The sequence below is a fragment of the Antedon bifida genome, chromosome 3 (genome assembly GCF_963402885.1).
Source record: "Antedon bifida chromosome 3, ecAntBifi1.1, whole genome shotgun sequence".
NCBI lineage: Eukaryota > Metazoa > Echinodermata > Crinoidea > Comatulida > Antedonidae > Antedon > Antedon bifida.
Window position 1 is genome coordinate 14,929,853 of NC_136228.1, and position 60,948 is coordinate 14,990,800.

The following is a 60,948-nucleotide window of genomic DNA, read 5'->3' on the forward strand; positions in this document are numbered from 1 at the left end:
AATGAAAGTTTGCCTCAACGTAAATGTCAACGTTGAATCAACATAGAAATTATCAACGTTGAAACAACGTTAAAATAGGTAACGTTGAAATAACGTTGAAAATGAAAGTTTTCCTCAACGTAAATGTCAACGTTGAATCAACATAGAAATTATCAACGTTGAAACAACGTTAAAATGTCTACGTTGAAATTATCAATGTTGATTCAATGTTGAAATTATTAACGTTGAAACAACGTAATAATTAAGTTGAAATGAAAATTTGCATCAACGTAAATTTCAACATAGATTTAACGTTGAAATTATCAACTTTGATTCAATGTTGAAATATTAAAGTTAATTCAACATTATCCGCAAACATTGAAATAACGCTGAAAAACTGTTGAATTAAAGTTTAAATTAAAAAAAATATCAACGTTGATCCATTGTAGAGTAATCAACCAAATTCAAGGTAGAAAAAATAACGTTTAATCAACGTATACAGATCAACGTTGATTTAGTGTAAACACATTTTTACCGTGATTCAACATAGACATTATCAACATTAATTTAACATAGCAATGGTTTAGTTAATAGAAGAACAGCTTATAGTAACACAACCAAAATAAATCAAGCTGAAATCTGGCATATTTTCAATGGTAATTGATTTGTTGAATTACTATATCCAATTTGAATCAACGGTTTTAAAGTAGTTGGTAGTAAAGTATACTGTTACGTCGCAGAATCCATCAATAGAGACATTTTATAAATACTGTATATCTTACTAATCTTTAATTTCTATAAAAACATAAAATAACATTTAATCAGGTGTTATCAAATCATCAGGCAAAATCCAAGCAACAATCAACTAATGTACATCCTCACTGACAGTTCTCAGGTACCAAAGTTAAGTATAAAAATATACTAATAACCAGTTTGTAATATGTTTGCCAACTAACATGATTGAATAACTATAAATATTGGCTGATTACAGTAAAACACAATAAATACAACACACGTCACAGGTGCCTTGTGCTAATGTTGCAGAAGTCCAAATAAAATGGCAATAACACAATACTGTAATTGCATTGTTCCGATTAGTCAATAAACAGTTGCCTCGATTCTTGTGTTGACATTGTCCTATGCTTTCCAAAAGTGTGGAAATATCATTTTTCCAAACCTGAAACAAATTCAATCAAGTTACTGTAGTTTTAAACAAAAATAATACAGTAAAAAACTAATTGAAAGACTTATCGCCGTGGTTAGGATTCCGGCACCGGAACTCAACTGCCCAGCGTTAGGGAATCCGACACGCTATTGCGCATGCCCAGAGCGAGGTAATCGGCGACTCCATACTAACGTACAGCGATGGATCATTTAATAGCTGCGCCACGGCGAACTAGCCTAGATGCCTACTGAATAATACTACTAGTAGGCCAGTAGTAGATGTGACCAGTGGACCTATTTATTTCGTAATAAATATATAAACTTCATATAATTATGAATAATTATAATTACATAACCAGTTTTATGATTTTTCAAGTACAAAATAAAAGATTTCATATAACGCACTATACTGTACGTAACAAGATAACATGCAATACAAGTTGATTTAATTGTTGACAGCAGCCGCCGCGCGGATGTGAAAAAACAGAACTGTTTTTTCGGCCCGGAAGTCGGGGTCACAACGCTACGCTATTTACTTTCGTACATTTCTTAAAATACGCAATACAAGTGTTATGACACTAGGGCAGGCCTGTGTTTTTCTCCCGTTCCGAACTTCATACTTCCTCTGTCTAATAAAAATACAGAATTACGATTCTTAGATAGATACTGATTCTTAAAAAATATCATAATTTTTTTAACGCGTGGCGTAGTCGTATTTTAATTATTAATTCATGTATGGCCTAGGCCAAGTTTAATCCATCGCTCCCTCGCCCGACGACTAAATAGGCTACAGTAAACGCCACAGTAAATCCCTAGTTAACACTCCGACTTTCGGTGCGGTGTGGTGGTGGTGTGTGCGGTCTGTGGCACTAGTGCAAGCTATAATTACTTCGCTCTGGGCATGCGCAATAGCGTGTCGGATTCCTTAACGGTGGGCAGTTGAGTTCCGGTGCCGGAATCCTAACCACGGCGAAGATTTATTGTCCCCAAAAAACATGAACAATGAAGATTAATACAATCATACTTTGAATACCTTGCCATTTTGCAATTTTAACAAAGATATTCACTTGCCGTAGAAAATAAACAAAAACAATAAAGATTTCACTTAACAAAAATACAAAATAAACAGTATATTTAACCAAAAACCAATTGTTTGTTTAAATTGTCCCCCTTTTCAGGTACAAATGCATTTTTTTAAATCTAATTTTTGGTCAAAGTGAACAACTCTATAGTGACGGCATATTCAACAAAACATTTTTTTTTTAAATTGTTCAGTTCAATTATAATTTATATCTTTAACACATTGTTCAAAAATCATACTGTACATAAACAAAAATTCAATTCAGAACATCATTTCACACTTACACGTAAAATATGCAATCAATTCAATTTATGTAAATAATATTGCAACACTGTATTAATATTTATTCAATTATATTAAAGTTAAGAACTATAAATACCAACCTTTTGTATATAAAAATATTGATCATCCATTAAATTTTTCTCGTTTGATTCACATAGAAAAGATTATACATGTACTTCATTATTTTGTACTCTAGCTAGCTAGACATAGGCCTAATAAGGGCCTTAGCTAGGCCTACAATCTGAAATAAAGAAAGCGAGTGAGTTTAACAAATAACCGTCCTAGGCTAGCATGTGTTTGTATACTACTGTATTAATACTAATAATAGCATTAGCAGCTACTGTAGACAGCCTAGCAAAAAGCTAGCTAGGCCAACTAATTATATATTAAATTATTATAATGTTATATTTATATATACTTTTGGATAAATTAAGAAAGAATTGAAATAAGGCCTAATACATACCATTTTATAACCATAATAAGTACAGTACTGTAGTTATCCTTGGCAAGGCAAATGTTTGCCCTTGACAGGCATGATACTAATGCTTCCACTACTGTAGGCCTAGTGAGTGAATTCAGTTCATCAGTTTGGCAGCCTGCCTAGCCTACTTAGGCTACTATAGCCTAGCTATGCATGTGTGGCCTACTAGACTAGAGGCTAGCTATTGATAAGGGTAAAATAGTCAAGCTCTAAGCTTATAAATTAGTAGATTACAAATAAAAAAGATTGTTTTCCTACCTGAAAACATACTTATTTGACAATTTCAATGATGAGCCTTTTTTTTCTACACACCACTACTAGGCCTAGGCCTAGCCTACGTCGAAGTAACTGAAACTGACACCAGTTTCAAAATTTGATCAAAACGAAACTAACCAATGACATTGACAAGCTCTTATCTTATGAAATTTGATCTTGCATGAAAGGATCATTCAATTTTCAACACAACTTCTAGCTAGAACATTTTTGTATTATACAGAGACAATAATATTTGCCAATCTAAAATTCCTAAATAACCAATAATCAAGCTACATCATACATTTATTGTTTTACAATAAAGGATGATAAAAAAAACGCCAACTGAAATATAATGTTAATTTAACGTTGAAACATCAATGGCAACGCACTTAAACACATATTATTTAATGTTAACGTTAAAAACATGTCATTTTAACCAAAGTATTAAATAGAATTGATAAATTAACGTAAATTACTAGTTAGAAAGACAATGTTATTTCAACGTTGGATCAACATTAATAAATTAACGTAAATTTCTAGTTAAAAATACAATGTTATTTCAACGTTGGATCAACATTGATAAATTAACGTAAATTACTAGTTAAAAATACAATGTTATTTCAACGTTGGATCAACATTGATAAATTAACGCAAATTACTAGTTAAAAATACAATGTTATTTAAACGTTGGATCAACATTGATAAATTAACGTAAATTTCTTGTTAAAAATACAATGTTATTTCAACGTTGGATCAACATTGATAAATTAACGTAAATTTCTATATAGAAAGACAATGTTATTTCAACGTTGTATCAACATTGATAAAATAACGTAAATTTCTAGTTAAAAATACAATGTTATTTCAACGTTGGATGATCAACATTGATAAATTAACGTAAATTACTAGTTAGAAAGACAATGTTATTTCAACGTTGGATCAACATTGATAAATTAACGTAAATTACTAGTTAAAATACAATGTTATTTCAAGGTTGGATCAACATTGATAAATTAACGTAAATTACTAGTTAACAATACAATGTCATTTCAACGTTGGATCAACATTGATAAATTAACGTAAATTTCTTGTTAAAAATACAATGTTATTTCAACGTTGGATCAACATTGATAAATTAACGTACATTTCTAGATATAAAGACAATGTTATTTCAACGTTGGATCAACATTGATAAATTAACGTAAATTACTAGTTAAAAATACAATGTTATTTCAACGTTGGATCAACATTGATAAATTAACGTAAATTACTAGTTAAAAATACAATGTTATTTCAACGTTGGATCAACATTGATAAATTAACGTAAATTACTAGTTAAAAATACAATGTCATTTCAACAACGTTGGATCAACATTGATAAATTAACGTAAATTACTAGTTAGAAAGACAATGTTATTTCAACGTTGGATCAACATTAATAAATTAACGTAAATTTCTAGTTAAAAATACAATGTTATTTCAACGTTGGATCAACATTGATAAACTAACGTAAATTACTAGTTAAAAATACAATGTTATTTCAATGTTGGATCAACATTGATAAATTAACGTAAATTACTAGTTAGAAATACAATGTTATTTTAACGTTGGATCAACATTGATAAATTAACGTAAATTTCTTGTTAAAAATACAATGTTATTTCAACGTTGGATCAACATTGATAAATTAACGTAAATTTCTAGTTGAAAATACAATGTTATTTCAACATTGGATCAACATTGATAAATTAATGTAAATTTCTAGTTAAAAATACAATGTGATTTTAATGTTGGATCAACATTGATAAATTAACGTAAATTACTAGTTAGAAAGACAATGTTATTTCAACGTTGGATCAACATTGATAAATTAACGTAAATTACTAGTTAAAAATACAATGTTATTTCAACGTTGGATCAACATTGATAAATTAACTTAAATTACTAGTTAGAAAGACAATGTTATTTCAACGTTGGATCAACGTTGATAATAAAACGTAAATTACTAGTTAAAAATACAATGTTATTTCAACGTTGGATCAACATTGATAAATTAACGTAAATTTCTAGTTAAAAATACAATGTTATTTCAACGTTGGATCAACATTGATAAATTAACGTAAATTTCTAGTTAAAAAGACAATGTTATTTCAACGTTTGATTAACATTGATAAATGAACATAAACATTTTATTGAAAAGAAAATGTTATTTCAACGTTGATTCAATGTTTATTAATAAACGTTTAAAAAATAGTTAGGGAAAAAATGTTATTTTAACGTTGATTCAACGTTTGAAATACGCTGACAACATGATTTCAACAAATCAACTATATTTCAACGTTGATTCAACGTTGAAATTATGTTCTGTGCCCACTGGGACTTCATCCAAGCTAAAAAGTATGATTTCTTAAAAACATTTTATAAAAGCAAGAAAGGAATTCTGGTCTTTAAAATGGTCTTGTTAAGAGTTTTCATGAATGTTTTGGGTTGGAGAGTTTACTGTATTTTACAGTTACAAATCAATGTAGCAGACAGTGTATAACACACAAATAATCCTTTATATTGCTATACACACAAAACACAATGACTGATTAAATGAATCAAAATATAAATTTTTTATTGTTACAATTTTCTTTATACAAAAATAAATCATCTTATTCACATTTTATGTAATATTTGATCACTGTAATGTACAAATGTATATAGCAGAGAATCTTTATTATTCTCTGACAAGAAAAACTCACAGCTTTATCACTTTATGCATAGAGATTATAGTGAACTATTTATATATAGTTCACTATATATATATGCTTTATGTAAAATGAAAATAATTAAAATAAACAAATCCCAATGATTGCTTGTATTGCTGCTTCTAAATATTCCAGTAATGTTATGATAATAAAATTACTTAAGTCATTTTTGTCATATTAATAAAGTTACTTAAGTCATTTTTCTTCTGATTAGCTTTAATTTTAACATTTTTTACTTATGAGTACTTCCAATTTCTTTTCCCTTTTCATTGTTTAATTTCATATTTTCTGTTTGTTTTTATACTTGACTGCAACACTTTTTGTGTCACTGATTGAAGGTCAACAAATAAATAATGTGTATTTAAACCAAAGAAACTTTTAAATGTTGAGCTATATGCACACTGCTTCTTTATTGATGAATATGGTTGATTTTGACCCATGTGTAATAACATGTTCTTTCCTCTTAAATTAATATTCTGTCACGGTTGCTTCATTCATTGATTTAATACCGTATGTTTGATGGGGGAGCACTGTGAATGCATGTAAAGTCTGTCCTTGGTGTGAAGCTCTGTAAAAATTAGTTTGCTTTTTATACATGGAATCCAGGGATGTGATACTACATCCCATCTATTTGGTATAGGAAAAGGTGTTAGTCTTAAAAAGTCATAACACCTGGGCAGTAGTATACAAACTCTGTAAAACCAACGTCTCCAAAAAAAAGAAACCATCGCATCAGAGGAATTGGCATTGGTAGCTATATACTGTATGGAGGAATACGTTTTAGGAGAAAGTAGCAAAAAGCAAAACAGCACTTGAAATAAAGTCTATTCCCCCAACAACAAATGCTGCAAAATGTCATTCCCTGCGTGTATATTACCATGGTACAGCAGTGGATAGAAAATACTCTTCAACCCACAGACTGGAGGATGGAAAGTTACAAATGGCGTGATGTGTCCATTGATGACAAATTTACCACCAGTACCACTGTTTGTGACGAATACCACGGCATCAGCACATGCTTAATTCCTACCTATAGACAGAGGATGATAACTGGACAATGAAAATGAATGGATTAATAGATTCTAAGATTGTATAATTCTTTTGTTGTGACAGTACAAATGTAAATGAACTGTTTTATTAGACACCGTAGTCCTGCATTATAATGCATAGGACTACGTTGTCTATTATTATAACCATGGTGATATCTTGATACTTAAATGTGTGTTTTTGCTGCTAAACAGCACTTAAATTAATATGTATATTGCAGTTTAAATGTTTGACACTAAAGAAATATAAAAAGCATTATAAAAACTGCTATCAAGTGGTAATTAGATATAAAATATATATTTTTTGTTCATTTTTAGACATTTTTCGCCATTGGCGGCCATTTTGTTTAAAAAAACCTATTTCCCCTACCTGGATTTTTCTAGACTTTTAGTATGTTCATATAGGGACCTTATAGAAATGCATTGTGGTGAAAAAAATTATGTTGCAATTTTTTCAACCTTTTACTGATTCTGAGCATATCTTTCCTGTACTATGCATTGTGGTATTACAATACACACACTGAGGTATGACACGCTAACAATACATTGACAAATAAATGGCTGCTCACACAAGATAGACTATAGTGTACAATCTGCAATGTAGGGCCTAGTGTACAATATGACTTCTCAATGGATTCAATTTGGTCTTCACTCAGCAACCCTCGTGATTCCAGATCCAAAATTAAATTTTCACCTCTTCAATGTCTCTTATTTCTATAAATAGAACTTGTAGCCTGTTAAGGAGTTCACGTTCATCAAACCATTTTGCAAAGTCTGCAATCAACTGTTTAAAATCGTCCTCTGAGAAATCTATATGAAGAAAAACAGGTTTTCATATCATGTAATGAATTCAGTATAATATAGCAATCATTTGAATCATAAATTATCTTGACATTTTAAGAATATGGTTATGAATATAATTTTTTAGTGGTTTAGATCTATATTCAGCTCTAGAAACAAGAAAAAACAATTAATACCTAATGTGTTTTATTCTTAACTTAAGATTAGACATAAAATGTACTCTAGTAACTTTGACTCAATGATGTGCCCTCACTTTCATCTTCACTACTGCCTAAAATTAACACACTATTTATGTGTCCATAGATTTCCTTTGGGTATTTGTTTAGTCATTAGTGATTGTTTTGTCATTATTAGTTTATGCTTGTCAGGCTAAATAAGAAAGACAGAACATAAAGGAAGTAAACTTGTAAGGTTGAGAAACTCTTTTCATATTATAATCTTTATCTTTTACCAACTTACCTTCTCTTGGCTGAGATTGGTAGCTGGATGATGTGACTTTATTTTGGTCCCAAGCACCAGTGCCTAAAAGGTCATCACTACTGCCTAAAATGATCACAATGAGATGCTCATTTCCAAATTAGGAAAATATTTATAGTACATAATGCTTTTTTACAGTATCTACACACAACAAATACAAAATAAACTTGTTTGCATCATAATTCCTAATATTTGTCATGTTGAATTAAAAACAAAAAACGGTCTCTCAAAAGGACCTACAGAAATATTTCATTTTCGAGAATTTGAAGGTACTGATAGAAGATTGGTGGCATTTTTTAAACCTCACACAGTATTTATGGTACTCACTTGATTTTATCAGTCAGTGGCATTTGCTTGTCACATAGTAATGGTACTTGCTTGTCACACACAATAATTGTAGTTGCTTGATTGTCACTCGATGGTACTTGCTTGTCACACACAATAATTGTAGTTGCTTGATTGTCACTCGATGGTACTAGCTTGATTGTTTCACATGGTAATGGTACTTTTAGGTAGATTTCCTCACATGATAATGGTAGTTGCTAGATTGTCTCACACAGTACTGGTAGTTGCTAGATTGTCTCACATGGCAATGGTACTTGCTTGATTTTCTCACACGATAATGGTAGTTGCTAGATTGTCTCACATGGCAATGGTACTTGCTTGATTTTCTCACACAGTACTGGTAGTTGCTAGATTGTCTCACATGGCAATGGTACTTGCTTGATTTTCTCACACGATAATGGTAGTTGCTAGATTGTCTCACATGGCAATGATACTTGATTGATTTTCTCACACAGTACTGGTAGTTGCTAGATTGTCTCGCATGGCAATGGTACTTGATTGATTTTCTCACACAGTACTGGTAGTTGCTAGATTGTCTCGCATGGCAATGGTACTTGATTGATTTTCTCACACAGTACTGGTAGTTGCTAGATTGTCTCACATGGCAATGATACTTGATTGATTTTCTCACACAGTACTGGTAGTTGCTAGATTGTCTCACATGGCAATGGTACTTGCTTGATTTTCTCACACAGTACTGGTAGTTGCTAGATTGTCTCGCATGGCAATGGTACTTGCTTGATTTTCTCACACAGTACTGGTAGTTGCTAGATTGTCTCACACAGTACTGGTAGTTGCTAGATTGTCTCACATGGCAATGGTACTTGCTTGATTTTCTCACACAGTACTGGTAGTTGCTAGATTGTCTCACATGGCAATGGTACTTGCTTGATTTTCTCACACAGTACTGGTAGTTGCTAGATTGTCTCACATGGCAATGGTACTTGCTTGATTTTCTCACACGATAATGGTAGTTGCTAGATTGTCTCACATGGCAATGGTACTTGCTTGATTTTCTCACACAGTACTGGTAGTTGCTAGATTGTCTCGCATGGCAATGGTACTTGCTTGATTTTCTCACATGATAATGGTAGTTGCTAGATTGTCTCACATGGCAATGGTACTTGCTTGATTTTCTCACACGATAATGGTAGTTGCTAGATTGTCTCACATGGCAATGGTACTTGCTTGATTTTTTCACACAGTAATGGTAGTTGCTAGATTGTCTCACATGGCAATGGTTCACACGGTAATGGTACAGTACTTTCTTGATTGTCTCACATGGTACCTGCTTGGATGGAAGTGAATCTTCTCATTTCATCAGCAAGTACCTGTAGAGAAAAACAGGTTGGTAGTGAATGTCATTTTGTGGGGTTTTTTTTAATAAAAAAAATGTTTAATTTACCAAATACATACCGTTAATAGTATATTGTTTGCAATTGTTCCAAGACGCTCAGCAAAAATCTTCCTTTCTGATTCTTCTACTAATTTTCCAATTCTCTCCAGGTGAAACACTAAATCCCAAATGGTTGGCAATTGCATTCTCATTGAATCCAATCCATAGAAAGCAATTACACCATTTAAAGTATTTTGGTCAAATTGCTTCAATGCCTCACACAATTTTGACCTGTATGGTGAAAGTTTTTCTTCATCAGTGTTTGGAACCTTGTTGTCAATCACATACTGATTTATAAGAATTTCAACATCATTCAAATCTGATACTTTAGCAATGTCCAACAATAGACTGACATTAGTAGGTGTGATATAACGCTTTTCATGGAGTTTGTTAAATAGATAATGTGCGATGCAACCTGGATCAGTAAGGTGCTGTAGATCTATGTGGTCAAAGAGACAGCATCTCAGTAAGAGAAATTTATCACCAACATAGAGTAGACTAAGATCATGTTTCAACTTGTTGAACCTTTCTTGCCATGGATTTACAGTGACTGCAAAAAGAAAAAAGTAGTCCTCTTTATTACAATTATTACTACTAGAGGGTTCGCTCGCGCACCCTCTAGTGGTTGTACCCGAATGGTTCTCGAGATTTATACCGAAGTTTTTCCATTGTGCTCGCCTATGTCAGAATTAACCATAATTTATATATAGATTGTAAAAACAAATCTTTACAACAATTTGAAATGCATTCATGTGTGCAATTTTGTTTTAATTATTAAAGAGCTAAACCCTTTAAATTTGCTTATAATAGATTTAAGTAGCATTATCTTTTGAGTAATACTATTTTATTATTCACTAAATTACCAATTTTCATTAAAAAATAAAACAATTACATTTGCACACTCATATAAAAAAAACTGTATTAAAATGATTTATTTTGAAAAGTTGGAATGAAACAGTTGATAATTCTATTAGGTTTCTTTGAATTATATGAAGAAGTAGGCCTATTCTTCTTGTGTGTTAATAAATGTCTTTTTACCCATAATTAATTACAATGATTTTGAATGGTTTACTTAAATTTCTTTATTTTTATATACTTACTTACTGGTCCAAGTTAAAATCATTTTTTTCTGTTATGACTAATACACACTTTCTTTTTATAATTAATACTGTTGATTTAGATTATTGATGTTAATCCCTTCACTGTCACCATCATTGTACAAAAAAAAAATTGGAACGTAAAAATTTACCTTAATAACTTTTCATAGCCATAAAAATATAATAATTATACCTGAATTTGATCTTGATGGTACAAAATTACCTGTAACAAACAATACATTCAAGTGGTTATAACAACATTCTGTTTGCATGTGAAGAATGTAGCATGTTAATTTTAATTCTGACTAAAACAAAAAAATATACTGTACCTCATGCAAACAATCTCTTTTTATGTTACTAAAAATGTATATAACTAAAAAAAAAGTTGCTCTATTTTGGATGGACGAATTATCAGTTTTTCATGAAGGAAATATATAATATAAACAGTTTCTACTGAAAATACATACTTGGGCTTGAAATCAATGCTCCAACATCACCTGCAAAAATAAAAAACAACATATCATTTGTGGTTTAAAGGTCACAGATTAAATTGATTACAAAAAGAACAATGTAGTTTATAAATTATAATGTGTTTTATATGTAGATTTTTGCTACTTAAATTGTACTTTAAATACTTACAATTCACTTCCACTTCGGGAATAACATTTGAATCCTGAGAAAGCAATAACTTTGCCTTTAGAAGATTTGTGGATGAATTATTTCTTTCTAAACAAAATTTCTTAGATGATATTTCAAGGTATTGAGCAAGAATAATCTAAAAAGAAAGTGTGTTGATAAATTTTACAGTAAAGCAGTTCTTTTTACCGATTTTAAATTTGTAGATGGGAGCTGTAGACAGCTTTTTAATAGCCAAATAAGGTCATTAGATTAAGGTTAATATCTTCAAATCAGAGATATTTTGTTTCACCAGTTATTGGCCGTAATTCTGAAAAACCTAGGCTCAAACTCAACTAAATTCAGTTGACATAAGCGCTCCGAGCAAGGTATTAATCAATACAGATGTAGGCCTATAGTAAGCTAAACATTAATTCACACTCAAAATGATAAAACACTATCTTTTGGGAACCGGATATCTTTCAGTAGGATTGAGCATACCATAGTTCAGGCAAATCAAACAAGAAAACCAATTTACAGTATTTAAAAATATTACATTTTAATTTCATAGTCAATTAAATACATTAAACCCTGAATCGGATAAATGAAAATAACAAATAAAACATTTACAAGTTAAACTATCAAGTAATAAACAAAAAAAGAGGCCAGAGTCTAGTCCTTTTCATTACTTTCTGTCAGTTTTTTCCATTTATCTTGAGAGCATTTTTGAAAAAGTAAAGTGAATTCCCAAAACTCTTCATTTACAGCATTGTGTGGAAATGACAGTAAACAGGGCTTGTGGAAGATGGTGCCTTTTGGTCCACATTTAACAATAGGTGATATTATTGATTCAAGTGAATGAAATACAGGCATGTCTGTTTCCTCCAAAATATTTTCTAGTGATATTTTAACTGTTTTTCCTTCTTCAATTGCTCCAGGTTGTATCTCCAACGTTATGTCTTCATCCTTAAGATGAAGAGTTCCACCTGTAGAGTCCACAATTAACTCCATTCGATCTGCAGAATGAAATATTATTTTAATTGTGTTTATATAGTAATTGTTACAATCTCCTTCATTATACAATTATACTTTCTTTCATCACAAAGTTACAATGTTAGCTCTCTATCTCCTTAACAAAAATAGTACCAAATCATCTTTATTGTCAAGATTATATTAACAGTACAGAAAGTAGATAATACAGCTTATTTGGAACCTGTCATTAAGTACACTAGCAGAACAATTTATATACAGCAATGTAAGATTGTCTATTTTCCTTAATTCATTTATTTCAACTTGACTTGCACAGTGTTAGTTCTATTTAATTTTATAATATTTTAATATTATTGCAGCCAACTTTGGTTGTGGTTTCATGCCATCTGTTGTAATTAATACATGAACAGTAAGTAAAATAATATTAGTCGGGTCAAAATATGAAAATATAGGGCCTAACCCCAAAAAAATTGCAAGAAAATGTTTTTTGATGTACTACAATAAAATTTGGTCTCAAAAAACATGTATCAAAAGTTTACTCAAATCGGACTACGGCAAAGGTTCAAAATTTGACGTTAAAAAAGATGGCAGCCAATTTTTGAAAATCGGTAACCGCTTGTAGTAGACAGCTGAATTTGGTGTCAAATTGTTCAAAATATATATGTTTATATTTACACTTTTTTAACATTTTGTTGAAACATGACCGGAAATTCCAGTTTGTGACCTTTGACATACATGGCATGACGTTTATATATCTACGTAACTGCAAATCACAGAGTCTTGATATTGGTGTCAAAATGTTCAGAACATACATATTTATATTTACTCTTTGTAAACATTTTGTTGAAACCTGACCGGAAATTCCATTTTGTGACCTTTGAGATCGGTGGTCTGGAGGTATATACGAAATGCTAGTAATCTGGAGGTCATGGGTTTGAGTCCAATCTGTCAAATACTTTTAAATTTGCTTGCAAAGTGTTTTCATTGTACCAAGTATACAGTGCAATTACATCAGAATAAGACAAAATATCTGACCAATTAAATTATTCTCTCAATCTTTCAACTCATTGAAAATGTTTTGTGCCAAATTATGAACATGGACTGTGAGTGAGAAACTTATAATCATAATCAGCAGCACAGCCAAGGACAATTTAAGCTATTGAAGTTGCACACAATTATAAGAATTTGTATATTATATAATATATGATACAATGAATGACTGAAATTATTACTACAAGTCCTCTCTACTAAAATACCATTTTAATAACAATAATTATGTTAAATTGAACCATACAACTGCTTATAAGATCCTTAAACTCACCAATCACTGGTTTAAGAAGTTTTGTTTTCTGTTCTTCAACCTTTAGTTTCTCAAATTGTTCACTTGGTAAATCTGAAAAATTAACCCCCAAAAAAATGTACACATATTTTTCATAAAAAGAACTAAATATTAAAAGACACAACTTGGCAAAAATTGTTAATGTTCATAATGCTACAATATAATAATAATTTCTCTATTTTTAAATGGGTGTAGGTTACAAAAAATGATGTGAATATAGCCCGAGTGTCATTATCATATCTTGATCATAATAAAAATCATATTATATATTATAACCTTTATCTACAATAATAGGCATTGGTGACTCAACGTACCCTGACTTATCAATGAGATATTATCTATTATTTTTTTTAGTCTATTTTAAAAACAAGATATGTATGCAATTTGTCTAATTTATATTTAATATATTTTAACATGGCACATGGTTCACACAATGATTTGTATTTATATTTTTATTTGTTTCATCAGCAAAATGTGGAGTGCTGAGGAGGGCTAAAGCAGAAAAAACACTACCACAAGGGAATACAATTGTTAAAATATGATACTAATTATTAATGTTAGAGTAATATCATTCTTATTAACACCAACTTCTTTGTCATTATAATCTTATTCATATCTTATTTAAATTTTTATAATTCTTTGTTGTTGTTTGTTGTTTTGTCTTGTTGATGGTGTCTATGGTAATTAAAATAACTCATCAAAATAAATAAATCATCATCACAATAATCACATTTTCATTACCTACAGACTCATTCTTGTCCTTCTCACTGTTGCCTATAAAAATTCATTTAATATATTTTCAACTTTAAATTAAATTATTATTTTATTGAAATTAAATTACCATTACATAACTTTTTTGTTAAAATGGACATTAATAATTAACTTCAGGATAGTTTTACAACATACCTTTACCAAGTAGTATGTATCTTTCTTTTTCATTAAGAAGGAGAGCAAAACTCTTTATTTTGTCTGGATCATGTGCTAATATTTGGTTAAGTTCAAGCACGACAACTGCATCCCATATATTTGAGAAGTTATATCTTGTCAATCTATAGTAAGCAATAACTCTTCTGAATGTATCTGGGTTAACCAATCTCAGGGCCTTAAACATTTGCTTTCTGTAAGATGACAAATATGTATCAGGCCTGTCCTGACCATTGTTGTCTTTCATATACTGTATTACAAGTTCTTTAGTGCTCCTGAGTTCTGATAGCTGTGCAATCTCTAACAGCAATTTAACATTGGTTGGTGAGATTAAACCGCTGTCTTCAAGTTCATTGAGTAAGTTATGCCCATTGAAATCTGGATTTGTAAGGTCCACGAAAGGCAAATGATCAAATAGTAGGAACCTTAGCCAACAGTAGGTATCACCTTTAAAGCATCTACCGAAATCACTTTTTAGGGTTCGGAAATGTTGAACTTTAGAATCTTCCATTGTGGCCATTGTGTTGTCTTCTGAAAATAAAATGATAGGAAAGTAGTTTTCATATACTTTTAAAAATACAGAACATACAATAGAAACAGTAGGCTACAAAGTAAATCAATGCTTATTATTACTATCAGGATTACCTAAATGCTATGACAAAAATAAGTAGAGGTTTTTCACATACAGATATACAGAATCTTTATTCTATCCATCACAGAAATACTTACAGAAAATAGAAAAATATTAATATTAATATAATAAAATACAGAAAATTATTAAACTTTAAAAGTATGATACATATAAAATGATTAAAATTGTATATACCCTAAATTTTTTAATAAGTTTAAAATAATTTAAAAATTGCAGACTGAATTATATACTACTACTCAGTAAGATATATAAAGCAGTTAATATCAATTAATTAATAATAGATCACAGGTGTACACAGGCAGATCTATAAAAGTCTAACCAACAAACTATAAAACAGAATTGTAAAATAAATTTGTTGAGGTGACAAAAACAGACACAATTTTTTAAACATCATATAACAAATGTTACAGAGATAATAAATGAAAATGATTTTACAATTCAAGTCAGCTCAAACGTTTATTTGAAATCCATAGATGTTAATTTTACGTCATGTTTGCGGTCTCCACATCAATTTCAAGTCTCTAGTTTCCTGACAAAAATCAAAATGCTGACTGGTGGACTAATATAAAAAGACAACTAGAATTTAATTCGTCACTTTGACGAATTATAGGTGATCATTTTTATAATTTTATTGACATTAATATTTTTAAACATGCACGTACGTTAACATACAATCGGAAAATGTTGATGTATGCCATCCTATTATACGCTTATAGTGCTGAGTTGTGCCTATTATATGCCATATACATTATGTACAGTATATACTGTGTATCTATATACAGTGTAGCATAGGTGAAATTACGGGACACACATCATGTTTTAATTTTTTGGTATGATGGAATTATCAAAATAAACTCGAAGATGACAATTTCGAAAGATAATGAAATGAGAAAAGAAATTTTCTCTAAAACTTGCAAACATAACATTTCGTTCATGTTAACATTTTGACATTTACGTAACGTCGTCAAGCAAAGCTTTTCATGACGTTTACAATTGCGCAACGTGACGTACGCGCGATTTAACGATTTTCTTGTATTTAACATAGGTAAAAAACCAAATAACATTTTAAATTGAAACTTTGCAAAAGTTTAATTTATATCATGCGCTAACTTTCTGTTGAAAAAAAATTGCGTGTTTTACACAAAGTTACGCGCGCACACGCATTTAAAATTTCAAAATGCGCAAAATTCATTTCTAATCAACTTTCTACGCGTTTCATGTCGTTTTAAGCATGTCAAAAATTCCCACGCGTGCGCAAATTTTTACGTGTGCGGTGCGCACGTAGCATTAAAACAATTATTTTTTCTCATGAATTATGTTTTTCTAGCCTTTTCTAGTAATTTTACCAACTTTTAAACAACTTCGACCTAAAGTTACGTCATACAAGCACGTTGAATTGAACAATTTGCGCGCATTTTTGATGAAAAAGTTCAAAAATTCGTCAAAATTATGCCTTTTTTTAAACATTCGTAATTTCTAAACTACACGGTCAACTTTTTGTGGATGACATATTCTTGAAGTTGATAAGTTGTAGATATCGGATCATGTATTGATATGGCTAACCGGACATTGTGACGTCATCGTATGGCCACGCGAATATAAAATTTAAGATTTTTGTATCTTTCGTCATAGCTCATCACATTTAATAGAGCGCATCTCCACTTATTCGTTTTCCATTTTAACCCTGATTTTTATATTGTCTAGGTCAATCAACTATCTTTCGCATGAGTTAAAAATATTTTAATTTTTATGACGTCATCATGCCTAAAAATTTAAATTACGTGTGGCGTTAATTTCATCTATACATTAAATTTAAATCTGTTATAGCTCGTAAGAATAAAATGTGATAATCACGATTAAAACGGTTTCTGGAAGCTATTGAATTGTAGATACGAAATCATGTGAACATTTTGCCAATCTTTATATATATATATGTGTATTCGTTATATTTGTTACTGAACTATGGAGAATTTTTTTCCGAAATAAAAGATGAATGAATGAATGAATGATGATGTGACGTCATCGTATGGCCAGTTAAATAAAAAAAGTTGTATTTTCATTTTTTGCGTAATAGTTCATTACATTTAAAAGAGCGTGCATCAATATTTCACGTATTTAAATTTCTTTTGCACGTTAATATGTTGTTGCTGAGATAATTCCGAAATTGCTATCTTTGTATTTCATTTTAATGCCGTCGCCATGTTAAAATTTGGAATAAATGGCGGCTCCCTTAATTTCACCTAATCTACACTGTATGTAATATGTAAACAGATTTTACTGTTTATACCGACTGTAATGGAATAGCCCAAATCGTTTATTTCCTACCTATTTCTATAATGTAGCAGGCCAAATAAGACGTTATTTTTACAGGATAGAGGGAGTCAAACACTATTTTTCTCGTATCAGAGCCATTCATCGTTGTTAGGAGATATGTGATTTCTATTATATTTTCTGGTTTGTTTGTCAGTTGCTTGTCCGGCCTGTAGGTCATAATGCCAACGTGAACGCTTCCTTTTGGCCTCAAGCTATCCCCTTAATGTTAAAAGGTACGTCGTTAAACGTCCATGTTTCACCACTTGCGCGGCGGATAACCAAACTCGTCAAAGTGACGAGTTTCATGTCTAGTAATATAATTATACTTTTATTGAAAGTAATTTACTAAAGTAATTTACTAAAATGTCAGGTCAATTTTGATAAATAGCAGTTTTTTTAATCCTCACTCGCTTTGATGTTACGCTAGGCAGCTAAGCACCCAGTAACACGTACCTACCTGCGCTTCGCTCAAATTTACCGCAGTCATATTTTGGACGGCGCCCCCAATATTTCGTTGCCATGCGAAACAGATTTTTACTGGCTTACGAAAAACGAATACGTGTGCGTGACGTATCCGTTTTCGTATTCGTAAGATTGCGAAACCTCCCTAATTTCTTTTTGATATCCACTCCCATATTAAAACATAATTTTTTCTAACCCTAATTTGTCTAAAAAATGAACTGAACCTGTAGCCTAGACATTGATATGTACAGTACATGTAATCTACTTCACACGACACAGAACTTTCAGTAAAATACCTTGTTCAGCAGTCTATTTTGCCTTGTTTGTTGTTTGTTTCATTTATTTATTTCCACACACATTGAACACAAGGAACACCGTATTTTCCGGAGTATAGGTCGAGACTTTGTGGGAAAATTTTAATTGCAAAATCGGGGGGTCAACTTATACTCCGACCATGCCATTTTTTTAAAAATCAGGCCGAAAAAATATGTTCAAAAGCCGTCAGCTGTCAAGGCCTAGCAAGGTCAGTGACAGTGGCCTATCATCAGTTTTCAATTTAATATCTACATTGTACAGAATACAACTCCAACAATTACTGGTCAATAAAATATTAATATATCACAAAGACTCATTTTGATGTTAATATTACGCTTTTAAGATAATTAAGAAACAGTTATTCCCACAGCTTCTTCCATCAGCACACCGCTGTCATTTTGTGTTGTGATAAACAAGTTGGGCGCGGAGTGGGATAGGGCCGGGCTAGCGTACAGCTGCGATGCGGTCACATGACAGCACATGTTTTCAACAGCACATAAGCTCTCTTCGATGTCATAACTGAAACTATTCATCATTAACATCAAGCGGAACCTATTTTGGTGAAACCAGAATCTATGAAATGCCGCTTACGCAAGTTATTGGTTATGATGAAATTTCTATCAATGATGAAAATTGTATTGATAATAAAAATTGAATAGATAATGAAAATAGAATTGATGATCATGGTATTGATGATGAAAATGGCATTGATGATGAAAATGGCGTTGATGATGAAAATGGCATATAGATGATGAAAATGGCGTTGATGATGAAAATGGCATAGATAATGAAAATGGCGTTGATGATGAAAATGGCGTTGATGATGAAAATGGCGTTGATGATGAAAATGGCGTAGATGATGAAAATGGCGTTGATGATGAAAATGGCGTTGATGATGAAAATGACGTTGATGATGAAAATGGCGTTGATGATGAAAATGGCATAGATAATGAAAATAGAATTGATGATCATGGTATTGATGATAAAAATGGCGTTGAAGATGAAAATGGCGTTGAAGATGAAAATGGCGTTGATGATGAAAATTGCGTTGATGATGAAAATGGCATAGATGATGAAAATGGCACTGATGATGAAAATGGCACTGATGATGAAAATGGCGTTGATGATGAAAATGGCGTTGATGATGAAAATGGCGTTGATGATGAAAATGGCGTAGATGATGAAAATGGCGTTGATGATGAAAATGGCGTTGATGATGAAAATGGCGTTGATGATGAAAATGGCGTTAATGATGAAAATGGCGTTAATGATGAAAATGGCGTTGATGATGAAAATGGCATTGATGATGAAAATGGCATTGATGATGAAAATGGCATTGATGATGAAAATTAATTACTGTAGGTCTATTTATGAAACATTTTTTTATAATATAAAACTCACTACTGTAATTATAATGACAGAGAGAACCGAATTGAAAATAAATTCAAACTGTTTCCTCGGTCAGCAGAAACACGTAACATCTACCAGAAGTATTCATCTACCAAAGTAAAAATAATTTAGATTTTATCGAGACCAAATTTAAACATGACCAATTTCGACTGCGACGACATCGTTGTAAAATTCGGAGTAATTACGGGGTTTCTCTCAACTGTGAGAGGCTGGATACATAACCATTACACCACACTGTCATCCACAACTTTGTAGTGTGCAGTTAACATATTTACACTTAGAACTACTAAAAAAATGTTTAAAAAAAATATTCAGGGGGCATTTTATGTAGGAAATTTTACAGTAGGCGGAGGTTTGTACTCTCGGAGTACCCTCTAGTTGAAAATATAAATTCAAACTGTTTCCACTTTTGGCAGGCAACTGTTACTGCTTTGATGTTTATATATTCGTTTATACGGGGAATCCGACACGCTATTGCGCATGCCCAGAGCGAAGTAATTATAGCTTGCACTATTGCCACAGACCGCACACCACACCGAGAGTCGGAGTGTTAACTAGGGATTTACTGCAGCCTAGTTAGTCGTCGGGCAAGGGAGCGATGGATGAAACTTGGCCTAGGCCATACAGTACATGAATTAATAATTAAACTACGACTACGCCACGCGTTAAAATAATTATTATGATATTTATAAGAATCAATATCTATCTAAGAATCGTAATTCTGTAATTTTATTACAGAGGACAGAGGAAGTATGAAGTTCGGAACGGGAGAAACACAGCACAGCACAACACGCCTGCCCTAGTGCCCTGCCCTACGCTTGCATATTTTAAGAAATGTACGAAAGTGAATAGCGTAGTGTTGCGACCCCGACCTCCCGAAAAACAGTTCTGTTTTTTTTCACATCCACGCGGCGGCTGCTGTCAACAATTAAATCAACTTGTATTGCATGTTATCCTGTTATGTTATGTACAGTATAATGCGTTATATGAAATCTTTTATTTTGTACTTGAAAAATCATAAAACTAGTCATGTAATTATAATTATTCATAATTATATGAAATTTATATGAATGAAGGAACCACTTTTTTTATTACAAAATGATCCATCGCTGTTAGTATGGAGTCCGCCGATTACCTCGCTTTGGGCATGCGCAATAGCGTGTCGGATTCCCTAACGCTGGGCAGTTGAGTTCCGGTGCCGGAATCCTAACCACGGTGAATGTATTTAGTGCGCCATACAAAATGGCGCGACGCAATAAAACCGGATCCATAACAACAAATATGATAAAAAATACATAGCTAGAAGGCTAGACTGACGCTCGCCATAAAAAATTCCAAAACAAAAGTGGGTTTAATTGCGACCAAAATAAAACGTGCCCGATCATCTTTTTTTGTTAGGCCCGATCGTCTCTGGTCCCGATCGTCTTAAAACCTTGTTGGGCCCGATCGTCTCACGCTTTAAGCCCGATAGTCTTACAATGGATGGGCCCGATCGTCCGAGGCCCAATCGTCCGTGGCCCCGATCGTCTGTTCCCCGCCTACTAGGCTAGCCTAGTACTAGTAGGCCTAGGGTAAATGTACCAGACTTCGGCAATGTGCCAAACTTCGGCAGGTTGTATTTATATTAGTCATAATTAATTAAATAATTGATATTTTTTGTTTATCTTAACGTATAATATACTTTATTTATAGGTGGTAAATAAAAACCACCGATCGTTTACTAGACATCAGCGAAACATGTCTGCCAGTAGCCATAAAAACTGAAACCTGAAAACCGGAAGTGACATTTCAGCAAAATAGACCAATGAGCTAACACGTGACTGTTCCATTTAAAGTTCCAGGGCATGAAAAATTACACACGAGGGACACGTCTGGGATTGAAATAGGCTCCTACTGTAGTGTAGCAACATTCCAGAATATTCCATTTTCAAACCAATGAAAAAATATAGGGTTTATGAGGGGTGTTAAGATGTTTGGTTGATAATTAATGATATGTGCCAGACTTCGGCACCTAACGGAAATAACTAATTAAATTAAATTGTTTGCAATGTTGTTTATTAATTTTTTTTCAAAATATAATTGTTGGTAAAATAAAGTTAATATTGCTGTTTTTTGACTCATTTATTTCACATCTGGCCATGGCTAGGCCTAGCCTAGCTAGGCCTGCTATTTCATCGACGATCGATTGCGCAATCGCTCGCGCGTAATTCCAGGGCTTGCTTGGGCAGCGTATGCCGAGGATTGGCACACACATGCCGAAGTTTGGTACATAAATAAAAAACACATTTTTTATTATTGTTTGTTAATTATAAATATTTATTTGATAATTTACACTGTATTTACTACTTATATAAATACTAAAAACTCTACCAAAAAATATTTTGTGATGCTTTTAAAAAATACACGTAAATAACGAATTTCCCTGTAACCTGCCGAAGTCTGGTACATCTACCCTAGGCCTAGATGATCTATCTTATCTAGGCTAGGCCTAGGCCTAGCTAGTCCCTATCTTTGTAGTACTAAAGAGACTATCTATATATATTTATACTTATTAACCTAGGAGGACAATTAAGTCTCTTCGGTATAACTACACACTCATCGTTTGTACTCACCTAATAATCCTTTATAGGCTGGTACGTGATGGGTATAGTTTATGTCCTTCTTTGGTTGTGTCTTCGCTTCAAGAGAGAGACTCTTGTCCCTCGCACATTCAACCCCTGGGGGTGTTCGTGACGTATCTCGCCACTGGCCAGTCCCAGGGCCGGATTCGTGTGTTGAGTGCATATAGGCCCGGCGATTGGCTGTGACGTATAGATGACGTAACCACTAGCCAATCGCCAGGCACTACAGTACTACTACTAGGCCTAGGCCTAGGCTAGTCCAACTTAACATGAGTAAGATAGGTTTAATCATGCCTATCAATGAATATTATCTGCCATTCTAAAGAATTCCGGGCGGTTTTAAGTTCATAATAAGGTAAATACTTACTTTTATAAAAAGGAGAAGATACAACAGTTCCGTTGGGGGGGGGGGGGGGGTGTGGGGGGCGCAGCAGCATAAACCACATCCGGGTTACTATTTGCCTTCAGAGCGAGGTGGCGCACCTCTTTTTCCGCTAGAAGAAGTGCGCCACCTTCAGGCGTGGGTAAGGTAAAACTTTCAGCGAATGACGTGCGACACCACCAAAATAAACTTAACCATGGGAAAACGTAGTTGTGTGGCAAGTAATTGCAACACAAATTCAATCAAAAACAACGATTTAACGTTTCATAGATTTCCAAAAGACCATGAAAGGTAAACTATATATATATTTCTTATATTGAAATGTGATAAATGTAAAATTAGGTTAATTGGTTATCCGCACTTGGCGGATAACCCCTTGTTATTGTCAGGATCTTTTTTTTGGTTATCCGCACTTGGCGGATAACCCCTTGTTATTGTCAGGATCTTTTTTTTTTTTTTTTTTTTTTTTTTTGGTTATCCGCAACTTAGTTGCGGATAACCCTTGTGATTGTAAATATCTTTTTTTTCATCTTCATCATCATCTTCTTTGTTATTCTTCTTTCTTTCCCGGAATTTTGTTCGCAGCGTATCTCTAATTATGGTCAACATAAGATTGCATAACTTTGTCATAAGAATGACCTGTAGCTGTAGATGTGCAAGAAATTTCGTTATATGACGTTAGAGTCGCGCAGCGTAAGTTACGTGCGATTTTATGAATTTTAATGATTGATCATAGATTATAAACCAAAAGTCATTTTGTATTGACACTTAGTGAAAATTTAAGTCACATTAAGGGCAAACTTTCTATGGATTAAAAATGGCATGTTTCACAAGAAGTTACGCGCGCACGCGCATTTAAAATTTCAAAATGCGCAAAATTAATTTCTAATCAACTTTCTACGCTGATCATGACATTTTGAGCATGTCAAAAATTCCCACGCGCACGAAAAAAATTATGCGTAAGGTGCGCACGGAGCATAAAAATCATGTGTTTTTCTCTTGAATTATGATTTTACAGCCTTTCTTAGTCATTTTTGAAAAGATTGACATCATTTCAAATTAAAATGACGTCATACGAACACGTTGATTTAGACCATTTGCGCGCGTTTTAGTTGCAAAAGTGACAAAATATTGTCAAAATTATGCCTATTTTTAATCTATTATAGCTCCTCAGGATCATCCACGACCCCCAATTTTTTTAATTTAATATGTAAGCAGATATGTTGTAGATATGAATTCATGCAGAATCTTTACCCCTCGGATGTTATGACGTCATCGTATGGCCACACGAATGTAAAATATAGGATTTTTTACTTTTTCGTTATTGCTCATCACACTAAATAGAGCGCATCTCGCTTACACGTATTTCATTTCCTCAGATATTTTAATACTGTCTAGGTCAATCAACTATCTTTCGCATTACTTAAAATATTTTATTTTTTTATGACATTATCATGTCTAAAAATGTAAATAACGTGGGTCACCTATTTTCATCTTTACAGTAAATTTCAATCTGTTATAGCTCGTCAGAATAAAAAGTGATAATCATGATTAAAACGTTTTCTAGAAGCTATTGGATTGTAGATACAAATTCATGTGAATATTTTGCCAATCAGATGTTGTGACGTCATCATATGGCCAGTTGAATTCAAAAAGTCATATTTTCATCTCTTGCGTAAAAGTTCATTGCGTTTAAACGAGAGCGCATCTCACTTTTACGTGCCCAAAATTCTTCAAATTTGTTTTAATGTAATTATTTAGATAATTATCTTCTAAAATTGTTATCTTTATATGTCAATTTGATGACGTCATCGTGTTAATAATTAGATTTAAAAGATGGGTCTAGTAATTTTGTCTATGCTACACTGTATATAACATATACAGTTTATTCTGTAAAATACTGTAATATGATGTATGCTACATAATAGGTACAATTCAGCACTGTAAACATATTTATTTCATGTTATAGGATGGCATAATAATTGTCGAGGTTCATATGGTTAAGAATGTGCATGTTGCGTTTGCGCGGATAACCCGAACTCGTCAAAGTGACGAGTTCAAATCTAGTTTTCTATGTTATTCTTCTTTCTTTCCCTGAATTTTGTTGGCAGCGTATCTCTAATTCTGGCCAACATAAGATTGTGTAACTTTGTCATAAGATTGACCTGTAGCTGTAGATGTGCAGGACGTTTCGTTTTTTGACTATAGAGTTGCGCCGCGTAAGTTACGCGTGATTTTGTGAATTTCGCGTATTTACCATAGATTGAAAACCAAAAAACAATTGAAATTGAAACTTGGCAAAAGTGTAATTTATATCATGCGCTAACTTTCTATGGATTAAAAATGCCACTTTTTACAGAAAGTTACGGGCGCACGCGCGTTTAAAATTTAAAAATGCGAAAAATCAATTTCTAATCAACTTTCTACGCGTTTCATGTCATTTTGAGCATTTCAAAAATTCCCACGCGTGCGCAATTTTTTCCGCGCGCATGCGCACGTAGCGCAAAAACAATTTTTTTTTTGCTTGATTTTTGTTTTTCCAGCCTTTTCTAGTAATTTTACTAATTTTTATACAATTTCGACTTAATATCACGTCATACGAGCACGTATAATTGAACAATTTGCGCGCGTTTTTGATAAACAATTTCAAAAATTTGTCAAAATTATACCTTTTTTTAAACAGTCATAGATTCTAAACTACATGGTCAATTTTATTTTTTTTTACATATTCTGAAAGTAGATGAGTTGTAGATATAGAATCATGCATCCATTTGGCTAACCGGACATTGTGACGTCATCGTATGGCCACTCCAATATCAAATATAGGATTTTTGTCTCTTTCGTCATAGCTCATCACATTTAATAGAGCGCATCTCTACTTATCCATATTCCATTTTCCTCAATTTTATAATATTGTCTAGGTCAATCAATTATCTTTTACATGATTTACCATTTTTAAAATTGTGATGACGTCATCATGTTCAAAAGCGTCAATAACTTTGGTCACTTATTTTCACCTATTCTGCACTGTATGTAGTACGTATACAGTATATAGTGTATACCGTATATACTTAGACGTGAAACAAAATAGAGGGCACACTAACACTTTTTCAATGGCATAATCGTTTTTCTGCGCGCAATATTCTAACTTATGTCGTGCGCGTGGCTTTTGCGCTGCGGATAACCTAACTCGTCCGTAGTGACGAGTTCAAATCTAGTTTTTTTTTTTTTTTCTTTTTTTTTTTTTTTTTCTATATTCTTCTTTCTTTCCACGAATTTTGTTGCACGCATATCTCTAATTCTGGCCAACATTAGATTGTATAACTTTGTCATAAGATTGACCTGTAGCTGTAAATGTGCAAGAAACTTTGTTTTATGAATTTCGAGTCGCGCAGCGCAAGTTACGCGCGATTTTATGAATTTCAATGATTGATCATAGATTAAAAACCAAAAGTCATTTTGTATTGAAACTTTGTGAAAATTTAAGTCATACCATGCGCAAACTTTCTATGGATTAAAAATGGCATGTTTCACAGAAAGTTACGCGCGCACGCGCGTTTAAAATTTCAAAATGCGAAAAATCAATTTCTAATCAACTTTCTACGCGTTTCATGTCATTTTGAGCATTTCAAAAATTCAGACGCGTGCGCAATTTTTTATGCGCGCGTGCGCACGTAGCGCAACATCATTTTTTTTTTGCTTGATTTTTTTTTTTTCAACCTTTTCTAGTAATTTTACCAACTTTCAAACAATTTTGACTTAAAATCACGTCATACGAGCACGTTAAATTGAACAATTTTTCGCGCGTTTTTGATGAAAAAGTTCAAAAATTTGTCAAATTATGCCTTTTTTTAAAATGTCATAGATTTCAAACTACGTGGTGACATTTTTTAAAATTACAGATTCTGGAAGTTGATGAGTTGTAGATATCAAATCATGAATCAATATGGCTAACCGGACATTGTGACGTCATCGTATGGCCACTTGAATATAAAATATATGATTTTTGTATCTTTCGTCATAGCTTATCACATTTAATAGAGCGCATCTCCACTTATCCGTATTCCATTTCCCCATTTTTTTTTATATTGTCTAGGTCAATCAATTACCATTCGCATGATTCACCATTTTTAAAATTGTGATGACGTCATCATGTTCAAAAGCGTAAATAACTTTGATCACTTATTTTTACCTATACGGCACAGTATGTAGTATGTATACAGTATGTATACTGTATATACTTAGACGTGACACAAAATAGAGAGCACACTGAAATTGTTTTAATGGCATAATCGTTTTTCTGTTTGCAATATTCTAACGTATGACGTGGCCTTTGCGCTGCGGATAACCTAACTCGTCCGTAGTGACGTTTCATATTTGATGAATTATGAATGCAAAATAATGACACACGTGCACGTCAAACTTTAAAAATCGTGCGCTTGAAAATTGGTAATTTTATGCAAATTTGTGTAAAAATATGCCTATTTTGAATCGATTATAGCTCTCCAATTTTTTTAACTTAATATGTAAGCAGATATGTTGTAGATATGAATTCATGCAAAATTTTTACCTCTGGGTTGTTGTGACGTCATCGTATGGCCACACAAATGTAAAATATAGGGATTTTGTCTCTTTCGACACAGTTCGTCACATTCAATAGAGCGCATACCGCGTAAACGTTATCAATTTTCTTCCAATTTTCAATATTTTATTACTAAAACAATTCCTCTTTAGACTTATGAACTTTTTTTTTTAATTTGAAAAGGTCATCATTTTCAAACAATTGAATAAACGTGAGTGGTGTAAAATAAAAAATAACCGTCAACTAAACCGTTTACAATGCTAATACCGTTGACACTTATTAAACGATTTTTATGCATTCCAGCTGTTCGTTACGATGCGTTGGGCGATAGCCTAACTCGTCAACGTGACGAGTTCAAATCTAGTTTAATATTTGGTGTAGTCAGTATAAACTGTAGGTTTATATAGGCTAGTGACTTTAATTATTGAATATTTAATTACTCAAACAACAACATACATTTTTAAAAATAAAATTATAATTTAAATATAGTATTAACAATTGCTAGGTCAAGGCCTAGGCTAGTATTAAAATTATTAGGTATTTATTCAATTATTTATTTGTATGATTATGATAAATTTATATTAAAAAACGTAACAATTTTGGAATAAAAATAACGAGAAATAAAAAATACAAACTTTCAATTATCGTAACATCGTAATTATTCTATTTAGAATAATTTAATTGATTGATGCATAAATACACAGCGCGCACTATATGTTAGCATTAGCAAGGCATGATTATTATTATATTTATTGTTATTATATTATGAATCATTTTTTTTAGGTGTGCTGAATAGGTTAAAAATTGCAGACTTGAAAAAGTAAAAAACAAATCTATGACTTATTTATATAGGAATTACCATTTGTGTTCGCTACACTTCAAAGAGTCGCACACATTTAAATACCTATTTATATTCTTTGGTTTACGTAGTTGAAAAGAAACTTTATTGAGGGCGAAATCAACGTTTAAGTCTAAATTAAAAAGACATCGCGGCAACATCAAAGAACTTTTAAAGGACAACTCCGGGTTGGTAAAATTATTTCTCTATGGTATGATGGATAACAATATTATATTTTTATAATTTATAATATATTTTTATCCTTTAACAATAGCTCCTGTAGTGTGTATATTTTGTTTTTAATGCACATTCATTAAAAAAATTTCCCCTAAATAATTTGTCCTTAAAAATTGAAATTTCAACTTGTGCAACTATATATCCAGTTTTATTTTTGATTTTGTGCTTCCAATGGTGTTGCTGTCCACAATAAATTGTGTTACGGTTCACAACAAATTGTGTAAAGTGGGAAATTCTGGTTGCTGTTGTTAAACATGGGAGCCTATTTCTTTCTAAGCAACTTTTTCATATAAAGTTATTTTTAACTTTTAAATTCATAATAAAAGTTAATGATCAAGAATTAAGCAACTCATTACCATGAGACATAAAACAAATTACAACACAGGAGTAAGAAAAGCATCTTTATTATTTATGTAAAAAACTTATTCTATACAATTAATATTGTATGTAAATACACTCTATTAAGAACATATAAAAATATGAAATAATTGGAAAAACAAAACGTTTTAAAAAAACAGTCTGTATGTCAAAACGCTTTAAAAAAAAGGAAATGTTTATAAAAATACATTGTTTTCATTTTACCAACAAGTTGGATTGTATATGGAAGAAATAAATGTAGTGCGTGAGGCCTCAAAAAAGAAGAGTAAAAAATAAATGTTATCATTGTCATCATAATCATTTATCAGGCCTCACAAAAATGGCAAATTTTAAATGCCAAACTGAAATTAGTGTCCTGTCTTTTGCATTACAATTTGCAAGTTAGCGGGGTCTATGGTCTGTGCATTTGCCGTACGATTTGGTTTCTGTTAGCAAACACACACCTATGAATACTAGATTATATAGGCCTATGTATAAAGCCTCTGATAAGTAATGATGTGCCAAATAAAATGAACACACTTAATTACTGAGTTATTATTTCTTATATTTAATAATAATAATAATACTAATGTTCAATTTATATAGCGCAAAATGCAGGGTGCCTCTAAGCGCTGAACAGTAAAAAAAAATGTAAAATGCACTAAGTAATTAATGTTGAAAATGCAAATTAAAAAGGTGGGATTTGAGGAGTTTGAATGTGGCGAGTGATTTGGCATTCCTGATTGAGTTGGACTACTGTCTATAGCTGTCAAGCTCAACTGCAAAGTTTACCCTTTGACCCAAATTTAACTTCTTTAGAATCATCATGACAAAGTTTGATTAATTCTTTTAACTTTTCCATAGACAAATATACAAACAAACAATACATAATAATATAGCTACTGTAGTTGAATAATGTCGTTTTTAACTGGTCAGATTTTTGCATTACTCTGACGTAACTTTACTTTATACTAAGTACATACTGAGAACACTTTACCACCAGATCAACAGCCTGGTATTCATAGCTCTGAACCACAGAGCTTGCGCTGATGGTTAGAGAGTTATTAATGTCTTTTCTCTTGTAGATGGTTGAATTACCAGTTAAGGCAGTTAACATGAACTACTCTTTTCATCGCTGTCTCCGATAATAAGAGCGTATTTTTCTAAATATATGGTAGCCATATCCAACCAAAGTTACAGCCAATACTATGCTACTGACAATTTCTGCTATTTCTTCATATTTATGTATCCAAATTGCCATGACTATGACCAAAAGCAAACAAAATGTCAGAATAATACACTCTGAAATCAAAGGAGAAATTGTTTTATGAAAAAGGTTCCCCGTTTTGTTTGAATTACAGTTTTATATTATGAATTTGTTTCATTAATATCCAGAATAAAAATTGGCTAAAATTACAACACCACAGTATACATCTATCAATTTAAAAAAAACACAAAAAATGGTTGCAATATAATAAATAAAGCCAATGGTGAAGAAAATCTATTTCTTTCAGTTGAATAGAAATAAAATTTGTTTAGATCTAGGATAACATATAAAAATTAAATAAATTACCTTTGCAAATTTCTTTTTTGGTCAGCCTAGAAATAAAGATGTACACAAAATTAGTATACAACTAATGAATGTTGTTGAATTTTGAAGTTTGATTGATTTTCTATTAAATAAATGGAGTAAACTCCATTCAACAAATAATTGCATCGAATGTGGAAGGCTAAGACATTCAAAAAGTTGCCTCTCAGATTTTGGCAACAGTAGAGAGGTTTTAGACAGCTCGCATTGATGTTGGTATTTAAACACATAATAAATTTACAAAAAGCTGACTATGCAATACTGTACTCTCAATCGTTATAATATATTTTATATATTCTTAGGTGTGAAATAATAATTAACAAATTATTGAACCGTTTAAATGCAGTAACACAACAGTTAATAATTTTAGGACCTGTTTCTGCTGTAAAAAAATGTGTGAATTAATTACCCCAAATTTCTTGGCAGCAGAAATGGCAATAACCGGTTTTAACCGGCATTTATAAATGGCAATGTTAAAATAACAGCAAAAAACCTAAACGATTGGAGGCTAGAACGCCATTGAACTGGTTATTGCTGTGAAACTTAGCTGCAATGCAAAATAATGGCTATTTTAGTATATATAGAATCTTATATGTTTGACTGCCTGATTGCATTGCATTTTGGGTAATGTTAACTGTTTTCGTCAACGACTAACCACCAATTTAAACAGTTATTTAAAAGCACAAATTTAGCAGAAATGCGGTCAGTCTAAACAAACGGTTTATTCGCCACTATGCAAAAGAAACAAGCCCTTTGGAACATATTCTCTGAATAGACTTCAGATACAAAGTATAATACATCTTCCAAGCAATGAACTGATGTCATCGTGATAAATTTATTTTCAAATTGATTTTGTTTTAAAATGATATTATTTGAACATTTAAAGTGACACTAATGGATGACCAGTCTTTTCTGAAACAAGAAAATTTGTGTCACGAGATGGACCAATGAATAATCCAACCAAAACCTAATAATTGAAAATTTGAGCGAAGCCATTCTTCCAGTCACCTTGCCTTTGACATTAAATTCAAGGTTGAAATGGTAAATTTTGTGGTGATTATATAACTTGCTTTAAGACAGTAGGGATTAAACAGACAAAAATAAAAGTTGTGTATTCATTGAATGGAGAGAATATTTTCTTTGTTGGAAGAACAACTTTACTTTTTCAATTCCGTCATTAAATATAGGTAATACTAGGACAAGTGGAGATACCACAGAAACACCATCACATGCATACAGCAGTAAGTATTTTTGTTTATTTCTATTTATTCATTTGTCCCTAAAGGATGTGCGGTTCCCTAGATAAGTGGCTGTATGTGACAGTTGCTGTGTGTGTGTATACTAGTACACCGGGGTAACCCCTATTCGTCTCGAAAGATGTACTATGTTCTTTCAGTGGTGGCGCCAGCGGGGGGGCTACGGGGGCTGTAGCCCCCTCGTCGGGGAGCCTAGCCCCCACGTCGGGGAACGCGAGTACTTTTCGTCGCGGAATATAATATAAAGTAAAAATCATTCGCGTTCACTTCGTAGCTTCAGCGACTAGAAAACCGCGAAGTTCCATTTTTGTTAAGTACGTCGGAGGGCTATTACACTTTATTATGCATGCATTATTGCCAGCGATCTAATAAACAATAGGTATGCACTTGTCTGGCGGTGTCCCTTTGTACGAATCGTTTAACATTGGGCCCGGCCCATTGCGGTTTACGCGTGATATCATGTTCCACCCAGGGACCAGAATGTGTACTGTAGTTACTTTCCAGGCGAAGTTTACTGATGTGTTACGTCGTGTACTGTGTATCGACAGCAAAAGGGTACGAATTATCTTATATATGTTCAATTTTTTAATTTACGATTACCGTGGGGTACCTGAACCTGAAATAGACGTTTTTCACTGTAGGCTCGGCCTACATTACTAAACAAAAAACATGCCATTTTCGTTTAGCCAACATCTTATAGTTAAGTTATTACATTTCCAATGTCCTGTACGTCATGAACTGCTCGTACATCGAAATTCCCCGACGGAAAATGGTCTACGCTTGTGGACGCATTCCCCTCCAAATAAAAGGTAAAAAGGGTAACTTGTTTAGGCCTCTATGTCTGAATTTTTGTTAAGTATAGGTGTAATTTTTGAAGACCTGCATCTCTAGTTTTCAAAATTGTCTTAGCTCAACCGTCCCCAATTATAGAGCTGGTCATGTATACTTACCGTACATTTTGTTTCATATTTCGATGTACAATATACAGTCAGTGCATTGAACCTAGAGCTCTATTTTTTTTTTTATATCCATGGTAGGGCTGGAGACGTACCGGTATATATCTTGTTTTATGCTTCGAAGTATAATAAGTTAAATTTCCGGGACCTAGCAACTCTATTTTTCAGAATGTTCTTAGCTCCACCCCAACCATGGTGGGCTGGACCTATAATTTCGTTTCATATTTCAATGTTTTGCAGGGACCTAGCAGCTCTATTTTTGACAATTTTCTAAGCTCTGGTTCTGTGGACTTATAATTTCGTTTCATTTATCAATATGGGCCTATATAAGTGCAATTTCCAGGTACCTAGCAGGTCTGTTTTTCACAATTTTCTTAGCAGCTCAACCCTAATGGTAGGGCTGGTCCTGGAGCCTTATATATTTTGTTTCTTTTTTTCGAAATACTATAATCCAATATCCGGGGACCTAACAACTCTAGTTGTTTAAATGTCCTTAGCTCCATCCATCTCAACCTCGGTGGGCTTGTTCTTTATAGACTTGTAATTTCGTTTTATATATCAATGTATAATTGCAATTTCCGGGGACCTAGCAGCTCTATTTTTCAAAATTTTCTTACAGATCAGACCATGGATATCTCGCGCATTTACAATTTTTGCACCCCCAGACAGCAACCTGCCTACGTCTCTGTGATTATAACGATATACCTCTTGGTCCGTGGGTAGGTTTTACGTTCGCGTATATTTTCTATGATAGGCATATTGAACTTTAAAAACTTCATTTTTAAATTTGAAAGAATGGATTTACACAGTCATCGTACCGGACCTCTTGCAATGTGTTTTTCACACAGTATTTTATTTATGTACCATACAAAATTGAAAAAATTGGCTACCCTAAATCTGATTAAAACGGCCTAAAATTACGCTATAACGTGTTGCTTCCGGGGGCTTCTCCCCTCCCCCTACCAGGGGCCCTTGGCGGCCCCCCTGGCCCCCAGCCAAGTGAAGCTCGCTTCACTCGCATAGCCCCCCCGTCGGGGAATTTAGCCCCCGCATCGGAAAGATCCTGGCGCCACCCCTGTGTTCTTTAAAGTGCACAAGAGCCAGATGTGTACACTGGACCTATATATTGTTCTACCACCAGAACCATAAAGTGAATGAGCCTCGAACCCTTGCCGTTATGGCTATGTATTACGGTTCCACTGTCTTAACCACTGGGCCACTCACTCACTTAGTACATTATATATATATATATATATATATATATATATATATTACTACATTTGTACACATTTTTAGTGAAAACAATTATACAATTTTTCCCGTGAAACAAAAAGGGGGATTTTTTTATATTCAAGGGACAACCCTAAATAGGAGTTATATGCTAGTGGATGTATCTCTATAGTTAAAACAAATCTGTAATTACATTTTAACAGTGCGAGTGTGGTAATAAGAGAGTGGTGTTAATCAAAAAAATATTTACCTGCTACGACGTTGGTCTGAACTTGAAGTAGCATGAATACCTGTAATTGCAAGCAACAGTTAAACAGTTGAGTACAGTAATTGTTTATACATTGCCTGAAAGAAGGATCTATAGCCATGCATATGGAGTCAAAGGTTATAATCTGGCTCAATTTAGGTTTAATCTATTTCACTAATGTACATTAAGTTAACACATGTTAGTAGCACAGGGCACAATCTAGCTTATACTACAATGTTATTAAGACATGGAATTCATTACCCTAGGATATCAAACCAATCACAAACACATACACATTTAAAACCAAATTGAAAGTTCACCTTTGTACCAACGATATTTGATGTATTTGTGTATATTGTTAATATTATAAGTATGTTATTGTTTTCTTGAGCTTGCAATTTATTATCAATGTTTATCAATTGTTATATTTTGTAGATTCTAATTGTTAGGGTCCCAAATGGAAATAAGTTTTATATTATTTAAAACTTTTTTTCCTGCTTCAATTATTTTCATTTTTACTGTCAAATAAATAAATGAAAAGAATGAAATACATGATGCAACATACCTTCTGGACTGGGCAGTAAATTAATGATCACTGAATTACCTTGAAGAAAATGTATCATGGATTAAAACACAAATATTTCAAGACGTAACAGTTACATAGGATATAAATGTAAACACTACATAGCCAGCAGTCAAACACTGATAAACAAGAAAACAATAATATATTGCTACTAACGTCATTTTGAAAGTTAATTATCTAGTTTTGCCATCTACTTTTGAACAGTTAAAAATGAAAAAAGTTGCTAAAAATGCTTTTTACCTATATATACCTATATATACAGTGTGTTAAAGAATATTTTTAGAAATTCAATATTCAATAAAATTCAATATATTTCTTTCTAAATTGTCCACGGCGCAAAACATCTAAATTTTAATAATACCAGTTTTTTTAATGTTGTTACCTTGCAGAGTGGCTTCTGCTGAATCTGCACCTGCACCTGAAGCTGTATCTGTACCAGAAGGCACACCTGTGTTAGATTAAAGTTGCTGGTTAAATCATAAGAAACATGATTTCCAGTCAGTTTCATCATCATGTATCATTTATCACTTGCTTATATTTAAATTTAGATGGGGGCTAAACAGGCTTTAGCCCCCACCCCCACTGAAATTTAACAGCCATGTTACCTGACCAATCGTTTATCATTTAGGCCCAGGCCTAGATTAGTGAAGTTGCAAAAAATATTATTTTAATAAATGGTCACGTGAATAATGAACATTGTGTGATCAACATGGAGTAGCGCTCTTAACTTTTGAATACAACGAAACTTTTCAATTACGTATTCAGCACACAGCCATGTGGCTTCCGTTTGGATCGCGAGGCGAGAGATATAAATATACTGAACAATGAAAAAGCAGTCAATGATTATAAGCAGTTTCTTTCAACCACAGTCATAAGTATATGCAGTTTTGATATATAATTGCTATAAAAAAATTATTTATTATTTATAGCTGCATTCACTGAAGCTGTTGTTTTTGTGTGTGAGATTCTGATGGTCATCAATAAAAAAACAATCCCTAAATCAGTCTTGAAAACGTCAGATAGATAGCCCCAGCCAATAATGTAATTATTATTGAATTATTGTTGAAATCATAATCATTGTTTTAAGATTATAAATAAATGAAACACTATAATAATTTTATATTTACTGTATATATAATTAATATATTAATTAAAAAACTACAGTAAAACTACTCGCACTCATTACATTATCTTAATTATCAATATCATGTTTTTGTGTTAAAATAATTTTAGAGAAAGTAAAAGAAAAATGATCAAAATGAGATGTCTATTTTCAACAAGATATGCTCTTCCTTTATTTTATAGGCATATATTTAAACATGCTACATACAGCATGGCCATATATTATGCAATTGGTTATAACACAAAATCCTTTTCTGTCTTAATTGACTTACTTCATTATAATAATAGACATAACATACCTTGGTTTGAACTTGATGTTCCAGCAACATCTGTATTTACTGAAAAATATAATAATACATTCAATAGATGATATACAAATTCGTATCACAAGTTCAAACACAGTCATGAATGCAAGTTTATTTTATAAACAAGTTAGTTAGGGCTAATTCCAAATGATGCTTTAACACACTTTCAGTTATAAACAATATAAACAATTTGAGAATTTTTTTAATTCATGTCATGTATAAATATTCTACTCTGCGTCCAAATTTGGAGCACTGCCTCTTTAAATGGCCTGGCTTCATGGCCAAGTATTCGTCAATGATTTACGATAGATACATTGAATAAGAGTAGGTGTGTTATAAAACAAATATGAATGTTTTGTATTTCGGCTCTGCCTCATTAAAAATAGAGCAGTCAATCTTTCAAATTTTGAAATATTCTCACCATCCAACTCATAAACATTCATTATGTGTATATTATTGTACATTTGAACCTTAAGTTATTATAATCTTGTTTAGCAGTTTCTGACTGACTGTCTAATTGTTTCACACTGTTTACCATAGTTAATTGTCTCTTTTGTTACTCACCTCCAAATAGCCGCTTGTAACGTTTAACATCCATCGTAACAGACCTGCCAGTTTTAGTGCATGTCAACTTCTCATACTGGAAATCTTCAAGATTTTGAATGTGCTTCTTTTTTGATTTTTTACTACATTCACAAAGTATGCATCTCTCAAATTGAATCCCTCTTCTACCACCATCTTTAGTAGGTTCAAATGACTTCTGGATCGTTAACAAAACCTAAAGATACAAATTGAATGTTGATTACCAACATAAAGCCAAGTGACACTTTAAGACACAGTATATTGTTTAAAGGTTTGCATGGTGAAATCAATATGTTGATATAAAGTTTGTGGTAAATATAGTTTGTTTGATAAAGAACTGTTGAGTTTTTTGACATTTCGATTTTTTGATACCTCACGATTGAGGACTTTTCAATCCTGAGGATGATCAAATATACTGATTGAAATGTCAAATGACTTTTGGATTGTAAAAAAAACCTAAAAATATACATTGGATATTGATTTTCAAAAACATAAAGCCAACTACAATAACACACAGAAACTTGTTAAGGTTTTGAGTCCGCTGCACTGCACATATACTTACTCACATTTACAATATTATAGGTCCAAATCTCACATTCCTGGGCCTTTTAATTTATGTGTGAAAAAGATGAAAATGGGAAGTAGAGATTTGCGACATCTAAGCATCAACTGCCTTTTTTCTGTTATGTATTGAAAATACAAATTTACAGAATTATAATGTAAAATACAATGAAATTGATTATTAAACCTCTATTTTGATTGCTCAAAAAATAAATAAAAACCATAAATATCATTTAGTGCTCTGTTTTACCTGATCATAACATACCTCTTTACATGCTTCAGATGAAGGTTCCTTGGTACTTGTTTCCTTAAGAGTAGGTGTTCTTTTAATAGTCACCTGGAGGAAAAAAATGTTTTGATAATTAAATTTGAATTCCAACAAAAATAAATAAAATACAGAAAGTCAGTGTTACAAACTAAAATAAATTATATTTGCAGCTGTTTATGTTTATAACATTGCTTTGTGTTTGATTAATCAACTTCTATCAATTCAAAGTAAGTTGGTAATATTTATTGAAAATTCACAAGAGATTGTAGTACCTTTAACAAAAACTTTCGCTCATCTTCATTAGTGACAACTTTGACAAGAGACAAAGTCACAACATGATATTGGTCGAAGTAAAGTTCAGCATAATTACATGAGAGTATTGGATCAACTCCTTTCTTTTGAAATTTATTGAGGAAATCAATGATCATATATGGAAACAATACATCTGGCAGATATCCCTCAAAGTCGTAATAGATACTGATAGCTGGAAATTTATCAGGCACTGCACTCACTTTATCACTTGCTGTCTTGAAAGCAAGGCGTAGTGGCACATAAAATGATCTCTCTACAACTGAACCCTGAAAATGAGGATTCGTAAACAATCCAATTAGATTCTTTTAAGCAAACGGAATTTACTTACTTTGCATTGTTTTTAAGTTTCATTATATTATGTATTTAATTTTCTTTAATTTATTATTAGACATTTTGTTTAGTTTAACTGAAAGCCTTTTTAAGTTACAATGCCCAATTATAAATTCCTAATCTTATGCAAAACATGTTAGAAAAGATAACTTAACAAAACCTACTGTAGATGTATTTGCCCTATCTTGGCTGCTGGTTGTCTTTCTCTCACAAATGAAACCTAATTGAATCATCAGTGCTACAAGAAACTTAAAATTCTTTCTTTTGTCAACTTTACTATCTCTCCATAATTTTCGCAACAACTTTTCTTCCAGTATGCCTTTGTCAAGCTTATCAAAAGATTCATTAAACATACCGAACTAAAAAAAAATTGATATTTTGTGATTTTATTACAGAGTGGCAGGAGGGAATCAAGACGGAGGCAGGAAGGATGTTGGAAATAGTCAACAAATATAGTAAACTTTTATAATATGAATAAATGTAAATGTATAATGCAGTATTATCGTTGTGAAATTACAGTAGTCTGTTGCTGTGCTTTTTACTTTTTCAATTATAATACAATGAAAGTAACATAATTAAAACTTTATTTTCTTTAAAATTTAAAACAAAATTACAGTCACTTGCAAATGATGCCTTCCAGCATACTTATATATAGAACATCTTAAGCAAGAAATTTAACACAGAACAGGAGTAACTATGTTACTGCAACACGTTTTCAAATGCAAGACATCATGAGTCTACTTACATGTTTTTTTGAGGGAACCACAGTTACAAATGTAGTAACAATTTCAACCAGTCTCATTGGATCTAACACTGCTTTATTGCTTAGTAATTCGTTATCAGGCATGTAAACAATTTCACCATGATCGTGCAAGTATATAAGCAGAACTGATTTGGTTTTTTTGTCAATACCATTATTACTTGCCAGCATTTTGAGCTTTAAAAATTAGTGGTGATCAGATTAAAAAATGTAGGTATATATTTAAATAGCAACATTATTTTTGTCTTCAACAGCATAAATTGTTTGAGTAAATAACACTTTTTGGTAATCCAGTGTAGTGAATATAAATAAATGTTACAAAAATAAACAAAAGGGTTCACTAAGAAGTTTGATACAATATATGTTAACTTTAAGCATAAACAAATAAAGTTTGACATATTATATCAAAGGATTGGCTCACTTTTTTTGCAGTTTTATATTATTAGGTGACAAAATAGATTTATATAAAGCACACATTATGGATATTATTTTTATTATACACCGGCAATGAGAAGTGTTCATGCAAGAATTGTTTCCGACACGTATCCATTCACTGTCTTGACAGGAATCTAGTATACTCCTCTTTGCAGTATGATAAAATAGTAGAGAAATGATGTTGATTGAATGTACAATGTCTGAATTGACTAAAAAATAACACACTCTTGCATAGCAAGACATGGACACAAAAACAGCAATCATTCTCACAGGGGTACCCACATGTTCTGGCTGACAATACATATTGCCAGCATCACCCTTTCAAATAAGAAACCATACCGGCATTGTTTTGAGTATACAGTATTACATACTAACTTCGTTTAGGGAGGATAACCAATAATTTTTAGTATTTAGGTAAATGCTAAAATTCATATTAATTGATGTAATAATAAATAATTATACAAAGTATACTTTTTCTTTATTTTTGTGAATGTTTTAAAAACAATGTTATTTGATAGTGGCACGAAAAAAAAAACTAAGCAATTATCAGCAATTTTTTCACTTATTAGGTCAGTATTTAGTAACAATTTAGAAATAAAACATATATAAAAGATGAAAATATGATCTTGAATATTGTTATTTAAATGGTTTGACAAATTCCAGTATAAAGATCATTTTTAAAATTATATTTAGATTTTCTTTTTAATAGATACTTGATAAATATTTGTGACTTTCTGACTGAAAGTGTTTATTCTATACAATATTATTTTCAAAAATGTTCTGAAGAATGATAAAAAATAACATTTACCTCTTCTAAAGAACACAAAGAAAAGGAGGGCTGTTTTTCTCTCCTTAGATCATCTAGTCCACATCGAAAACGCATCCACTTTAAAGGAATTTCCTTTTCTAAAGCTTTCATAAGGTCATCAATAACTTGTTTGAGGTCACTAAAGCTCTTATCTGTAGTTGGTTGGTTGTTTTCAATGGCAAAATATTGGTACACATGTTTTCCATATGGTTTTGTTTTAAGCACATCTTGAATCTTTTTAAACATCTTTTCTGCCTGTTTGTAAATAAAGATTTACATCTATATATGAATGTGTCAATTCTGTAATTTATTTTAAGTAAGATTTAAAAAACTTTTTATGTGATGGCTAAGTAATAAATATGTACTCTAATTTTTGTTAAATTTACTTTTAGAGCAGCGATGTATCTTTGGTTGGTGCTATCTTTAATAATGTAGAAAAAAAAAAGAAGCATTAACCTCAACATTTTGCTGTTCTTCAGTCTCACCAAGCTTACCCTTATGTGTTCCCACAATAAGGATAGTTGGTTTGTGAACTTCATTCTCTTCATCTTCTTCCACAATACGACTATGAGAATAAACTGACAGGATGTAAGATAATATGAACTGGAGATTGGTCCAATGATGTTTACACATTTCCTGTAAAAGAACACTTAACCTCAGTTAAACTTGAAATGGTTAGTTTTTGAAAGCATTCATTACTACATCTTATTTGGAAGGTATTAAATAAAATCTTTTATAAGAGTCAAACTGTTCTTAATGCATAAAATGCATGTTCTTATAAATTAGAAGACTTGTTCAATCACAATGCCTTACTGCTGCCATGTTCTAGAAATACCTACTCCAGTTGAATCAATGAAAGTAGCAAGATCATCCAAGGGTTTACTAAGATCAAACACAACAATGTATAGTGCTTGTAGTGTCATGAACATCTGCAAAAATATTCAAATATTGACTGATTAATATTGTTTAAGGCCTTCTGACAACATATGAACAAATATTATTTTAAATTGTATGTGGACCTTAATATATAATAAAGACTTTCATATACAAATTCTTTGATAATAACGTGGCGAAAAGTTACTGAAAATGTTTAATATTATATAGGTAATTATTATTATACAAATAATGAATATTTTATATTCATGCAATGAAACAACAAAATTCATTAGTGAAAGATGAAATCTTTTACCATTATTTTCCCATACATTGCACTTATAAACATTCATTATTTGTATATTATAACGACCCTAAGTAGATTCTTTTTATTTGATTGGGGAATTATGGGTCACATGATATAAATAAATGTTCTATTGCTCTCCTAATGATGTCATCAAGAGTACAATGTCATTATATGTGTGTGAGTACTGCAATTTTGTTTTGCGCATATTTTACACAGTGAACAACCACACACTCGTCAAGAGGCTATTGTTGACTGATCACATTTCATTAACCTGTAGTGTGTGCTGTATGTGTCTAATTGTTTTACTCACTGTCTAAAATTAAGAGTTCTGCTTTTTCAATGGCCTAGCCTCTTGTTAAAAGTAGGTGTGTTATACTTTTAACAAGAGGCTAGGCCAAGGCCTAAACTATTCAAGAAGACAGCAATGGACGTGGAGTAGAGCAACTATAGACGGCGTGACAAGATTGATTTTTTAACACGCAGTCTATTCTTGCGACCCATGTTTCGGTTGCTCACTGTGTAACATAAGAATATGCAATCTGACTTAAAAGTTTAATAGTACATGTCTATTGAATATCATGTGACCCACAATCCTCCAATCAAATGACAAGAATCTAATATTAAATTTTTACTTACTTACGGAGTCGAGGCTAGGCTATGCTTATTAGCCCCTCTTGATAATTACATCAACTCTTGAATATGGCGCAAATTTTTATATATATATTACTATGCAGTACAGTACAGTACAGTGGGAAAAAGGCAAACTATACCTTGGCCATACAATCATGTTAGTCTATACAGAAACCTACTTACCCGATGTAGACCGTGGTATATTAATTGTCCCCCATGGTCCCAGATGTTGAATGTTTTTTCCAACGTCTCCTTATTTTCCTCAACTTTCTTGATTACATCTTTATCTAATTGTTGATCTGTATCAAATGGAACAGCTTGAGTAGCTGCATCAGCACCTGTAGTGGAAACAAGTTTTTTGGTCATTCCACAAACGGCGTAAACAAGCATCATTATTTCAAACATTTTAATTCATCATAGTTAATCAGTCAGTTAAAAAGTTACTATGAGTATAGTTGTCTTCATTATCATCATAATGAGCTTTCGCACCGGGACGGAAAGCGAAGGGGGATGGTAGATATGAAAGGATACGGTAATATATACAAAATATTAATCTGCATATTTGTATAAGCCCAATATATATTTATGTATATTATATAGTAGGTGTAGACTGCAAATTCACTTTGATTCTTCTAGATTCATAAAAAAATAAATAAGCATCTTTGTAAGCCCCTTTTAAGGTTTTAATTAGGTGTTTTTTTTAAAACTTTGCTAATTAAGAAACATGTCCACCAAGCCTGCGTGTACAGCGTATGTGGACTATGTCTAGGAGTGGGATGGCCGCCGCCGTGTTTTCTCCAAATTACCATCACCATAGATAGGTTGCCTCTAAGTTATAAATCTAATTAACATAATTTTATACTTGTTTAGTTACATTGATTTTGAAAATCTAATTAATAATTATTTCAAATAACTATGAACTTAATATGACAGAAATTCATATTTGCAACACTTATTTATTAGTGTTTTCACTAAGGGAAAGTTACATACTATCATTTTTGTAATCATTGTTGTCATCATTTTTGTCATCCTTGTTTTCATCATTATTGTAGTCATCATCATCTGTAGGTCGTTTCATGTCAATCTGACACATAAAATAAAAAACAATAAATGGATATACAAAAGAAATACAATGTTGCTTATCCAAAGTCTAAAATCAGAAAGGGAGAAACAATTAATATGAAAAGCAAAAACAAAACCAAATTATTATTTAGAATAAATTGGATTATAAAAGGATTGAAAGAAAGCCTCCTGTAAGTGACTGGTTTGCAATAATAGAAAAGTATAGGTACTAATAATTTATTGATTTTATGTTTTGATTACACTATTATTATTATTATTGACATACTCTTAACTTGTCAGTGACCATTTTTGTATACTGTTTTGAAGGATTACCTGTAGAAAAAAGACAATGTGTACATATTATTTCAGTACATACATTGATATGTGACTTTGAATATTTTACTACTGTGAAAGTCATTGATTAATGTAAAATTACAATTGTAATTTTACATTAATCAATGACTTTCACAGTATCAAACAATGTAACATAGCTTGCGTGCTAAGAGATCATAGAGTAACAATTGTAAAGTGTAATGTGAAAATATGACTGTTGACACCATGTTACAGTTGTATGCATTTATTGAATTCCATTCTACATCTATACCTTTAATTCAATTTCATTGTGGGCTTGTTGTTGTCTATGATGATGAGGTTAATGATAATAATGTTACACAATAATAATTAATAATGCTCTTTTGTATAGCGCTTAACCAAAATAAATTTCCTCTAAAGCGCTACGACCACAAGGCTCGAAACAAGGTGGAAATTACGTCATTTCATATGCTATGTGAAAGAGATGGGTTTTCAGCAACTGTTTGGAGATGTCAATAGAATTGGCATTCTTGATTGATTGTGGAAGAGTATTCCATATATATATATTGGGAAGAGTAACAAAATTTATTCATGTTTACCACTATCAGTTTTAGCCTCAGTCCATGTTGTACTTGCTGTTCTTATCACGTCTATGCCATCTGTAATGTCATGATCTTTCTCAAATCTGAAATAAGTAAGCATAATTATTTATTGTAAAATGTAATTTCCTCCTTTACTATTAGTAATGAATTATACATTTAGGAAGTTATATAAGTTATTTAACAACAAGTACAAAATAACAATTTGATGGTGTTATGATTAATGTAGTAACCGATTTATGTATTAATAAACGTTTTTACTCAACTATTGTTAGATCTATTACTGCAATATTTAGAAAAGTAGTAGTTTATCAAAAACAAATCAATAAAAGTTGGCTGGTTTGTAATTCTTAGTTGACAACACAAATATTTTGTAATGTTCATTTCACTGTCCTAAACTAGTACTTACTCTTCTCCAAGACAGGCATTGATGAGGCATGTTTTACCCACTCCTTCCTGTCCAATCACTTTAAGCATTCCAAGATTGACTTTGACGGATCCTCCATTCAAGGCTTCTTTGTATGCTTTCTGAAAATCTAATTCACGAGCAGCAATATCAGTTGGAATATCTGAAAATTGAATAAGATTTTAGAATGTTTGGTATAAATAAAGCAAAATCTACAATCAAACATGCATTGTCATTGCATTCATCATTTCAGTATTTTGGATATTTCTATTGTTTATTAGAAAATATAAATTTTTGCAACATTAATAACTAGAGGCACTCTGAGTGGGGCATAGATCATTGTGTCCAAGTATGGTGAGATTCAGATAAAAACTGTGTGACTGTTCAGTTCACAAACACACAAACAGGGGTGAAAACATAACTCCAGTAATAATCTTGCTTGTTGAGCGGTAAGACTCTAAGAGCATCCTGAAATAAGCCTTTTTTTAAAAAAAGTGGTGCTACAGGACTTTTTTGTAATGTTATATAGAAGCCCGGCTCTCCAAGAAATATTAGGATTGTTTGTTTGGTTTATGAGCACATCTATATGGTCCCCTCATAAGAAGTTAATTGATAGAATACTAAATAATTACGATACTGTACGTGTCCACAGTTTAGTTTGTGTGTATGGAATTATTTTTATTGGAAAAAAATATACACGTCACTAAAACATGAACAAAATTAAAAAACTGATACAAAAAAAACCAAAGCTACTTCGGAATTACAGTAAGGGAAAAATCTGTAGTAATATAAGATGTTCCTGGGTGGCCTTGGTTCAGTTTATTTTAATAATTGTAAAGGTGAGGGGAATCCCCTCAAAATATGTTCCTCCTCCAATTATTGTCCGCTAAACTACTATTCTCCTAAATACTAATGTTTAGTTTAGTTTGTGTGTATGGAATTATTTTTATTGGAAAAAAATATACACGTCACTAAAACATCAACAAAATTAAAAAACTGATACAAAAAAAACCAAAGCTACTTCGGAATTACAGTAAGGGAAAAATCTGTAGTAATATAAGATGTTCCTGGGTGGCCTTGGTTCAGTTTATTTTAATAATTGTAAAGGTGAGGGGAATCCCCTCAAAATATGTTCCTCCTCCAATTATTGTCCGCTAAACTACTATTCTCCTAAATACTAATGTTTGAAAACATTGTCCACAATATATGGTTTGATCGTAATAATAGATAGCCTAGGCCTAGCAGACTTTTAAAGTTATCAATAATATGACTCATCAAAAAGTTTCTAGAAATATGCTTAAATAACTGATTTATCATTATTAAGTCAGGTGCACAACTAAGGATCTTTTTGCCTATACCTATGCCATTTTACAGATCAATGACAAACAAAATATTGGTATAAAGATCTGATAAAAAAAAGGGGGGGGGGGAAGGAAAGTCAATATTGTTTAAAGAAAAAGATCCTTAACAATCACAACAGGTGATCCACCAACTGTGGATCATCTTAAAAAAAGGATGAGAAAAAAAAAGAAACATTGAGAATAACTTGATTCATCTTTCTTTTGTTACTTACTTTTATCTGGTTGATTTTTAGAACCCAATGCTTCTTCATCCTTACTAATTTCTATGGAAAAAAGTTATATTTGTTATAATATCCACACTTTTGATTATTATTATACATCATTTGGGTTACAATCAAATCGAGTTAATTAAAAAGTATTTATAAATGATAATGGTATTATGTTTGAATGGATATATTTATATTGTTTTAAGAGTGCCTCTTCAAGTCAGCTGTACTGTAGTAGTACAGCTGTTAGAGCTACCTTTGTTGAAAAAAAAAAGTTGAAAAAAAAAATATATAATTTAATTAACAAATTAAATCTTAATAAATATATTTACAGAATTTACAAGAGTGTTAATGACTGGTTTAAATATTTCATAATAATATGATATAGATTGTTTGCACATATGATATCACATATTAATTTTATTTTCACACTAAGATGGTGGCTCACTAAAGTATTATGGAAAAAGTGTGACATCAGTACAAACGATCTATAAAATAAAATCATGACATGTGTTTTCTATAAATACCCTGTGGTTCATTCGTGGGATGTAAAATTTGAAGAAGATTGTCAAATACATCTGGATATTCTTCAGTCTCTAATCTCATTACTACATCCCAAATGTTGGTGTATTCATATCTCTCAAAGTCATTGTGAAGAATAACCCTCTTTAACTCATCTAGACCAACATTTCGTAAAGTTTTAAACATCTGTTTACGCTGTGGTGATATCCATTCTTGATCACTATTTTCAACATTATTATCTCTAATATACTGAAGTACAAGATCTTCAGCTTTCTTTAATCCAGATAATGTGGCAATTTCTAATAATATATTAACATTATTAGGTCCAATATAACCATTGTCTCGTAGGTCATAGAATAGTTCGAGAGCATGCACTTCTGGTTTACAAAGGTTATCAATAGGTAACATGCCAAATAGACAGAATTTTATCCAACGTATTCTGTTGCCATCAAACTGTTGACGTAAATCACGTATGAATCTATGAAATTCATCATAATCTTCCTCCATTTAAAAACTTCCCGTTTTCTGCAAAAGCAATTATCAAGACTGAACTATATTATTTCGGCTTTAACAAATTACACATTATCCTTATCATATTTATATTTTGTTAGTTTTAATATAATTTTGTCAAATTTAAAAGCAATGATAATAATAATATAATTTGTAACTCATTGCAACAAATTATAGGATATTTTTTAAATATCTAAGATTTTTCGAAAAATTATATTACAAAACTAGGTATTTCATTAAAATAGATTTTTCATAAAAAATAATAGACTTAAACACTATTTGATGAAATGTAAATGAACCTACTGTACATTTAGACTATATTTACAATTAGTTAGGGAATTTTAGGTCAAAAAAATGCCAATCTGTGAAATAATTATTAACAAAGGTTTTTCAGTGGATTCATGTTCTAATGCATCCCAAGTCATCCCAAAAAATTCCTCCATGAATTTTGACCTGGGGAAAGGGGGTCATTTTGAGGTCAAAGGTCATTTGGTGTCAAATTAGAGATACGCCTGTTATTGTTTTAATAACGTTGTGAATTTTGAATGTACCTCATTTTATTTAGTATCAAATGATAGCTTACTAAATTATCTTTATTTTGATATATAGTTATGCAGGTATATATTGGGTTATAGTATGAATTTTGGTCAATTAATACTAATTTATAAGTATTTTTTCCAAAAAAACAAAAAAATTATATTTTTTACACCAGAAAAAAAAAATTAAGGTAGCACTCAATGGTAACGAAACTTCTCTAAAAATATCTCTCCAATATAATGATCATGTGTAAAAAAATTTGAATCATTTGATAGTTGATTGTGGACATGGGTGTAGATTGAAGTTATTGAGACTAAAACTGAGAAATATCATGTTTTTCATGTACTCTGTACTGTTTATCATGTAAACAAAATGGCCACTATTTTCATACAACATGCTATATTGCATTGAGTTAATTTTGGTGTCAAATTGTTCACAATGTATATGTTAATATTTAGTTCTAATAGAAAATTTTTTGTAAAATTGACCGGAAACCCCATTTCCAGCAATTTTGACCTTTGACCTCTTTTCGCCATATCTAAGTAACGGCAGGTCGGAGAGAATTAAAACTAGGAGCAAATTGTTCCCAATATGTGAATTTATATTCAGTTTAACAGAAGATCTTGCTTGAAAATGACCGGAAGTGTGGTTATTGACCTTTGACATAAATTTATAGTTTATATATTCTAGTATTACTTCTATCACCAATTTTTTATGAAATTTTAACCTTTGACTTGTTTTTCTCATCTAAATAATGACATGGCATAGAGAGTTGGAACTAAGCGCAAATTGTTTATAATAATAACTATACAAGAAGTACATAGGAGCCTCTCGGGATGGATTTTAATTCAAAGAGGTGTTGGGGCGGGGTGGGGGAGTGGGGTGTGTGGTGGTTGTTTGGTAACATATAATATTATATCATAATTTAAAGAAATATTTACAGAATGGTCAGAAGTTATTGGACAACATAATACAGTGTTAATATGTCTCAACAAAAGTTAAAATTTGAGCTGCAGACCACCTTAGAGATTTATTGAGTACTTTTTCCCATATAGACCAATGCAAGGGACCCACAGTTCGATCTACATGTTTCCGATTCAAGGCCAATTTATAGGCCATAGAGTACCCAAAAGGTTCATTTGGGCAAATCGATATGAGTTCCTTAAGAATCGTATGTAATAGCTTTTTACCATATGGTCGAATCCATATTATAAGACAAACAGTTTCATCCAGATATCCATGTATCTCCAATAAAGGGCATGTATGGCCATAGAGAATCCAGAGGTTACTCCTGGTTCATTTTGGCAAATCCATATGGGTTCCTTAAGGATCAGGGTTGCACAGATAGGCTGGAATCCACAGTTTTACCCGATATATTTCTAATACAAGGCCTTATGTAGCCAAATGCATTGATCTGATAGATGGGCCAAATGTAGAACTGAACATAATCATAATAATAATATCCTGGATGTATGTAGCTCCTAATATTGTGAAACCTCTAAGCGATGTACACAAACTAATACGATTAAAGGGATTCCAACCATGCCAAAAATAAAACCCAAACCGAAGTAAGGGGATACGCTCTCGTCACTAACCAGAGATCAGTCTAATTGAACCTCGGACAGCACTAGTTGTGTCTCGGTCATCCCGGACTTGGGCGCCTCCTGCCCTACTTAAACTAGATCTAAAAAAATCTAGGTGGCATGGAAAAGGAGAAAAAAGGGGAGTAATATGCTTTATTAAACAATATATGTTAACAAATATGTTAATAATTTTTTCACAGAAAAATCAAGATATTCCCTAACTAAATGGCTGATTTAATGAATATGATTATATAAAATTATTAACATGCACACATTAAATGTCATTCTATAATAAGCATAAACAAACAACGCACAATTAAATGAATAATAAATTTCCAACAAACATAGTTGGAATTTTACACACAATGGAACTATGCTCACGCTAACCATTCGCGTTTTCGCAAATTGCGATTGGAGTTGTCAATTTGCGGGAAAAAAAATTATATCATTCGCAAAACTTGCGAAAATAATTTTTCCTTAAAAAATTAAACTTCGTCCGCTTAGGCTTCAATATTAAAGTTTTATGTAAACCACAACGACTTCGCCGCCATCCGTCACCAGCCTATAATAAGTGACAGCGATGTAGCATTACTTGCCATCAACGACGTTTTTTTCACGTCATTCAAATAAATTTAAACAAGTTTTCTTTAAGGAGGCTTATTAATTGTACAGACTAGTAGTTGTAAATCGCATAAATTTACACGCTCCTGACTAAGGAGAATTTATTTTTATTTTACAAACTGCGCATGTGTATAGATGAAAATATTGCGCAATAACAAACATGCTGCATGGACATTCCGACGTCGTAGTTTGTTTGTGGTGTGTGTTACAATGTTTTCGCGAGTGAATAAGAAGCATATAAAACACAATTGAAAACTATTTATTATTTTATATTGTGTGATAAAAAACTTTATCCAGTCAGGCTGCGTATGCTGATAATTAATAGAGGCCTGACGCCGATCATACATACATGGCATATAGTCAACCATTGAATAGGCCTCCTATAGGCTATAGCCGTGGCGACTGGTATCGCGTCAGGCCGGTGAGGCTGCAGTAGATAACATATTTTAATGCGGTCATGATTTATTTGTATTTTAATCAGAAATTTTGAATGAATAAAGATAAAAACAATACAAGACAACAATCTATATATTTATTTGATGCACTTACCCAAAAAAAAAAATTGCTAAAGACTTTTCAATTTTTCGCAAAAAAAAATAGGCGACCTTTCGCAAATTTTGCGAAAGAAAATTTTACCTTAGCGTGAAAGTAGTGGAACAACTGTAAAGATATGACTTTCACAATGAGAAAATCAAATTTTTTATAAAAATTGTAAACCATATAATAAATATTTGATTATTAAGTTTAAAAATCATTCTTTTCAAATTGTATAACTATTGCAAACTACCAACCATTTTTTTCCTAACTGTGGGATCTTGGTCTATGGAGGAAAAAACTATTTAAATGTTTCCTCTATGACTGATCTGAAACGTCCCTGATTCTAATAATTACATAAATAATATTGTTTGTTACAGTAGGTAAGATAGTCTCAGTATAAACATGGCAATCAAAAGCTAATTTAAAGACAGCAAACCACAATTAAAAATAATTAATAAGACATTTAAAACAGCATTTATTCTCACACAACATATTTCTGCTGGATTATAAACCAAAATATGTTTTAGCTACTGTTTGTTGTATGAACCATTGTATTGTAATATTACTACTAGCTCTAGACCACTGATGGAGCTATTATTTATAGCTCCATGTTTAAACCTTCATACAACAAGCTCTACTAGCTTAAAAGCCAAATTACTATAATGAAATTTAAAAATATATATAACTCACATCACACTAATGAATTCATAAATAATTGTAGGTAACCATAAAATGATGTTATTTGTCTGTAAAAGAATCCTCCATCCACTGGTCCAGCAATGGGATTGTACAGCCCTACTGTACATCAATGGACGCTACCAGCCTACAAGGTGTTTATTGTTATGCAAAATGCCAACACCCTCTTTGCCGCGTTCTGTATGTCACATGACTTCCTAATCAGTCTTGCATGTCAGTCTATTCAATAGAAAATAAAAGATTTTAAATCAACAGAGAACAAACTCACAAACGCAGTTTTTGATAGGTTATTGGAAATTAATAATCACTTGTGTGTCTAAACTTGAAAGAGAACAATGACAGAAAATTGCCCTGGTGTTTTCTAGCCAAGGTGAAGAAAGTGTACAGTAAACAAGGACTAGGTAAACACACATCATCACATGACTTTTTCTGTGTAATTTACCCTATATATATAATAAATTATTTTATTTATTAAAACCACAACATGTTTGTCAACTGTCAGATGCATGTTACATTTGTTAAAGATGTATTGTCCCTTGAAACACAAAAAAATGAAGGTCAGAATATTCTAAATTTAAATTGGCCATATCAAAGTAATGTTAAAGTTATTCACTTTAAGTCGAAAATTTGAGCCAAAAACAACAATTTTACGTAATTAACAGCTAAATTAACTTGATTACATTTCTTCTGGAAAATCATCGCGAGCGAACGTAAACAAAGATTTGAAACCATGATTATACATTATGCATGATGCTAATTAGGATTGTTTACAACTCTTCACGGTTGAGAAGGTGTTCTCACACAGACCGCGAGGAAGTTTTATGATTATGCATACAGAGTAGCCAAATAAGCGTGTTACATTATGAGATATGTTTTGATCGAAAACTTTGACTGGAAGTCAAAGTTATTTTTTAAACCAAAAAACGTCTGTATTTCAGTTAAATGATTTTTTTTTCGACTAATTTTTGGTGAAAGTTAATGACTATTATGATACTTCAAAATGACCCACTTTTTTTCAAAATCTTTTATTTTTTATTTTTTTGGAATTTCACAAAGGGACAATACATCTTTAATCGAATGAAACTTCCAAATACATCCAAATATCCATTAGTATGAAGAGTGCTTGAAGTCTAAAACATCCAAACTTATACATCCAAATCTTCATTAGTATGAAGAGTGCTCTAAAGTCTAAGCCATGAAAAAATGTTTTACTGACGAATTAAGATAAAATAATTGCATAATGAAATTAAATTTCCTATCAGTTTTATTTTGTGAGGTAACAATGCCTTATGTGCACAATCTAACACAGAACAAAACACAATCCTTTGTAGTATACTGTAGATTAGAAATACTAATATTCTTTTAAACTAATTAAACTTTTAAGGCACAATAAATTAATGTCAACAAAAACAAAAAAGAAAAAGTATTTTTGACGGTGTAACTGGAAACTGAATTCAGATTTACAGTAGCCATAGTACAGCACCTACAATTATCCTACTTGACATATAAAATGTGTATTTATGTTGTTCACAACTTTATGTCCCTTCCAAAGGATGAGGTAATCATAAGACAACATCAAGTTTACCACACAATTGATATGATAATAGATGACCGATACTTGTCAGTACACATACTATCGCAAATCACAAATCTGATAATGTAATAATAGTTAATGCACACAATTGTGACAAATACTGTATCATAAATGTATAGTGGCATTCATCCTCTGAGTTGAGGAAATTCAGATATGGCATGTACTGTACTCAGCAGCCACAGTGCATGGTCTACAGTACCAAGTCAATCAACAGGTAACGGGACGATTCGGCCCTGAGATGATTCGGCCCGGGACGATTCGGCCCTGGGACTATTCGGCCCGGGACGATTCGGCCCTGAGACGATTCGGCACACTTAAATTTATCGGCTTTGATATGCATTTTATAAGCATAAAATAAGCCTTTTCCCCAAACTTTATTTCCAGAGAGACTATGGGGTAGTACTACTAGGGATAAAGATGCAATAAAGCAAACATTTTGAAAACATTGTCGAAAATGATCAATTTTTAGTCACGCCAACGATGTAAACAAGTTACGCCCTCTGTTGGCCGCTTGGCGAATGCACGAAATAAACAAGGTTTTCGAAGTAATAAATTGAATATAAAATTACGTTTTTTTAGTAATTTATTATATATATTATATCAAAATTGTCAATATCAATAAAATACGGATTGTTAAACACCTTTAAAAACTCGATAAATACCCAAAAAAATGAATTTGGTCTAAAGTGAGACGTTTTGGCCCACAAAGTGGGATGTTTCGGCCCAAAAGTGGGCCGAATCGTCCCACCAAAAGTGGGCCGAATAGTCCCGGGCCGAATCGTCTCAGGGCCAAATCGTCCCTGAACCAATCAACACACTGTGAGATTGTACACAGCAGCCACAGTGCATGGTGTACAGTACCAAGTCAATCAACACACTGTGAGATTGTACACAGCAGCCACAGTGCATGGTCTACAGTACCAAGTCAATCAACACACTGTGAGATTGTACACAGCAGCCACAGTGCATGGTCTACAGTACCAAGTCAATCAACACACTGTGAGATTGTACACAGCAGCCACAGTGAATGGTCTACAGTACCAAGTCAATCAACACACTGTGAGATTGTACACTGCAGCCACAGTGCATGGTCTACAGTACCAAGTCAATCAACCCACTGTGAGATTGTACACAGCAGCCACACAGTGCATGGTGTACAGTACCAAGTCAATCAACACACTGTGAGATTGTACACAGTAGCCACAGTGTATGGTCTACAGTACCAAGTCAATCAACACACTGTGAGATTGTACACAGCATCCACAGTGCATGGTGTACAGTACCAAGCCAATCAACACACTGTGAGATTGTACAAAGCAGCCACAGTGCATGGTCTACAGTACCAAGTCAATCAACACACTGTGAGATGATCCCTTATTACACTTTTTAAATAGTGTACCAATTTCTTTATCATACCATGGACCTATAAATAAGATAGGTCCATCATCATACTCTATGTGCATTGCAAGTTCTCAAATTGTTAAAATAAATTTCAGTATTAAATAGAAAAGTTCAGTAGTTTTTTATGCATTACGTCAAACTTTACAGTGCATTGTAGTTATTTGATGTATCATGAAAATGAAAGACCACAACGCTGTGTTTTCTGAAAATGAAAGACCACAACGCTGTGTTTTCTGAAAACAAAAGACCACAACACTGTGTTTTCTGAAAATGAAAGACCACAACGCTGTGTTTTCTGAAAATGAAAGACCACCACACTGTGTTTTCTGAAAATGAAAGACCACAACACTGTGTTTTTTTAAAATGAAAGACCACAACGCTGTGTTTGAATGCTTGTTGTGAGATCAGAGAAGCCCCATGGAAGGCATGTTTGTTATGTGGTGACACAAGTATAGAAACGTCACTCAGTTCTGATTGGTTGGTTAAAAAGCTTATATTTTTTCTCCATTCAAACAAAGTAAAACCTGATTCGACCAACGAGATGGATGGCTCGGTGTATTGATGAGGGTATAGCCCCTGAGGCAGTGGCTGCAGGGTCGACGCTTGTCAATTTTTTGTTCTACTTTTTTTGTGGGTTTTAAAAAAAATGTTAAGCCTGATCTCCTCAATGAGTCGAGCATGAACGTTAAAACATCTTCATCATCCATGTGTTTACGTTCGTCTGAGGACCCAAGTCCGTAGCCAAGATTTTTACAGGGGGGTTCTTTTTTCCAAAAAAAAAAGGCACTTCTCCCCCTTATAGGAATTACCCTACGGTTTAACCTCCCCCACCCATTGAAGATTTAATATCAAACGTATATCAAAACACCAATGCTGTTGGTCACCAGCCATAAGAGCAACCGCATCCTCTAAGAGTTTTCTGGCCCAGGACCTGGGCCCCACCATGGTTGAGGCTGAGGTAAGAAAAATTGAAAAGATAGGGCGCTAGATGCTTGGAAATTAGTGTTATACTTTGAAAACATCAGGCTATGTTTGGTAGAAAATATTGTATATTATACATCGCACCAAAACCAACTGTTATACATCGCATCAAAGCCAACATCGCACCAAAGCCAACAAGCTTGCATGTTTCAGTCCCTCACGTAAGGAAAAGACAAAAAAGCACTAATTTGCTCTCCTTGTGTTTTCAAGGAAATAATGCCCCCCCTGGGGGGTTGGTATCCTGCAGGATACAGTCCAACAGTCGTTTTGGAGTGGAGTTGTGGCTTGGTGGTTATGATGCTTGGCTACCACTCCAAGGGTCCTGGGTTCAAGTCCCGTCACATGTCAGGATTTTTTCTAAGGACAAAATTACAACTCCACTTCCAAAGACTTGTAATAAGACTTTGTTTATGTAGAACATCTTGTGTATATGTTTGTCTTGTGAACCTCTGAGGGTCCCTAATGATCAGCAATTGCTGGATGGATCACCCTCTTTAAATATGGTAAAAAAAAAAAACATACTACAGACAGTCATACAAAACAAGAAATAAGGCCATGTCCCAACTTGGCTGAGAGTCATTGGCCAACCTACTTAACCTGGCTGGGCTAGTCTACTATTTTAGGTCTAGGCTTAGCCTAACTAGCTAGAGTAGGAGGGGCCAGCCTAGCCTAAAGCTAGGAAAAAAAAAATCGGACAGAAAATGTGGAGTTGTTTACCTATATTTCACTAATACAAATCTAACAAGCAATAGCCAACAAAATATTGATAATAAGTTACAAAGTATCATTTTAAAGTTAATATTGTGCCATAAAAAGGGTTATTTGATTGTCAATTGGCTGTGTTTACAAAGGGCTGTCACACGCGATGATACTAGAAGATAGAGCAGCAGCTGGAAGGATGACAGCACATGTTTTTCTACTGTGTTTTAGTAACCAAAATGGTTGACATTTTTCGGAGAAAAGAATCATCAAAAACAGAAGTGAATCTCTCTTTCCAATTATTACACATTATTTAGGCCCACTATTAAATATTGTTTTTATTAACTATATTTTTTACAAAAAAATTGCTTTGTTAATTAAAAGAAACCATTTGGTTGGTACTTGTCTGCCTGCTCTAGAGGTGTTTCTGTAACACCGCATTGGATACACTGTGAGGTAATGAAAGTAAATTGGCGCCTGAAAGTCAATTGGCGCTTGAAAGGAATGGGGAATCCCCCTTGGCGACGCTAATTGCTGGTTTTAGGAGCGCGATCGCGCAGGCGCTCCTTAAAAATGATGGACTGATCGCTTTCGGAAATTCCCTTTTATTGTGTACAAAGAGGAGACCTACGCAAGAAGGATCAAGTAATTAAGCAAGGAGTTGTTAATTAGAACTCCCTATGTAAGAAGCGGGCCTAGAATATAATCATAAAAGGCCAATTTACACAGACGAGCGGTAACAGTAAGCAGTAAAGTTGATCGGAAAACGCAAAAATAGAATGTTATTTCTTATGACCATTTACACAGAACGTGGAGCGGACAAGCGGTTGAGCGGAAATCCGCTCAGGATCGAAACAGATTCGATTTTGTGAAAATACCGCGCTGTAATTATGGATTCTGGCCAATCAACGACATGATTGAAATGACGTCATCTATCAACAACTTTTTTTTGTGTCCGTCGAGTAGTCAAAGACGACAATAAATACGAGTGCCGTAGTAGCCCCCGCCTAGTTTTGCAACTTCTTTTTATTCAGAAATACAAACACCTACGACGTGACTAATTGTTCGTATAAGGATAGTGAAAAGAAAATATACATTTTAGTACGTTATTAGGCAACAAGTCCCTCTAAAACTTAGGTCTGTGTGTGCTAGGCCTACTGACAGTCAGTCACATCCAGGCCAGCAGTGACTGTAATAATATGCATTAGCCTCGAGGCCTACACGCACCTACTTTCCACCACTCTGTTCGCGAACTCCGCGTGCTGTGTAAATGGAAAAAGCCACGCGGTTTTTCGCTTACAATTACTGCTTACCGTTACCGCTCGTCTATGTAAATTGGCATTTCACTCTACACACCACGCGTGGCGAATGTCCCTGGCCGGCCCTACGAAAGCAACACATGCGCAGTGTAACTAAAATGAACTAACTTTTTTCTGCGGGGCCGGATAATTCATAGTCAGAGTCGGCAAATGATGTAAAATCACGAATTTTCTTTGTAAAATAAATTTGAAAATACACTGGAAACGGCGGGATTATTAGCTATTTTATGATACGATCTTGCTATTTAGTAATAAAGCAGTGGCGTAACAGGCGGGGGGCAGGGGGGGGCGGAATACCCCCTGGCGGATTTTACCGGGTTGAGAAGCGTTCGATCGGGCTGGGTAACAAGTAAAAAAAATAAAATAAAATACAAAGAAGGGATAGAAGAAAGAAAAAGAAAGAAAATATAAGAATAAAATATACGATATATGATATGGCTTCAAATGAGTCAAATAAGTCACAGTACAGTATGATATTCAAGTAAGATGATATGAAATACACAAAATCCTGGTAATACACCCACCTCGATTCCGAATGTTACTGTGCAATATGTTAATGAGTTAAATGAATTTTATAACCGTTTTAATGTTCATGATTTTAAAAAAGAAAGAGAGGCTCTATTTAGCTTGTGTCGGGTGACTGAAGATGATCCCAAATTTAGTATAAGCATTTCTGATGTACATAACGAATTCATGAAACTCAATTCATCGAAGGCTGCTGGGCCGGATAGAATCCCACCACGAGTACTTAAGGTCTGCTCTCCTCACCTTGATGGTATATTTACATTTATTTTCAATATGTGTCTTTCTTATCATGCGTTCCCGGATATTTGGAAACTTTCATGCATAATACCGGTACCTAAGAAACCTAAGATTAACAGCATGAATGATTTGAGACCCGTTGCACTCACGTCTGTCGCGATGAAAATATTGGAACGTATTATTTTAAAAATTATGCAACCTTATGCTGAAAAAGTGTTAGACCCGTTGCAATTTGCTTACCGATCACTCCGTAGTACCAGTGATGCGATTTATTTTAAATTACATAAATTGTATTCACATCTAGATAATGTAAAGAAAGGCCACTCGGCACGTATTATGTATTTTGATTTTCAATCTGCGTTTAATACCATACAACCCCATATCTTAGCAGACAAAATGTTGAATATGGAGTTTCCCCGTCCGATTGTTCGTTTAGTTTTAAATTTCATTTGTGATAGAAAACAATTTGTTAATATTAATGGTGTTAAGTCAGAAATCGTAACCTCTGACACCGGTGTTCCTCAGGGTACTGTCAACGCACCTAAATTATATTCCTTGTATACGGCGGATTACAGATCTTTAAATGATGAGCTCTGCCCCGTTGTTAAATTCGCTGATGACACTAGTACTATTGGTCTCATAGTTTCAAACAATGATGAAAATTATCGTAGCGAAATACAAAGATTTGTTAAATTTTGTGACGATAATTATCTCCAAATAAATGCATCAAAAACAAAGGAGATGATCATTGATTTTAGGACTAAACATAAATTTAATTTTCAACCAATCACTATCAAAGGTAAAGAAATTGAAATTGTTGACCAGTACAAGTATCTAGGAATTGTTTTCAATGATAAACTGAGTTGGGGAGACCATATAGACTTCATCAGCAAAAAATTAAGTCCCAGAATGTATTGTATGAGAACTTTATATAAATTTAACTCCTGTGATTTGATGTTACTTTCGTTCTATAGATCCGTTATATGTAGTGTTTGGACGTATTGCCTCTCCTGTTGGGCTGGTAATGTTACCGGAGGGAATAAAGGACGCCTTGAAACTTTCATCCGTCGGGCTGGTAAAATGATTGGTCTGGAACTGCCTTCCTTTACCGATGTGCACCTAGAACACCTCCAGAAAGATTTCGAACGCATTGAGTTGGATGCCTCTCATCCTCTCCACAAAGTGATAATAGACCAACTTAATCCAAGTGGTAGATTGAGGCTCCTCGGTGTGAAAACAAATCGATTTGCTAAATCCTTTATTCCCTCCGGTATCATCCAGTACAACAGGAAGTCAAGAAGATAATTTTATATTGTAAATTTTTAGATGTTTTTATATGAATGGTTTTATGCTATATTTGTTTTTATAGTGTTTTCTTTGTTAATATGACGAGCAATGAATTTCCTTTTTGAGGATCAATAAAAGTTATCTTATCTTATCTTATCTTATCCTGACTGACAACTCGTGGGAAGACGCACTGCTTATCAATACATTAACATGCGGTCAGTTGACTGTGGTTTTTGGCGTCTTTACTCTTTTATCTAAGCCGCCATGATGCATTTGCCAAATTGCCTACCCAGGGCCGTAACCAGGTTTGACGGCGGGGTGGATCGTTAAGTTGTTTAGTGGAACCATACCCTCAATTTTTTTTTCTCTATAGGCCTATGTATGGCCGCAAATCGCATTTCCGGCTAATCTCTTTTGTTTATGAACTATATAATTTGATGTAATTTCCAGCCCACGAATTTCAATTGCCGACCTTATTGCCGACCTTAAATTGTCAGAGGACGGCATTCTCTTGCCGACCGAAACTAGGCTAGATCCTCCTCCTTTTAAAGCCTCCTAGCAACAACATGGTACATTAAGGGATGGTATCATTGAGATTTTAACAGCCATATTCACCATCATGTGGTGTTTAGGTAACAAACCATGGAATTAAGATGATCCCTGAATTCACTCAACCATTGCATCTTGCACTTGAGTTGCATGCTTTCTCTATCAAAGCAGCTGGCTGGGCACATCACATGCACGCCGTGACCTGTGTAGGGGAATACCCTTTTATGTCAAGCAAACAACTACCTCTGTGTACGGCTAGCTCCAGAACCAATGTTCAGCAGTTATCAAATAGAATTTCTTGTAAATTTTAGTGTTAGGTTTTCATATTTTAGTTAAAATATATTTTATATTCTTATGTCGATTTATATTAATTAAATTTATTAAGGCTTGACTAGTAAACAATCGTAGTGTTGTGTTAGTATGCCCAGCAAAAACAAAAGTGGGAGGCCAAGCAGAACTCGCTGTTCAGCGGGGGATCGTACGATCCCCCAATCCCCCTGGTTACGGGCCTGCCTACCTGTAAGCACATTACAGCATTTCATTCACTCCCGGACAGGCATTCACTTTCTTTTCGCATAGAATAAAATTACTAGTACATGTAACACTTAATGTTTGTAGACTACTGTATAGTTTATTAGTTATTATTATCTAGTTCAAACACACGAGTATATGGCTAATCTTAATATACATTGCGTTAATATGTCGTATTTGTTTGTTTTTTTTATATACGTTGAAGAGACATGTTTACCAAGCGCGGTTCCGGTCCATAGAACACGCGCGGGGGCCGGCATCTCATACACAATTGTGACGCTGTGCTGTGCGTGTGAGGCCACCTTAAAAAAATCTACTACTAGGCCCTAGTTGGAGGCGTCATTTATCATGAATTTTATGTGCGAGAGTACCATTTCCGACGATCTAGGGGTGTCATTTACTAAAATTCGCTTCGCCACAGCCCCCACCATGGGGAGGCTGTGGCTCAAGTACTTGGTGTCTGGAAGGATCAGCCCCTGTTTGCCCCCCCTGACAAGACCTCCTTGTTACGCGGCTGTAATAAAGGTAA

General features: G+C 32.9%; 3 protein-coding genes across 3 annotated transcripts; all 3 read right to left on the bottom strand.

Moving 5' to 3' along the window:
• Positions 1–9,938: 9,938 nt before the first annotated feature.
• LOC144837129 (uncharacterized) lies at positions 9,939–12,273 on the bottom strand. The gene is made up of 6 exons (XM_078692138.1): positions 12,226–12,273; positions 11,794–11,929; positions 11,622–11,651; positions 11,348–11,377; positions 10,078–10,607; positions 9,939–9,992 (listed from the first exon to the last, which is right to left on the bottom strand). Exons 1-6 carry the CDS (start codon positions 12,271–12,273, stop codon positions 9,939–9,941), a joined length of 828 nt encoding a protein of 275 aa, XP_078548264.1.
• A 92-nt stretch (positions 12,274–12,365) lies between these two features.
• Positions 12,366–15,542, bottom strand: LOC144837130 (uncharacterized). The gene is made up of 3 exons (XM_078692139.1): positions 15,005–15,542; positions 14,081–14,152; positions 12,366–12,785 (listed from the first exon to the last, which is right to left on the bottom strand). Exons 1-3 carry the CDS (start codon positions 15,540–15,542, stop codon positions 12,442–12,444), a joined length of 954 nt encoding a protein of 317 aa, XP_078548265.1. The 3' UTR covers positions 12,366–12,441.
• Positions 15,543–29,228: 13,686 nt separating this feature from the next.
• LOC144837131 (uncharacterized) lies at positions 29,229–47,319 on the bottom strand. Its single transcript, XM_078692140.1, has 21 exons — positions 46,818–47,319; positions 46,297–46,347; positions 44,727–44,886; positions 44,318–44,403; positions 43,693–43,739; positions 43,335–43,428; positions 42,528–42,682; positions 41,374–41,463; positions 40,991–41,170; positions 40,535–40,789; positions 39,277–39,468; positions 38,696–38,890; positions 38,162–38,467; positions 37,887–37,958; positions 37,043–37,256; positions 36,473–36,511; positions 35,434–35,499; positions 35,034–35,072; positions 34,472–34,511; positions 30,765–30,790; positions 29,229–30,493 (listed from the first exon to the last, which is right to left on the bottom strand). Exons 1-21 carry the CDS (start codon positions 47,317–47,319, stop codon positions 30,321–30,323), a joined length of 2,982 nt encoding a protein of 993 aa, XP_078548266.1. The 3' UTR covers positions 29,229–30,320.
• Positions 47,320–60,948: the final 13,629 nt, after the last annotated feature.

Bases quoted from the DNA above. Each gene is read 5' to 3' on its own strand.
- LOC144837129 (XM_078692138.1), bottom strand. From the start codon at position 12,273: ATGGTATGCTCAATCCTACTGAAAGATATCCGGTTCCCAAAAGATAGT. The intron at 11,652-11,793 runs GTAAGTATTTAA...TTATTTTTGCAG, and splicing joins TCCCGAAGTGGAAGTGAATT to GTGATGTTGGAGCATTGATT. The intron at 9,993-10,077 runs GTATGTATTTGG...TTTTCTCTACAG, and splicing joins CAAACAATATACTATTAACG to GTACTTGCTGATGAAATGAG.
- LOC144837131 (XM_078692140.1), bottom strand. From the start codon at position 47,319: ATGGAGGAAGATTATGATGAATTTCATAGATTCATACGTGATTTACGT. The intron at 46,348-46,817 runs GTATTTATAGAA...TTTTTTCCATAG, and splicing joins TCCCACGAATGAACCACAGG to AAATTAGTAAGGATGAAGAA. The intron at 40,790-40,990 runs GTTAATGCTTCT...ATTTACAAACAG, and splicing joins AAGAACAGCAAAATGTTGAG to GCAGAAAAGATGTTTAAAAA.
- LOC144837130 (XM_078692139.1), bottom strand. From the start codon at position 15,542: ATGGCCACAATGGAAGATTCTAAAGTTCAACATTTCCGAACCCTAAAA. The intron at 14,153-15,004 runs GTATGTTGTAAA...TTAATTTTTCAG, and splicing joins ATACATACTACTTGGTAAAG to ATTTACCAAGTGAACAATTT. The intron at 12,786-14,080 runs GTGAGTTTAAGG...TTCATTCTGCAG, and splicing joins ACTTCTTAAACCAGTGATTG to ATCGAATGGAGTTAATTGTG.